The sequence below is a fragment of the Malus sylvestris genome, chromosome 14, assembly GCF_916048215.2.
Source record: "Malus sylvestris chromosome 14, drMalSylv7.2, whole genome shotgun sequence".
Classification (NCBI taxonomy): Eukaryota; Viridiplantae; Streptophyta; class Magnoliopsida; order Rosales; family Rosaceae; genus Malus; species Malus sylvestris.
The window spans coordinates 13624728-13696816 of record NC_062273.1 but is presented as its reverse complement, the minus strand read 5'-3'; the positions used below and the strand labels follow the sequence as shown (position 1 = coordinate 13696816).

The window sequence follows — 72089 nt, the reverse complement described above, 5'->3', positions numbered from 1 at the left end:
CCACATATTTGGTTCACAAAATTTGATTTAGAAATTGGTCTCAAACAAGTTGAGCTCCACCAATATTTTAGTGAAAAAAGTGTTGCATACTCCCCCCCTCATACCTTAAACTTTATAACTATAAAAATGAGCAAAGTAAAATTGAGGATATTGTTATTGGCATTCTGTAAAGAAGATAGAGTTAGAAAGAATGTCTAATAAATTTTTTGAAGTGTCAATAAGAATATCTCTAAACAAATACTACAATAATTAAAGTTAATTGCCTTATCTTTTAGAGAGATAATAAATATTTAAAATCATACATATAAATTATCACATCAGCCATCAAAGTACAAATTTTCCTTTAGATGCTAGCAGCCTCCTTAAACTAATCCGATCCCTAGCTTTTGTATATAATTTTAAATTTGATCCATCAATCATGAAATTATAAAGTTTTTTTTTTTTTGAACTTTTGAACTCAAGTGGTGCGGCCTAAGCACTACAAATGAAAGCAACTTACAGACGGAGAAAAAAAAAAGAATCTAAGATATATATAGATTATTACTAATACAGATGACAATTTGAAAACGAGTCTTTGGAGAGATTTTTCAGTTCTTTGGAATACAAGGTAGTACATTACATGTTATTATACAAGTGGTAAATACTTATGTTAAAAAAATTAACAAAAATTTAAATAATAAACCTAACTTTTCTTTATTTATATAGTAACACGTGATGTACCACTCGTGTTCAAAAATTAACAAAAATTTAAATAATAAACCTAACTTATCTTTATTTATATAGTAACACGTGATGTACCACTCGTGTTCAAGACACAATGAATGATTTCTCCTCTTTAGTAGTCTTTCGGTTGGGCATCTAGTGAGCTTTTGAGCTTCATCTCTCCGCAGAATATGCATCAATTTCACATCATTGTCCATGCCTTGCTAGCTTCCTTTTTCCTATCGCCTTTCTTCTTTCACGGGCAAAAATAAAGGCTTTTTCATGAAGGTTAAAAGGCTTTGTCTATCTTTGATAGAAGTTTCATATTGTTTTACATGAAATAGTACGTTTCTTAAGAGCTAAGAAGTTAATAAAAAGACAAAAGGACGTTATCTAATTGATGATCATATATCCATGATATTCTGTACTTACTCGTGTAATTCTCACAAGAGGGAACTCAAAAATTGACGAGATTTATATCTCGTGTCTTTCTCAAATTATACTCGTGTAGAGATGATTCTTTCTACCATACAACAATTTATACACATTACATATTACACATTTAGTTGTGATTTATCATTTTTATAGTTCATACAGAACAACAAACACACTATTAAATTGTAAACAAAACAAAAAGTTACAATATAAGTAGATTTGTAGAAAGTTGCACAAAAAATTATTAATTCTATATCACGAGAGATAATAAGCAATTGATTTCCATATTGTAAGATCTTCATCTAAGGTGATCAATTTCAAAATCATGAAAGTGGTATGAAATTATTGATAATTTGACAACTATTGAATTAATAGTTTTTATAAATCTTAGGACCAAATGAGTGGCTTAACTACTCATGTCTTAAGTACCACAAAGTTATTTTTAATCGCATAATTATTTCCCAGCACTTTTAAATAAAGGTTTAAATATTATGTTCGGTAGCTAATTATATTTGATATCACAGAGAATTTGTCAAAGAAAATGATAAGATGAAGTTTAATATATGTACGATCATAAATGTCTACTCCGATAACGTTAAAAGCTAATGAGAGCTAATGAAGAATTACAAATATCATCTCTACTTCTCTCATCGTGAAAGGCTAATGACATTTCCAGAATCAAACCTCTTGAGAATGTTAACCAAGTAGAGCCATCAATATATTGTCGAAATACACTGCCGAGATTATTTAACTAAACAAAATCAAACTTCAAGAGACTCGTAGTTTAAGCTCTTTAACAAGATATATATATATATATACACACACACACACACATATATATATATATGTATGTATGTACGTACATATGTACTGGTATATCAGGTCCTTTATCCAAATGAATTCCATTTTTGGGTAAAAATGGGGACTAGTTTTAGACTTGTAGAGCACACTCCACGTCGAATTCAAACAATCCGAAAGATTCAATTTAATCCGAAGCAATTTGACTATTTAATTATTACGTTGAAATTTCATTGTTTCTTAGATAACAAAATGTTCGTCAATTTCATTGAACTCAATTAGATATCTCAAATATTTCCAATTTGGCTAGTATTTTGCAAGAATGATCTATGAGGTGACACTTAAAAAATAAACGGTTCGGATCGTTAAAATTCGATATAGTGTGGGTCCAACAATTAATTCTCATTTTTATTAAAAAATGGGCATCCCTTCTTTAAGGGCTCTCTCTCTCTCTCTCTCTCTCTCTCTCTCTCTCTCTATATATATATATATATATATATATATGCATGTATATGTATACGTATATATGTTAGTTGTTCTGCGCCTAACACTTTGGAAATTAAATTTGTAGGACTTACTACATGTAGTAGTGTCTGCCATTGATACATCACTACACGCCTGGTGATGCAAGTACTAATCAAGACGTTACATCTTAACAATCTAATAATGTGTTTGATCACTAACTAGGATAGAAATTCAAAAAGGGTGTCTTTATTGGCAACCAATTTTAAGTTAAGTTCACCTATATTTTAATTAAACTTAAATTTTTCATTTTAGCCTTAAACAAAAGGACAAAAAAAAAAGAAGCATTAATAGAAAGCTATATGTTGGATTAATCGCATTTGCACGCCACCGTGAGTGACAAGGATGCACAAATTCATTAACTTGTAAAAGAACACAACCGTGAGTAAGTCTAGGATTTTTGGGGGAGGGGGGGGGGGGGTTTGTGTGTGTGTTGGTCAAAGGCTTCTCGATGGTCAAGTTAGTAAGAAATATTAAGATTCAAGCAGTGGGCAAGAGAATAAGTAGGCAGAGATTTATTTACCAAAGATGAACCTTAGAATGATGCATTTATACCAGTCGAGGAGATGACCTTTTAGGATAGTAGAATTTGTATTAAACTAGAACAATCCATGAGGATATCTAGAAACTAGATATTGCATCCTCTTTTGAAGGTGATTACGTACGATGCACACCAATCCTTAGAATGTAAGGACCCCAAGATTATAGGAAACCTGTTGATTCTTTGCTGGATCAGTTTCCTGAATCTTTTGAAACAAGAATGGTCTATCTCAGCAAAGTTGACGAACTTCACCCACTTATTATGGAACATGATGATGGTGGCATTACTGATCTATTTAGTTAGCTCTACAAAGGAGGCTGTTTAGTCCATAACTGAACTTCTGAGGTAGGTCTACTTCGATTCGTCTTACTCCGGCCCTAGAACACCATGGTCCCACAATTGCTCCTAATTAGGCATCAAAAATGACTTGTTCCCCTTGAGGATGGGTAGTTACCCAAAGACCATGCCTTTTAGAGTAAGTACGTACCATTTTCTTCCTTTCAAATGCGTGGCATCTTAACTTTTTCAATAGGCTGGATACTTGAAGGAATATTTAAAAATGTTGAGACCAATTTAAAATAACATTAAAATTAGAGGATTTTAGTTACGTAATCTTTGAAATCAAGTATTATGTTATCTTCGAATTTGTTTTGATAAACAAGATTATCTCAGATTATTCTTATTCCCACTCAACTTCTCTTTCCGTATACTCTTGGGGAAAAGAAGAAAAACACAAGCAAATAGTCGCCCCAAAATACTATTCAAGTGATCACTTTTCTTATTTTTTATAATCTTCTCAAGATGGGTGGAAAGAAACCCATGCAATTGGTATTGTACTAATTGGTGTTGTCCCTATGAGCTTGATAGGTTTTAACTTGCTGTTACAATTAATTCAAACGTTTGGTGCTCATCCACTGAACGAATACAGAAATATTCATCGATGAATGCGAGTGAATGAATCGGTTGAATGAATTGGGTTAACTCATAGCATTTTAAAAGTTTTCAATAGACAATTACTAATGTTTTCAATAAGTGTGTATTTGTGGACTGAATTGGGTTAACTTGTACAATTTTACAAGTTTCTAACAATGATTAGGTGAACTTGTTACCATCGGTAAGTTAAGTGGTCAACTATCACAATAGTAGAGAAGAGTATTGTCTTTGTATCATGGTGTGGGTTCAAACCACGTCGGCTCTCTAACATAATATCTAATATAACAAATTTATCGTTTGACAAAAAAAAAAAAAAAAAAAATTATTACCACCGTGAATTTAACTTAGTAAAGTCACCCATTCAAAAATCCTCTATTTGCCACTTAGTATTTCGGTCTAGTGGTATTCCTCTTCGCTTGTAAGTGAAAGGTTTTAGATTTGATTCTTGCAAAAGGAAAATTTGAACTGTATTATTGCTGACTCATTGTAAGACTTAGCTCATCCCACACCTTAGTGTAGATAATATCGTTTGTTTGAAAAAAAAAAATCCTCTCTTATTTTAAAAACAAAAAAAAGGGAATTAGAAAGCCTTTCCTACCGACCATCTTATTATCTTTTCAAGTGCTGGAATCCATACGAATAATGCCGGCTTTATAATCGTACATATTTTATAATTCATTGTATATTTTGAAAAATAAAATATATAAACAAGGCTTGAAATAACTCATTCTTGGTGTAATCAACGTATTATAAAAAATTCCTTTCGACATGACATGCTGCCTGAAAGGAAAATGGTAAGAAGATTTTTTTTTTTTTTTTGAGAGTTTCAACGAAAAACTTGTGATATTGTTCACATTAACAAAAAATTACATTTTTATACTAAAAAATCAAACCTGGTACTATTCATTTTACTCTTTATTTTGTTCTTATCTTTAAAACTCAAAATTTTCAAGCTATTTTCAATAGTTTTTTTTTTTTTTTTTAGATCATATTTGAAAATCATATATGATGTAGTGGTTGATGGTCTAAAAAAATTCTTTCTCTAGTGTCATCCTGCCTAAAATTATGCATTTAAAGAGCCTTCCATGACCAACCAAAACGTAAGCAGTGTAATCTTGTTTATTATTGGATTATAAAAAAATAATGAAAAGAGCTTGAAACTTTGAGTTTTAACGATAAGGACAAAATAAAAGGTAAAGTGAATAGTACCAGGATTGACTTTTTAGTGTAAAAATATGGTTTTTCGTTAAAGTGAATAATACCGAAATTTTTTCATTAAAGTTCCCTAAAAAATAATGTAATCTTGTTTATTAAATAGTCAACAAGCCATGGCTATATTTACTTGGCAACGCCCATGCAATTTCCTAATATGGCTTGGTTTATCTTAATATGATAGTCTAGTTCCACCGATGCATTTTCCTTCTGAGATAAATCAACATAACATGTTCCAAAATATCATATATTTTTGGAGAGTTGTGTTCCTTAGTAACCTGGACGACACATGTAAGTAAACCCAGGACCTTCCATTTTTTTTTCTCTAGGGAGCTGCTATTCATATTTTTTTACTGGGTCACTTGTCATGGTTATCAAAACCATATTTGGAAAGCATAAACTTAATAACATCCAGTGCATCCTGCTTAAATATTGCCTAAAGAAATTGATAACTGAACAACATAAACTATCTTTTGAAGTATAATAAGGGATGAGGGAGTCGTTAAGCCTCATAATAGGTTAACCATAATAATTTGGTTTAATTTCGGTTTTGGTGAGAATCGAAATTAAGGCCTCTTATTTACAAGTGAAAAGAAATATTGTTAAACCATAATATTAAGTGTCAAATACAAATATTTTGGAAGTGAGAAATTTATGTTGCACTATCTTGAAAACAAATTCATAATGTTATAAAACCATCATTTTCTTCACTATTTACCCTCTTAAGCTTCATCAATTAATTGATGATTCCTATAATCATTGGACCGACCATGTTGAGCCACGTGGAGTGAAAAAAGGGCCGGATCACACTTGATGGATTGTAAATTTTTAGTTGTGACGGGAACACAAGTAGTACACTATCTGTTTTAATAGGAATGGTGAGAAATTTTATTTTTTAAGATATTAACTTTTCAACACACATATCACACAATTTATTTAATAACACGTGATGTACCATACCGTTTACTGATCACACTGACTAACTAATTCGCCTATGCGTAGCCAAGTGGGCGACCTCGAGCCTTAAGTAGAGACGCAAAGAAGATCCAAATTAGCGTAAGAGCCAAACCTACCCATCTATCTCAAATCCATCCGACGGCAGCCCCCTTGCTTCAGCCACCACGCCCAATCCTCAGCCGTCCAATCCTTAAGCGCTCTCCACATTAGTTTATCAGCCTTGTCCCCCAGTCTAGGCGTTGTTTTGTTGAAGTCTAAGTTGCAGGTCGTTTAGGCTTTTCCTCTCTCTCCTTCTCTCTCTCTCTCTCTCTCTCTCTGTGCATTTTCCTCTGCAAGTACTCTGAGCCTGCAAATTTCACCGTTTCGGCCATTGGGTTCACAAAAAGTTCCAATCCAAGCAAAAGCATCACATTTTTCTAGATACCGATTTGCTCGCAATGGTAAAGTTCTTGTCTTTCTCTCGGAAAAAGGCACCCCATTTGGTCCTTTTTTCTAATTTCCCCCATTTCAATCTGCATTTTGACTTTTTGGGTTTCATAAATCTTACAGGACAGGACAATGCTGGTGCCGCCATGGCTGGAGCAGTTGCTCACCACATCATTCTTCACAGTCTGCCGTACACATGGAGACGCCGCCAGAAGTGAGTGCAACATGTTCTGCTTAGATTGCAGTGGAGACGCTTTCTGCTTTTATTGCAGGTCCTCCGGACACAAAGATCACCAAGTCATTCAGGTTAAATCCCGATTAATTTTTCCACCAACCCTCTTCCTCCATCTCAACAATTTTTTTTTTTTTTTTTAGAAAGCGGGTTAGGCCAGTTTGTCAGGGCAATGTCTCTGCCGCCTTCCACCAAGTTCAAATCCCCGTTTTCGGTTAGAGTGGTTTAGGGTATCACATTGTTCGAAACAAAAAACCAAAATTTCCCCATATTTTTGTTGGCATTGTGATATTCAAATTTCATAATTTTTTTGCAGATAAGGAGATCTTCATACCATGATGTGGTGAGGGTTTCAGAGGTGCAGAAGGTATTAGACATAAACGGAGTTCAGACATACGTGATAAACAGCGCCAGAGTTATGTTTCTGAATGAGAGGCCTCAGCCGAAGGCTGGGAGTAAGGGATCTCCCCACATTTGTGAAATCTGTGGCAGAAGCCTCTTGGATCCTGTTCGTTTCTGCTCACTCGGCTGTAAGGTTAGCATTTCATTAATTTTATTTTATGTATATTTCCAAAAATCAAATTAAAAAACAACCCTCTTTTTCTTGCCTGCTTTGCTTCACATTGTGCTCATAAATTTATTCCCACATTTATCTAATTTCCATCACTATCACCATCATTTACCCACCACTGACAATGATCATTCTCATGAGCCATCACATTCATTAAATTGGAATTTTTTTTACGAGAAGTGATTTTTGCACTATGTTCTCTCTGGTTTTTCTTTTTTCTAGCCATTAGATTGAATAAATTCAAAAAAAAAAAAAAAAAACAAGGGATAGAAACACAAAACGGAAATGTGAAAATCACGACCCTTTTAGATTGGTTGATGGGGTGTAATTTTGTAAATAAAAGTTACCATCTTTCTTAAATTTTTGATTTTTTGGTTGGCAATGGTGAAGCTTGCGGGAATAAATAGAAATGGGGATGCAAACTTTACCTTAGAGGCAAAGGATGAGGAGGCAATGGGGAGGAGAGAAGAGTTGCGTGAAGGCTCACAACAAGACATATGCCCGCCCACTCCGCCTCCACCTCCTTCCGCAGCAAGAAGAAGAAAAGGCATTCCTCATAGGGCACCCTTTGGCTCCTAATTTGCTCAAATGCCCTCCAACTTGAAACAAATTATTTTCCACCCAGCATGGCAGTCTTTTTGTTCAACAAAGTGAAGGGTGCAAACTACAAAGCCTTTGGAATTTGGGGGAGGTGGAGGTGGAAGTGGGTGTCAAAAGAAAAGAAATGGGGGTATATTGGTATTGGGGTATGGAATAGGATCCTATTCAGATTTTTTTTTTGTGAGGGTCCTAGAAATGAGTTCATCTTATTCGTTCATGCTTGCGGTAAAAAATTATTTTAAATATTTTATTTAGAATAGAACACAAATAGTACCTAACGAAAGCTGACCGCATAATGTACGATTAAATGATAAAATGAATTTATTCTTAGAATACTTTAAAAAAAAAATCCGAAAAGAATCTTTATCCAACAATATTGGGGTACAGGAAGAAGATAAAAATATATTCCTTTTGGGTTTTGGGTGGCAAAAAATAAAAACTTAGAAATTATCTCAATTGTGATCAAAGATGCAATAATGCATAATCGTTATTGATAGTTGCAAGGTGTACATGTCAATTAAGAAATTAAAAGCAAGTCTTTGTGGAATCCGATTTTTAGTTTTCGTGGGCCCACCCACCACATGGGCGCCGATTACATAAAGAAACATCATCTTTTTGTTGTTTAATTCAATGGTAATGGGGCTAATCAACTTTATGCGATCGTTTGCCTAAGTTTGGGGTAAATCCACATTGTATTTGTGTTCCTATCCATTTCTGCCGATGTGACCAAAGAACCTGCAAAAACCATTGCTTATTAGTAAGAACATGAGTATGTAACGAGCTGGAAATTTGATAGTTAATTGACAACTAGCATAATTTCTTTTCAGTTTAGCGTAAACAAAGTCGAGTTAAATTTCGATCAACTCATCGAAACATGATTTAAAATGTGAATGTACACGAGTCAACCCACCGACTAATGACGGAACCAGGGTGACAGAGTAACTTGGCGTGGAAACTTGAGTCAGGCTGTTGGGATGATAATTTAGTCTAATTTGAGGCTAAAGTAGGTAAATTCAAGTAGAAGTAGTGTCTATAGAGTGCCATTTTTGCTCACCACCCTCAAGTGGTGGGAATGCTCACCAACCTATTTATCACTGTTAGATGAGTTTGAATTTTGAGATTTGTGCCTATCTACTACACAAATCTCGAAATTCAAACTCATCTAACTGTGATAAATAAGGTGGTGAGCATAAACCATAGTTTACGGTGGTGAGCAAAAATGTTCCTGATGCCTATATATCTAACCTTCCACGTTGTTTCAAAATAACAAGCTCAACTCTTAGGCCTAGCATTTGTGTTGTATTTCTTGTGTGCGTATCGTTTTTGTGTCGTATCCGATATCTTAACGGATCGTGTTGTGTAACACCTGTTAAAATGAACGAGTAATATGACATGACCCGAACTCGACACGTTAATGTTAATGGATAATATGACCTAACTCGTTACCCATTAAATAAAATATATTTAAACAAATAAATAATCAAATGAAAAACTTAATACTATATTGGTATATACATACCACATCGTCACTTACATATCCCAAAATAAGAGCCTAATGAAAAAGCCTTAGTATTTGCACTTATAAATTAGTTATTATAATTTTTTTAATGTGTTTGGTATTTTTAAATTAATTTAGTATTTTTATTTTTAATGTTTTTATAATGCTTTAATCTCACTTTTAAGGGGGTTTAATATTTATGAGTATGATTGTATGAGAAAGAGCAAAAAAAACTTTGTTAGGTCATTTATAATATTAGTTTTGACAAAAAATATACAATACTAGTTTATTTGAATTTTGGACAACAAGTCAAGTAAAATTTATCTTAGTAATGATAATAAGAAACTCTTATGATAAAAATAAATAAATAAAAATTAATTTTTTAAAAACTTATATAGAATAATAATAATAATAATAATAATATAATAATAATACGATAATACATATTTAATATACAATATATACACTATGACTATATGACTATTGTATTTATAGTAAGTTTTTTTAGTAGTTTAACTTTAAAATCATCAAAATATTTTTTTTCATAATGGGTTGAAATGGGTTACTTGCGTGTAAACCCGTTAAGGACTTGTTATTAACAAGTTCTTTACGGGTGACCAGATAACGACCCGATTAGCTATCGTGTTGACTCGAAATCCTTTATTTTATGTTATTTTTGTATCTTATTAACGGGTCATATAAAAAATTATCAAGTGCATCAACTCTCATAATAAAGGATCATGTAAACCCTTTTACATGTGTCATAGAGTTTACCTTAAACTTAAAGTATTGTACCAAAGTGACAAGAGAACTTTTTGCAATGGCAAAGAGAGCGACCAATGTTGGTTGTGGCACCGTCTAAATTTTGTAAAGAAGGGGAGCGCAACATGTAGGTGGGGTGGATGGGGATTGATAGGTACTAAGGGATCACATGGTGCCTCTTCAACTATTTAACTAAGAAGTTAGGTGTGGTATTAACATTTATGATATAATTAGTGTGATCATTGACCTTTTTCTATACATCACGATTGAAGTTGTATCAACCTTCCAATGTTTTTTCTATTTTGTTAGCAAATTGCAATGTACAATATATTGTTATTTGGGTTAAGACCAAAAACATTTTATGACTGAGCTGTTTTTTTTTTAAAATGGGATCAATTTGTGGCTTTGATACGGCAGTCCACCCTTTTGAGGGCCAAGAAGACTCACAGAGATATTTTAGTCTGTCATTGGCTACCATCGAGTGATTCATCAGCACCAGAAATCGAACTTAGAACATGCCGTGTAGAATATGAGCTTGAAATTCATCCACAACTACTAAACCAACCAGCGGTGGTTTTTTTCACATACTGTGCTGGATTGTGGTAAAATCCATCACATGCCGCATGAATTTTTAGAACCAGAAGTGGTAGAAGATTTAATTTATGGGAATTTTAATGAAAAGCTTCCAGTACTGTTCACTTTAACGAAAAATCACATTTTAACACTATAAAGTCAATCTGATACTATTCACTTTACCCTTTATTTTGTCATTTTCGTTAAAACTCACAGTTTTCAAACCTTTTTCATTAGTTTTTCTTTAATTTATCCCGAACCAAAACATTTAGGTACTGTTATTGGCTTAAAATGTCTATGCAGAATGTTAGAGTCTGGCAATGTAGTACAACTACCGATTGGTTCAAAAAGTCAATTTGTTCAGTGAATCTTGCTAATAACTACTTTCTCTCTTTTTGCTTCCCTTCTTCTGTTGCAGACATCAATTGCACCTCTTTGCATAGGACAAGGATTGTCTGCCCTCCTTGTTCTTGTGCCCTCTCATGCCCTCCTGTTTGTGTGGTCACGGTTAAGCCACGTCAATATTTTATATTACTATTCATTTTTGTCTTATTATCTCTATAAAAAAAACAATATAAAATGTTGACGTGGCTTAACTGTGACCACACAAAACAAGAGGGCACGAGAACAAGAAGGGCAAACAATCCTTGTCCCTTTGCATAATGAAGTAAGGAACTTGTGTCAACGCTGCCAAAATATTAAGATGTTACGCTTATTCAACTTACTCACTGTTGTTGATAATTGCAAGTGTACAATATCGTTCAAGTATTATAGTGATAAGTAAAGTGTCGTTCAAATAAGGATTAGATTAACCTAAATTTACTATTGAGATTGACTTCAAACTATACTTAACTAAAAGAAGGATTACATTGACAAATTCAAATATGCAAAGAAACGAAACGAAAGTAAAAATAACAATTGATCGAACACGAAGTAAAACTGAATGAATTATAAAAGATTAATATATGGAAGCACTAGGACATCAGGCTCCTCATTCTCAATCCCATCTAATACCGTTATTCATATTAACATCAAATTATTCCCATGTTGCTAGCAATTATCCCTTGAATCGTCAATATTTCCTGTCAGAATATACTAACCGTGTTTCTAACTATCTACCAATGCTATGTCTAGCCACATATATAGATAATCGAAACCCTTTACGCTAAATGAAAAATTACAGGATACTACACAAATCATAACCAGTATGTCTACTCAATTATGTAATTCACGGTAATTGTTATGAGATGCAATCTACTAAACTCAACCTGTCAGTCACAATTTAGTTCTTCACACTGATAGGAGCATATTTATGCGACTTAGTTAGCTTGTTTTCTTGCACTTTTATAGTCAGTTTGTGGTTATTATAGTGTTTTAAGCTATTTTCATGTGTTTATAGGTCCAAATGACAAAGTTGGCAAGAAAGTGCAATTGGGGCCTTTTGGAGCAGTTTTGAGCATAAAATGGATATCACATGCTTGGAGCCAAATGGATGGATGAAATTGAAGATCAAAGGAGGCAAGAAATGAAGAAATGAACATGAAGAACAAAGAGTTCATAATTGGAAGCCAAAGTTTCTAAAGTTGGAGGTTTCCATTCTTGAAAGTTTCTATTCTTGGATTGGAAGTTTCCTAATCCTTTTTCACCTTGGTTCCAACCCTTGCTGCACCTCTCAAGCCTCTTCCCTCTTGGATTCTGATTTGTTAGGCCATTTTCCTTGTGGATTTGGGTTCTACAAATCCTTTTCAAAAACTAAGTGGGCCAAAACCCTTTTCTTTGTTGATTTAAACCCTAAACCGAATCTTTAGGCCCTAAGCCTTAAAATCTGCTAAGTTTAAACCCTAATTTATCTCCCCCAGGGTTGTGCCGCACCTAACACTTCTAGAAGCCTAAAAAGCTGCACAAACCCTAGTTTTTTTCTCCTTTAGATGGGCCAAGCCTTTTATCTCCAAAACCCTAACCTCTTCCCATCAGATTTTGTGAAAACCCTAGCTTTGCCGTGCCTCTATATATGTGTTTTTAAAGCCTAAATTCGGAACCACCTTCATACCACTCAAAAACACCCTTGCCGCAACCCTAACCACCATTCTACATCACAAAACACCATCTTACATCCATATACATCTCTGCCGCACCTTTTGGAGAAGAAGGAGAGCCTTGTCGTGCATTCCATTGATGAATGAGGGCCTTGTGCGCAAACCATCTGCATCCTTGGGAGTTTTAAGAGTTCTTTCTTCCCTCGTTTCAGTTTCGATGTTTATTTTAATTTGCTTTTCAATTGCTATGAACATGTGGAACTAAACTCTTATTAGTTAGTGGTGAATTTGAAGCCATGGACATATGTCAATATGAATTGATTCCTTTCAGTTATTGTTTCGTAAAACACGAATGCGATTTACTTATCTATTTGATTGATAACTTATTCTTGTGTGTTGATTAAGGAGGCCTACTTAGTTTGCATGCTTGAATCTAATGCTAAATTATAAGGGACTTTCACCTAATCGTTAGAAACTTAGAATTACAAGTAGTGGAGATTGTTAGTCACAATCGTGTTAAGTAGATTCTTGGCAAAAGTATCATGCAGTTCATAGTTATAATTGCCTTGCCAATGCTTATGATTTCCATGGAATTTAATGATCTTTAAATGTATCTCTATCATGCTGTTCATATAGGGAACTTGAGAAGAATAATTTGGGTTGTTACATGCATTCATCCAATTCAATGAATTTAGGGAAATCTGAGAGTTAATTTGTGCATTCACGATTAATTTGGGGCATTGTCGTTCATGGTTTAAAGAAACAATACTGGAAATCGATTTATGTTGCATATGTTCATGAGTGGAGAAGGATCCTCTAACTAGCTTTTCACCCTTGAATTCATCTTAATTTCGTTTTAGTTTACTTTGATTTGCAATTTGTTTAGTTTTAATTCAATTTCGTCAGAAATCAAACCCCCTTTTCTGTTTTATGTTATTAGGTCAGAACTTGTCCTAATTAGGTTCTTTAGAGTATTTTGAGTCAATATAAGTTAGAATTAGTCCATAAACATTGTTTGAGTCTTAATTTAGTCTTAAATTCGTCCAATTTCATCCCTAGAATCTGTTTTGAGTCTTTTAAGTACATTCTGAGTTAGTTAAGGTACAACCTGTTTTCTTTTAATCTTTTGAGTCAAAGTAAGTGTTAATTTCATTCAAAGTACTTGTTAGGTCTAGAATTGAGTCAATTTCATTTAGTTTGGCAAATTTAAATGTTTTAGGTCAATTTAGAGTCTAGAGAGTCTATTCTTGTGTTTTTAAGTCTAGTTTAGTGTTTTAGAGTTTGATTTGAGTAGATTAGCAGCCCTAGTTAATCCCCGGTTTAGAACGATCCCTACTTACATCTTTGCTACAATTGTCGACAATAGGGTTTAATTTGTGTGTCAAGTAATTTTCACATCAAATTTTGGCGCCATTACCGGGGATTAGCAAACTTGCTAATCCCTTGTTTGTGTCGTGTCTTTTGTATTTTCTTTTATGTTTATTCGTGAGTTTGTGTGTGTGTTTTTTGTGTTTCTGTCGTGCCTTAATACTTGGTTGCAGATTGTGTTTGTTTCCTTGTTTTAGGTATTAGTTTATGATTCGTAGTTCTCAACACATTGGTGCAAACATCTTGGAGTTCGACGATGATTTTGAAAGAACTTTGAGACGAAAGAGGAAGCAACCAGAACCTAATCCACCTAGTTCAAGTTCAGAGGTTGAATCTGAATTTGAAGAAGAAGAAGAAGTCATGGCAGCGGACAATCGTACAATAAAAGAACTCTCAGCCTCGGGGTTGGCTAATGCCGCACCCCTTTGCATTCAATACCCCTTGGCTGCTCAAGGCAAGACCAACGAGTTCGAATTGAAGTCAAGCTTGTTACATCACATTCCCAAATACCATAGGTTGTCCATGGAAGATCCAAACAAGCATTTCAAGGAGTTCGAAGTCGTTTGTTCGAGCATGACACCCATTAATGTTGATGGGAACATTTTGATGATGAAGGCTTTTCCATTCTCTCTTGTGGAAAAGGCTAAAGATTGACTTTATGAATTAGCACCCGGGATGGTCACTTCTTGGGAAAGCATGAAGAGGGCATTTTTAGAGAAGTTCTTCCCCACTTCGAGAGTCATTCTCTTGAGGAAGAAGATTAGTGGCATTCAACAAAGCCAAGGAAAGTCCTTTCCAGCATACTATGAGCGTTTTAAGGCTCTTGTCGCCTCATGTCCTCAGCACCAAATGAAAGAAGAACTTCTACTTCAATACTTTTATGAAGGACTTCTTCCAATTGAGCGACAAATGCTAGATGCTTCAGTGGGAGGTGCATTGGTTGACAAAACACCAATGGCGCAAAAATCTTAATTGCCAACCGGGCGCTAAATGCATAACAATACGAAGGGCTTGGACAAAAAGACCCCCCACGGCAGCAAGTTAATGAGGTAAGTTCTATGTCCGACATTCAATCATAATTAACTAACCTCACTTCTATTATATCTCAGATGGCCGAAGGGATGAAGATACAAGGACCAAGTGTTTGTGGCATGTGTTCTATGCAAGGACATCTTAATGACCAATGCCCTCAATTGATTGAGAATGGAGGGTGGGAATCTGCCAATGTCGTGGGTTTTGGGAGCCAAAATCAGCCACGAAACGATCCATACTCCAACACTTACAATCCGAGGTGGAGAGATCATCCAAATTTCAAGTGGAGAGAGCCACAACAACCTGCCCAACAAGGGGGATTTCGGCAAACACCACCTGGGGTGTTTCAAAGGCCATATGTACCACCACAAGTCCCACCACAATCTGCCCAAATTAACTTAGGTTCGTCACTAGATAATGATACACTTCTTCGATTACTAAATTCATTAATGCAGGGCCAACAAAATCAAGCCAAGGAGATAAGTGAAGTAAAGAGGCAAATAGGGCAGATTTCAGAGTTCATGGGGCAGTTTCGAGAAGAAGGAAAACTCCCTAGTTTAACCATTGTGAATCCGAAGGGAAGGTTTGAAACTGCTAAAGCCATCACGTTGAGAAGTGGAAAAGAAGTTGGAACGGACTCCCAACTATCCAAACCTGCCCAAACAGAGGACGAAAAGCTACAACAAGAGGAGGATGTCCAAAACACACCCACGGCAAGGAAGGAAACAACTTTGCCGTGCACTCCTACACTTCCCAAACCATCCAATTCGACCAAGGTACGTCCTAATTCAAATTTTTCAAATTCTATTCCACTGAATGCTCCTTTTCCTAGCAGATTCATGCAATCTAAGAATGAAGAGGATGAAAAAGACATTCTGGAGACGTTTAGGAAGGTGCACGTCAATATTCCGCTCCTTGATGCCATAAAACAAATCTCGAAGTACTCTAAGTTCTTGAAGAAGCTTTGTACAACAAGGAAACGGATTAGGGAGAAAGAGGTGGTACATGTAAGTGAGAATGTATCTACATTGTTGCAAAGAAAACTACCACCTAAATGCAAAGATCCAGGTAGTTTCACTATCTTTTGTGTTATTGGCAATACAAGGTTTGATCATGCTATGCTAGATTTAGGTGCATCAATTAATGTCATGCCATATTCTGTTTATGCATCTATGAATCTCAGAGAGCTTAAAAATGATGGTGTTATTATTCAATTATCCGATCGATCTAATGCATATCCGAAAGGAGTGTTAGAAGATGTTTTGGTGCAGGTAGACCATTTGATTTTTCCTGCAGATTTTTATGTGCTTGACATGGAAGACTCGGCACACTCTCCATCATCACCACTCTTACTTGGACGTCCTTTCATGAAAACAGCTCAAACCAAGATTGATGTGGCTAAATGAGCAGTAACTATGGCGTTTGGAAGTGATATGATTAATTTTAATGTTTCTGACTATGTGGAGAAGCCTAATCATGTTCGTTCTTGTTTTGCCGTTGATGTAGTTAAAAATATAGGGCAAGAACCTTCAACACCTATCAAGAAGGATGCATTTCAAACCACCAACGAAGAGGGAATTGGAGTGGATGACAAGGAGTTTACGGCCACAATCCTTAAAACCCTAAATCTGCCCGAGAACACCCCACATGCATTTGTGGATTGTGCTGCCATTTCCTTGCAGCCCATTGGTAAGCTACCTATTCCAATTTCGATTCCCATTCAACTAATAGGTTGTTACCTTGTATGGTGCAGCTCCCCAATCGAATCTAAGCTGATGGGAATGATTACATTGACTTTAGGATGCTCAACACCCCAATCAGGAAGGATTACTATCCCCTTCCATTCAGAGAGCCAATGTATGAGTATTTGAGGAGCATGCCGTGGAAAACATATCCCTCCATGCCATGGGCCCTATTCAAACTTAAACAGAGGTATCGTCCGGCTGGAAGATGTTAAAGCAAGCGCTTCTTGGGAGGCAACCCACGTGTTCAAACGAGGGATTGAAGGAATTCGAGCTCCATAACCAGATTTGTGTTCTTTCTTGTTTTTACTTTGCCATGTTTGTTGTGTTTGTTAGTTGTGTTGTTTGCTTGCATATGTGTGAGTCTATGTTTGAAACATTGAGGACAATGTTTGGTTTAAGTGTGTGGGGGGGGGGGTAAACAAGTGTTTTTATTGCAAATTCGTGGGATTTTATCACCCATAACTTCCAAAGTTGTTCCTTGCTGTTTTTAAGTGTTTTTAAGCTGTTTTGGTGCATTTTAGTGTGTTTTGACATAAAAATCCGAAAATCTCATAAAAATTTGAAAAATTGTTTTGAAAAACCCAAAAAGAGTTGTTTTTGTGTGTTTGTTTGTGTCTTAGGGTACCTTCCAACACAATGATGAGGATTTGGTTTTTAATTGCATGACTGTGAAAGAAAGTTACAAACATGGATGGAAGTTTGATATACTCTTTGGTTTATGCTTGGTTGTAGTTAACGTTTACGAATTCACATGTAATCACAAAGGAAAAAATAAGTTTTTGGTAACATGCTTGAAGGAAGGAACTCAAACTAACGCTACAACCCTGAGAGACTTAAGCCTAAACTTTATTTGGAGAGTTAGTAATCTGTGATTTGTTGTTTTCTAAAGTCATTGCATGATCTCATTATTCTTTGCTTGGTTGCTACTTAGAATGCGTTTTATCACTTTAGTTCCAAATACTAGAACTCATACCCGTTTCATTCAAAACTTAAAATTGAATGCATAACATATAGCAAGATGAAGTTGTTAGTAGTTACCACCAGAGCCAAAAAGCCTTCATTCCATGCATTTGGTTTTGTAGGTTTAACCCCTTTGAGCCTTAATTAGCCTATTTTCTTTGTTAGCCACATTATCCTCACCTAGCCTAGAATAGGACTATCCACACCCTTGTTCTTAAAGTATAGTGGATAAAAACTTAGAGGGAATTCCTTTTGATCAACATTGTTCTAGAAAACAAGTGTGGGGGAAGAAATGAGGCACGGGTGGAAAAGAAAAAGAAAAGAAAAAATTCGTGGAAAATAGAAAAAAAAAAAAGAAAGAAAGAAAGAAAGAAAAGTTGTGAAAAGAATAAAGAAGAGCTCTAAAGTGTTGGTTGTTGAAGAAAGGGTCCAAAAAGTTGAATTTGGCCCTAAGTGTGTAGGAATCTTCCCTTGTGTTTAAAAGTTGATTTTTGCATTCAAAAGTGAATTCTAAGTGTCAATTTCATTACCTTGCTTACTATTGCTTTAAGAACGTTTGTTTTCCTTACCTTTCTTTGTTAGCCAATACCCTTAGCCCTATTACAACCCTTAGACTTTGATCTTGGTTGTTGTGTATTTCAATATGTGGAGTTTGGGATTGGTATGAGCATATGGTATCCCTGGTTCTCGTGTCTAAGTAGTAGCATTCCGTTCGTGAGATCATATATATATACATGCATTAATAATTCCAGAAAATGCTTTCTTCGCTTATAACTTATGTGAGTGTTAGTTTACATATTTACATCAATCTTCTCACATATACCTAGTATGGGGAGTGTAGTCAGAAATTCTGTGTGAAAATAGAGTGTATATCCGGTGAGGAATTGAGGGAATTCTCTAAGGCATGTTACTACATTCAAAATGTTGTTTTATGTGATTAAATGCGAACTAGTAAGTGGTGACTGTGATTAAGTATGCGCTTGAGGGTAGGGATAACTAAAATCTATGTGAGTAGTGATTTTTAATGTGTCATGTTTCATTGGAAATCCCTGAGGGAAATGTTGGAAGGTTTAGGTTATGTTTTGTTTGTTTTGTTTCCTTTGTTTTGCTCGAGGACTAGCAAAAGCTAAGTGTGGGGGAATTTGATAGGAGCATATTTATGCGACTTAGTTAGCTTGTTTTCTTGCACTTTTATAGTTAGTTTGTGGTTATTATAGTGTTTTAAGCTATTTTCATGTGTTTATAGGTCCAAATGACAAAGTTGGCAAGAAAGTGCAATTGGGGCCTTTTGGAGCAATTTTGAGCATAAAATGGATATCACATGCTTGGTGCCAAATGGATGGATGAAATTGAAGATCAAAGGAGGCAAGAAATGAAGAAATGAACATGAAGAACAAAGAGTTCATAATTGGAAGCCAAAGTTTATAAAGTTGGAGGTTTCCATTCTTGAAAGTTTCTATTCTTGGATTGGAAGTTTCCTAATCCTTTTTCACCTTGGTTCCAACCCTTGCCGCACCTCTCAAGCCTCTTCCCTTTTGGATTCTGATTTGTTAGGCCCTTTTCCTTGTGGATTTGGGTTCTACAAATCCTTTTCAGAAACTAAGTGGGCCAAAACCCTTTTCTTTGTTGATTTAAACCCTAAACCGAATCTTTAGGCCCTAAGCCTTAAAATCTACTAAGTTTAAACCCTAATCTATCTCCCCTAGGGTTGTGCCGCACCTAACACTTCTAGAAGCCTAAAAAGCTGCACAAACCCTAGTTCTTTTCTCCTTTGGATGGGCCAAGCCTTTTATCTCCAAAACCCTAACCTCTTCCCATCAGATTTTGTGAAAACCCTAGCTTTGCCGTGCCTCTATATATGTGTTTTTAAAGCCTAAATTCGGAACCACCTTCATACCACTCAAAAACACCCTTGCCGCAACCCTAACCACCATTCTACATCACAAAACACCATCCTACATCCATATACATCTCTGCCGCACCTTTTGGAGAAGAAGGAGAGCCTTGTCGTGCATTCCATTGATGAAGGAGGGCCTTGTGCGCAAGCCATTTGCATCCTTGGGAGTTTTAAGAGTTATTTCTTCCCTTGTTTCAGTCTCGATGTTTATTTTAATTTGCTTTTCAATTGCTATGAACATGTGGAACTAAACTCTTATTAGTTAGTGGTGAATTTGAAGCCATGGACATATGTTAATATGAATTGATTCCTTTTAGTTATTGTGTCGTAAAACATGAATGCGATTTACTTATCTATTTGATTGATAACTTATTCTTGTGTGTTGATAAAGGAGGCCTACTTAGTTTGCATGCTTGAATCTGATGCTAAATTATAAGGGACTTTCACCTAATCGTTAGAAACTTATTATTACAAGTAGTGGAGATTGTTAGTCACAATCGTGTTAAGTAGATTCTTGGCAAAAGTATCATGCAGTTCATAGTTATAATTGCCTTGTCAATGCTTATGATTTACATGGAATTTAATGATCTTTGAATGTATCTCTATCATGCTGTTCATATAGGGAACTTGAGAAGAATAATTTGGGTTGTTACATGCATTCATCCAATTCAATGAATTTAGGGAAATCTGAGAGTTAATTTGTGCATTCACGATTAATTTGGGGCATTGTCGTTCATGATTTAAAGAAACAATACTGGAAATCGATTTATGTTTTATATGTTCATGTGTGGAGAAGGATCCTCTAACTAGCTTTTCACCCTTGAATTCACCTTAATTTCGTTTTAATTTACTTTGATTTGCAATTTGTTTAGTTTTAATTCAATTTCGTCAGAAATCAAACCCCATTTTCTGTTTTATGTTATTAGGTCAGAACCTGTCCTAATTAGGTTCTTTAGAGTGTTTTGAGTCAATATAGGTTAGAATTAGTCCATAAACATTGTTTGAGTCTTAATTTAGTCTTAAATTTGTCCAATTTCATCCCTAGAATCTGTTTTGATTCTTTTAAGTACATTCTGAGTTAGTTAAGGTACAACCTGTTTTCTTTTAATCTTTTAAGTCAAAGTAAGTGTTAATTTCGTCCAAAGTACTTGTTAGGTCTAGAATTGAGTCAATTTCATTTAGTTTGGCAGATTTGAATGTTTTAGGTCAGTTTAGAGTCTAGAGAGTCTATTCTTGTGTTTTTAAGTCTAGTTTAGTGTTTTAGAGTTTGATTTGAGTAGATTAGCAGGCCTAGTTAATCCCCGGTTTAGAACGATCCCTACTTACATCTTTGCTACAATTGTCAACAATAGGGTTTAATTTGTGTGTCAAGTAATTTTCACATCACACACAAATAATGGCCAGTTATTTGATAACGATAAAGAACAATAACAATTACTCAACATGGAAAATAATTGAGATTAATATATTAAAACGAGAATTATATGTTCATGATAATACACCCTAGGCCTAGCAAAAGGACTTAGTTCATGATTGAATAAAAATACACCCCGCTAGAATTCGAAAACAAAGAAGGAAACAACCAAAATTCCATTCTCCACTCCACAACAAAGCTAGAATTCTCCAATTGCTTCTTCTTTCTCTCCGCTTATGTATGAGTTTACGTTGTGTTCTTTCTATTCCTTTATTTTTGCCGCAGCCTCCTTGGACTATCTTTCATAAGTCCATTCCATTGGGCCAACTATTTGAAGCTTTGACCAGTCCAACTTCATAATTTGTCTCTTATTTCTCCAACCCAAAATAATACCATGGTCTAACTTGGCAATCAACGGGTTTTCTTGTATTTAGGCGTTTAATCCCATCTTTTGTTCTCAAAACCGTAGTTCCTACAATACATACGCAAAGTGCATTAAACTCAACAATTAAATACATGATTATGACTACATAATAGACAAAAAAGGTACAAAATATGTGAAAATTATCATCCTAACACTCACAAAAAGAACGGTCATGTAGCTTCAATGATTGAGAGTGTGCGTTCTTGTACTCAAGTTTAATTCTTCCTCTTCTCATATCATTTGTATAGGAAAGGGATTCTCTCCGGATCTCTTCCACTAAATCCACCAAATCAAGGGATCCGGGCCTTTAAAATTTGATCTAACAGCTACAAACAGGAGACCCCTTTAAAGTTATAATAACTTTAGCCGTTGGATCAAATTTCAAGGACCCGAATCCCTTGATTTGGTGGATTTGGTGGAAGGGATCCAGAGAGGATCCCTTTCCATTTGTATAAAACTAAAAAATTCCGTTGACAAAAAAATTGTCCATTAAATTGGAAGCTGAATCAGATAAATGCTCCCCGTAGTCATAAGTTATTTAGAAGATAAATCTTTGTGGTAATAAAATTCAGAATTAAACCTTTGCGTTGAAGTCATGTGTATGCCATTAACAGAGAACAATGACTGTTTCAATTCTCAGCATGAATCCTAACAAACTTCACCCAAAGGTTTACTTTTGAATTTTTCTTACTACATCGGTTGTCTTTAGAAAACCTTATGATCATGAGAACCATTTATCAATTTTGGCTTCAATTGAGAGGTCCACGATAAACAGAGATGCAAGCAAGCAAGGCTTGGGCCATTTATCACATTTTTCTTTGTTATCTATGGTACACATTTTCTAAGGTGTAGACCACACTTTGGGGACCTTAGGTGCGGACCAAATGTGATCCGTTAGATCAAACCTGAGCAACTAACAACCAATCCATGAAAATGAGCTTACGGTGAAATTGGGTCATAAATGACCCATCACTAAATGAACAATTTAAATTTTTTTGGATCTAAACTCTTTCCCTCCTCGACAACAACAATAACCTTTTTACATTTGTGCTTTCCTCCCAAACTCTTCATCTCCCGTGACCACTCGAACTTCCTTCCAGTTTAAAAACTTGCTTCGTATTCCAAACTCAGTGGTAGTTGTGTTGTGGTTGCCTTCTCCTGCCTCACTGCAATTCCAGACAACAGTTAAGTAAATTAGGGGAGTTTGGTTCAAAGGTGTCCATTTGGTTCCACTTTTTTTGGCTTCATTCGAGTTGGGTTCAGAGTCCTTGTATAACAGCCGAAGTCATATTTGATTCCCCAACGTCAATTTTAAATTTGGTGAGTTTTGAAAATGGAACCCTAGAATTTATTTTTGTTATTTTTGTTAATTATGATTAATTAAGTTAATTTTAAGGTTAATTATGCATGTTCGTTGATGTAATTGGTTGAAGTTGGTGAATATATGTGAATTTTTTAGGAATTTTGGGTGCGTTGTGAAGTTATCAAGCGTTGTTGACAGGTTGTGTAGAGGCTAGGCCGTTAATTGTTGTTTTGGTAAAGTTGTAGTTTTGGGTTGGAATTGATTTTTGTTGATGAAATATTGTTAATCTTATGATTTGTTTTGATATTGCTTAAGTAGTGTTGGTTTATTCATAGTAGATATGAAACTTTCTTAACAAGTTGTTGGAAGGGTATATCTTGGTGAATGCTTGTATTGTTATGCGTACAAGATAGCAACCGATGATATTTCACTAGCAACCAAATAAGAAGATTCATATAGGGAAAACGTTAACAATCTATCCCAAGCCCCTTTTGTGCTAGGATTGATAAGGGATAAGTTTAATGAGGCATAACTTGGTGCCTTTAAGGCATCATGCTATAGCCACATTGAGCGTGTGGATGAATTGGCCTTCAATGGCCAATTGGTCCATGAGTTATCGCTTCGTAGAGTGGCAAATCAAGGGGTTAAAGACATAGAGGACTGACTCATTTCATAGGTTGTGAATTGGCCTGATTCACAAAGAAGAACTTCTGCCTCATTACTGGCCTACGATAGTGGACCTCATGACATAGAGGTTGAACCATAAAAGATTAGGTTGCTGAGGGAGTATTTTCTTGAAAAAAATTAGGGTTGGTAGGTGAAAGTAGCAAGGGGAAGAAAGAAAATGGTACACATAAAGCCAAGGCCACCCTTAAGAAAGTCACACAAAAATATCTGTGACTTGTAGGAAGCTTGAAAAAGCCTTTAAGGAGTGCAAGAATGAGGAGGATACCTTCAAGTTAAGTCTAGTAAACTTTGTCAAGGCAGTGTTGGTTAGGGCAAAGACTAGTGTCACTGTAAATCTAGACTACTTCCACCTCCTGGAATATATGAATAGGTTCAATAGTTTTTCATAGAGTTCCATCTCCTTTGAACAACTTTAAGTCTGTTGATGCACAAAACCGGAGGTCTTGGAACAACGTAAATTCGGCTATGAATCTGCATGAAATGTAAATAACACAAGATGTATTGTGGTTCACCCCAAGGTTTGGGCTACGTCCACACTAATTATGTATTTATTTGAGGGAATAGAGATGGAAAGGGTGAGAGCTTCTGAGAGCTTCTAAGGGTGAGAGAGGGGATCTCAGGCCTAGGAATTGGCCTTTTTCTAATTGTAAGGGTGAAGGGTCCTTTTATAGAATAAGAACTCCTCACTTATTACATATTTGCCCCTTTTTATCACATAATTACATTTAAGTCCCCCAAGTATTTGTACGAGATCTAAATACGAGGCCATAAATATGGTATAAACAGTAGTCCCCCAAGTCTTCAGTCAAAAGAGTCTTTTGGCTGGAGACTTGAAGTTCAGTCCATATGTGGGCCAAAGTAACTAGATGATGTCTTGACCTGATGCTCGATATGAGGCAATGCTCAATCTGAAATGACGCTTAACTAGAAGTAGCACACGCTGCGAGGCTGCTCGGCTCGTGGCTTATGTTGCCTTGGTTGGCTCAACTTGCGGCGTTTGAAGGTGAGGGAGTCCCTTTTATAGAATAAGGGCTCGCTCCTCAATACATGAATGATGGGGCTAGAGTTGATGCTCACGGCTAAGCGGTTGCTCAGTAGGCGGCGATGCTCTCTAATGGTGGTGAGGGAGTCCCTTTTATAGAATAAGGGTTCGTTCTTCAATACATAAGTGATGGGTTAGGAGTGATGCTCGCGGCGAGGTGGTTGCTCGACTGGCGGTGTTGCTCTCTAATGATGGTGAAAGAGTCCCTTTTATAAGATAAGGGATCGCTCCTCAGTACATGAACAATGGGTGATCTCTAATGAAAGTGAGGGAGTCCCTTTTATAGAATAAGGGCTCACTCCTCAATACATAAGTAATGGGTTAAGTCCCCCAAGTATTTTTCATGAGGCCCAGTTGAGGCCCAATATATGGTACATAATGTAGTCCCCCAAGTCTTCGGTCAATAGAGTCTGTTGGCTGGAGACTTCAAATTGAATCCATGTATGGGCCGAAGTGACGGTTGTTCGGAAGCGGTATTTGTATACCCTGTACTGAAGCTTTATAGGTGAAGCTTTGCAAGTAAAGCTTTGAAGTTAGAGCTCTGTAAATGAAGCTTTCGAAGCTGGAGCTTTTGTAAATGAAGCTTTTGAAGCTAGAGCTCTATAAATGAAGCTTTTGAAGCTAGAGCTCTATAAATGAAGCTTTTGAAGCTGTTTGACATGAGTGATGCTCATGAATGTTTATGTTGATTGACATGAGTGATGCTCATAGATGTTGTCATGAGTGATGCTCATGAAAGTTAACATGAGTGATGGTCATGAATGTTGACATGAATGATGGTCATGAATGTTTATGTATGATTGTCATGAGTGATGCTCATGAATATTTATGTATGAATGACATGAGTAATGCTCATGTATAATTTGGAGTACTGGGCGTACTTTTGATCACCGGGTTGGTGGTAATAGCAGCAGGTTGCCGAATAATTTGTGGAGTACTGGGCGTACTTTTGGTCACCTGGTTAGTGATAATAAAGGGTCTTGCTCTTTTGGGCATATGGGCCTTCGCCCTCCACATAACATTGCAACCCATTATTTTGGGTTTTTTTTTTATTTTTTATTTTTATTTTTTACCCTCTGATGGGGTTTATACATATTACCCTCTGATGGGGTTTATACAGATGTCTCCGAAAGATAAAATAAATTACATCATTCAGAAATAAGAAAAGTAAATCACATCATTCTGGTGGGATGTTTATTCCTTACTTTTGCAATGTCCCCATATGCCTCTCTTTTTCTTTCTCTTTATTTTTCTTTCTTTTGGCAGATGACAGACAAGGAAATAATGCCATTTTCCTTTTCTCAGCTTTCTGCATGTGCTCCTGTAAAATGTAATAGCTGCCTGGACAACCTTGACACCACCCACTTGCTTTTCTTGCTTTTCTTTCTGTCTCTCTGCTCATTTCTTTTGCTTTCTATATTCCGCTTTGGATATGTCGCTTGACGACATGATTAAGGGCAATATTCTTTCTCTAAAGTGACAGTTGTTTGGACATTGATGTTTCCGTGGTAATAATTGTAGCCGATTTCCATGTGTGTCGTTGTTTTAAGCTTCTCCAGTTCCGGCAGAATGCTTCCGGTGATCAAATTCCCGTCACTATCTTTGTTTCTGCATAACTCTGCAGTGAGTCTTTCAGATCTTCCATAAGCATTGAATCAAGGCCATTGATGAGCAGATCAACGATATCTTTCTTCAGAAACTTCTGCGTCGCGTTCCTCTTCCTCCGTACCACAACAATCTGAGTTATCGTCAATTTAATCTGTTCCCACACTTTTTGCTCTGCTTGAAACCCGCAGAGACAGACGTAGCACTATGTTTTTCCCCTGTTCCCTCAGGCGAGTCCACCATCTCTGTCAAACCTCCTCCACCACGGAATGGTAGCACCAAGCTCAGACCTTTAAAGATATTTGAAGCTTTAAACCCAAATGAAATCTTAAACTTTGGAATCCTGAAATCACCCACTACAATTTTTTGCTTGGGAAGATGGCGATCCAAAAACCCAGACTCAGAACCAAGTTTTTCAACTAAAGCTGGCAGCCCATCTTTCCCCTCTCGAAGAAAGATGTGCATGGAGAAACCATTGAAGGATCTTACATACTGTTTCTTCCTGCTGGTCATGAAGGGCACCTTAACTATGCTCCCATCGAGAAGGTGGAAGTCATGCTCTTTCGTTTGTGATGCATTAAACTTTTCAGTCCAAGCTCTTTTGAAATATAACGCGTTTGCAAAGATGAGTGTGGTTGAGCAGTCAATTGATCTGGGCGGAAATACCTCCTTGATAAGGCTTTTCGTCTCGTTTTAAGCCCATGAATTCACTCCCGAGGCCACTTAAGCAGCATTGGTCTGAAAATCAACTTGGGCGAGAGCGGCCATGTAAGAAGTTTCCACCACCTGCTTGAAATATGGCTTCAGATGGAGACACCTGTCCACCCAACCACCACTCACAAACGACAGCTGGGGGCCCCCGCTAGGGGACCTATCGGAGAAGATCACAGAGACGAGCTCGGCGGCAAAGGAGTTGAGGTGGTTGGTGGAGTTTGACTTAAGAAAAGACTGCAGCTGGTTCTGAGTTGGACCCTTTGACCCAGTTGCGATCAGGCTCAACAACACGTGGATAGACAGCGGCGAGTACACGACGTTCGATTGCTTGCATTCGGTCTGAAGCAGCTGCTTCGTCAACCCTAGAGTGAAGTCGTTTTGGTTGATGATGTTTTCTCTCAGATCCATTCCTGCTGTGCTTAACTTTTCTCCGGTCGGATGATACTTTGGTTGCTCCGGATGTGCCACGTGGTGACCTGCTTTCTCTCCATTTTACAAGTATGTCCCTCACCTAAAACTCTGCAGAATATGTAGAAAGATGAGAGATTTAGTTTGTGGGTTTTGTAGGGAAAAGTGAGAGAGTGAGAAGAAAGACGGGAGCTTTTGCGAAAGCAACTTCTGGGTTTGATTTTTGTCGGTGTGTTTAGTGAGGATGGAGTGGTGATGGTTTAGAGAGAAGGTTGGACATAGCCATCTCTTCGGAGGAAATGAAAGGAAAAGTTTTCTGAAAAAGCCCAAAGAGGGAGGTTTTGGGTTCTTGGGTTATGCAGATTCACGGCGGAGGTGAAAAATTGAGAAAGAACCGACATAGTTTTTTGTGCCGATTCCCACAGACGGCGCCAAATGTTGATGCACAAAACCAGAGGTCTTGGAACAACGTAAATCCAACCATGAATTTGCATGAAATGTAAATAACACAAGATGTATCGTGGTTCACCCCAAGGTTTGGGCTACGTCAACACTTATTATGTATTTATTTGAGGGAATAGAAAGGGAGAGGGTGAGAGCTTCTGAGAGCTTCTGAGGGTGAGAATGGGGATCTCAGGCCTAGGAATTGGCCTTTTTCTAATTGTGAGGGTGAGGGGTCTTTTATAGAATAAGGACTCCTCACTTATTACATATTTTCCCCTTCCTTTGTCACATAATTACATTTAAGTCCCCCAAGTATTTGTATGAGATCTAAATACGAGGCCCTAAATATGGTATAAACAAAGTCAATATTTCTTTTGCTACTTTTAGGAGAGGTAGAAATAAAGTTGAGGGTGATGGTAAAGGATTTGAGGAGGAAGAAGAAGAAGAAAAAGAAGAAGAAGTTTGGGGAACCAAAAGAGGGCAGCAATCCGAATGAGGTTGCAAAGAATTTTTAGACACTATTCATATATTATGTGTTGCTTTCGTTGGTTATATTGGCTTTATTACTGTGATTGACTAACAATTAATTGAGTAATACGTGAAGGTGTGGACATACGAAAAATTCCCCAACTTGAGAAGTGTAAGATCCAACATCGACCAACGGAGAGGGGGTGATATGCCTTATATGTACATGCTCCCCTCCCTATAGCACGAGGCCTTTTGGGAACTCACTGGCTTCAGATTCTATCGGAACTCTGAAGTTAAGCGAGTTTGGGTGAGAGCAATCCCAGGATGGGTGACCCACTGGGAAGTTGCTCGTGAGTTCCTAATGCAGACAATATCATGCTATGACGGAGCCGGTCTGGGATGTGACAAGAAGTCCTTAAGTTACTGTAAGATAATGGATCTGACAATTACACCGAGAATTTCGTAGTGGAAGACAACAAAGAAGCAGTCGATCCACGAACAACTAAATTTGTATATAACCGAGAGTCGAGAGGTGCCATTGTATTTCAAAATTTTTAAAATCTATGAATGAAAGTGAAGAGGAACAAATTCGAAAGATTGTCCTGACTGAAGTAGAGAGAAACAAAGCGTACTGGACGTGGGTCGATGATGCTGACACTGTGATGCCTGACAACCTCAACCCGATACCAATGATGTCAGTGAGTTGAAATTGCAAATCAAGGAGTTGAAAATAAGGGTGATGAAATAAATGGTTTGGAAGAAGGGGAGGAAAAACCAGTGGGTAAGGATGGGAATTAAAATAAGGAACTAAGGGATGAAGGAAAAATAGGGGAGGGCGAGGGATCGAGAGGGAATAAGGTTATGAGAGCTAAGAAGGAAGAGGTTTGAATGAGGTTCTAGGGACTGTTGTTTGGGGCAGTCCCCTGGATGTATGCAAGATAGTTGGATTGCTTGAAGAACGTGTTTTAGACCAGTATGAAGTAGTCAGAAGTTCTGATGATTATGATGAGGTGTTATATACACACATGAGGGCAAACATGTGGGAACCAGGACAAAAGTCTAGTCCACAAGGGCAACATCAAAGTCTTTGGAAACCAAAAGGGGGCAGAAGAAGAAGATGAAAATGGTTTTTCATACGACATTGATCTTTGATGCCACAAAGTGCCAAAAACTCCATGCTAGTGAGACCAAAGAGGATGTTGTGCAAAGAGAAGCAGTAATTAGAGGACATAAATTGTGTGGTTAAGGCAATGGAATATTTCTATCACTTCATTAAGCTGAAGGAGAATAAGATGAAGAAAGTTACTCAGTAACATTTGGATTTTATGTATGCATGAAAATATTGATTAAATGAATACAATGATAAGCCTTACTATTTTTTTGTTACACTGTTAATCTGGTTGCCAAGTTAGAGATTATGACGGTTGGAAACACCGATTTCTAGAGGTAGCTGCTTAACCAGGAAGGGTGGTTATCAACTGATGTAAGTGACTAACCCAATTTGTTATGGAGTGATATATATGCGTTGGGAATGCGTTGATGTGAATGTTTAATTAAAATTTGTATCAAGTTGGAAAGACAACTACAGGAGAAGAGTGAGGAGCTGAAGAGGTTTTTCCCCAAAGAGTGAGAAACGTAGCACTTTTGGGACGTTGAGTTGAACAATCTGGTCGAGCAACTGCGTCGTGTGGAGAAAAAGGCAGCAACAAAGACAACTAAACTTAAGGCAAAAACTATGCTGGCACTCGAGGCTAAAGACGATGTAGGGCCGACACTAGCGGTAAAACAGAGCATATAAGGTGCTGATCGAGCCATACTTTAACCAGAACTGGATAGAGTCCAGCAAGAAGCAGACTCGATGGATAGATCTCATATTGAAGCTTTTTAACAAGCTATAGATGACAACAAAGCGGAGTTAGCCAAGAACCGCACAATGTTTGAGGCTGCGTCGACACTAAAGTATTCTAAATGCCATGATCAGGGCTACATCGTGGGCTACGACGGGCAATATCATATAGACAGATGAGATACCCGTCATAAATTTGGTAGAAAGAAAGAAGGAAAATTTTCCTGTCCCTTCTTAATTGGCAGATGAGGTTGCGAAGCTGAAGACATCTGGGGAAGTTGAGTCGGGTTCTAACTTTGAAGAGATACTAGAAGAGACAACTTCTGTCAATTATGGGGCTTCCCATGAAGATCCGTCTGTTACAGATGAGGGTAAGGTTATTGATGTCATAACTGCTTTCGAGATATAATTGTAGGTTTTTATTCTAAGACGATCTATTTAGCTAGAAATGGGGCTTATCCCTCTTATAATTCGTACAATTTGCCCCAATCGTGGGACTCAGGTTTTTGCACTTATTCCTTTGAAATGAATTAAACTTTTTGCATGTTGATTGTGCTTTCAATGCATTGATCGGACTAAGAATGAGAAATTGTCGAATCATACCTAGAATATTCTCCAGATTTCCTAAGTCCTTTGTCAAATTTATTTGATCATGACCTTATGTCCGTTTATTTGTTCATCTCGCTCTATTCTGATTCTTAAGACTTTAGAGATTGCAACATGCTACTGAGAAGGGGCAGCTTCTTTCCTAGTTCGAATTGCATGTCCATCCCTAGTGAATCTTAGACGAAAATTCATTAGGGACTTGGTTGCTTGCATATAGGTCAGAAACACTTTTCGAATCTTTTTGCCAGACCCTTTACGTTGGACCTTGCATTTCTTATTGGACTGCACTTAGCTTATTTAACTAAGGCATTTCAATGTATTGGAGCTCATTTGGATTAAAATTCCTCTGGTGGATTTCCTAGTCTAAATGCCTCCCTTAGACCTGCTTAGACCCATGGTGTCGCCAAACATACTTGACTTAGTATACTGGTTCGAGATGGAAGTAATCGTACTCAAACTCGAAGTTAAGAGCCACACCTCGGATGATTTTCGGATCGCACTATTGACTATTCCCTCGAATGGCATAGAGCCCAGGTTTGAATGTTATAAACCACAACATTTAGGCTGCATAAATTTTCTGGAGGCCGGATGGTGTATTGGACTTCCAGGTCAATGTCCTAGTACCCATAGCTCACCTATCATAACTGCACTTACATCTCAAGCCTCCCAAACTAGTAATGAATACTACTGATAGGCTAAAGGAGTTTCATACTTGCATTTATGGGAATTTTCAAAGCCGTGTGTTTTTTGGGATTTTAGGGCATCCCCAATATCACTAAAAGAAAAGAACGAACAAGCAAGGTGAAAGTAGTGACATAATCGAATGTTAAAATTCTTATTCATAAGAGAATGGTGAATTGATAAAGAGGCATGATTGAAACCGGATAGGATTGCCTACACATCTATCAGAAGGAAAATCAAATCACTGGTGTAGTTTTAGAATCAAATCATTATTTTTCGTATAACATCGTGGCATTCTAGTAATGCATAATGTGATAGTTTGGGGGTGCCGACTCAATGGTTGATGAAAACAAGCTTTTGGTTTTGCCAACAATTGCTAGAGATACGAGGTTGAATTTCCCTCGAGGAACCGCTAGCTCTATCACGGTTCAAGGGTTGGCGCTGTTTCTGCTCCTCCAAGGATTACTGGTCATTCAAGTTCAAATGACGAGGTTACATTTGAGACACTCATGAAGTGTCTAAGGGACCAACATCATTTTGGATATGTATCATTCTTCCAAAAGCGTTGTTCACAACCTGTCTATTATGTGGGATGCTTATGCCTAGATTAACAATTTCTATTAAGGTTAAGGTAGAAGTCGGCACGATGGGCTGACTTTCTGAAGTTTGAAGTTATGGTGCTTATGTTTTCATAGTTGAGGACATGAATCTGGGTCTGTGGAGTGGTCCGACTAGGGTTTTCCAAAGCTTTCATCCATTTCTCAGCGTCCACAAAATTTGTATGATTCTCAGCTCGATAAGCTATATAACTATCTGCAATTTTTCAGTAAAGGTGTTAATCTTCAGCAAAGTCTCCTAGATTTTTCTAGAGTGGGGTAAGATCCAACTATTGGAGCCTCATTGTTCCCTCATATGGTTGGAGCATGAGAGGTTTGGTTGCTTGCCCCTGGAATGGTGAAAGAGTTAGGTAGAGTAATTTGGTAATGCAGAAGATGAGTTCACTCAAAATGATAGCACCAATTATTGGACTCAAATTTGTGCACCACCGTGAAGGGTGGAGATGCACAAATCAATTTGCATGCAAAATAGTAAACAATCGTAAGTAGCTGAGTACCAAGGGGTGTGCCGGTCAAAAGATCTCTGACAATCAATTAAGTACTGTTATGAGATTAAAGTAGTATTTATTAAGTAATGTTACGAGATTAAAGTAGTAGGTAAAAGAATAAGTGTGTGATAATTACGTTACCAGAGATGAACCCTAGAATGATGTATTTATACCAGTCGAGGTAGAGACCTTTAAGGATAGAGAATCCGTATTAAACCGGAAAAATCCTAAAGGATATCTAGGAAGTAGTTATTGCATCATCCCAGGAGTGTGATTACATGTAGAGCACACCAATCCTTAGATTATGAGGACTCCAAGATTATAGGAAACCTGTTGATTCCTTGCTAGGTTAGGTTTCTGTATCTTGGGGAACAATCATGATCAATCTCAGCTAAGTCTTTGAACTTCGACCACTGCTTCATAACAGAATGATGGTGGCATCACTACTCCGTTTATTCAACTTCGCTGGGAAGGTGTTGAATCCATGACTGGACTTTTACAATATTTGTATTTCGATCCGCCTTGTTTCATCAGTGGAAAATCATGGTCTCGCAAAACAGAAACCAAGATTGACAAGGTATAAAAGAATAAATCACTACCCCACACTTGTTTTTCTATAAACTGTACATGAAAGGAATTCTTAATAAGTAATGCTCCACTATTCTTTAAGAAAAGGGTATGGGTATTCCTATGCTAGGTTCATCATTCTAAAAATCCCTGCCTAGCGTCGCCTAAGCACTAGGTGGTTGGCCACCGCCTCGATTAGTCCCTAGGTATTTGAAAATTAAGAAAGTGCATCTAGACCTGCTTAGGTGCTTGCATTGTCCACCTAGGTGCTCGCCTAGCTCACCTAAACCCGCCTTGGCACCCGCCTAGATCTCGACTCTCGCTTAGACAGAAAATCAATAACTTTTATTTTACATTTTATTTTTTCAATAAAATGTAAGAGATTTATAAAATATGTGGGTGAACGCTCATTATATACTTATTCTCCATGTTTTCAATATGTTCTAATACTTTATAACATGTATGTCACTTTATTTTTCAATTTGTGAATACAATTATGTGTTTTTCTTTAAGAATAAATAGGCACTTATTTATACAAATATATAATAAATTTACTAAAATCTGCCTAGGCCTAGTTTAGCCGCCTAGGCGCTAGGCCCCAACCTGCCTTCCAACTTGCGCCTAGCGTATTTTAGAACCTTGACTAGGCTAGGTAGGGATTATACGGGTTAACAAAGAAAAATAGGATTAATAAGGCTCAAAGGGTTAATCCTACAATGTATATGCAAGGGATAAGCCTATTTGGTTATGGTGGTAACTAGAAACCTTCATCTTGTTATGTTTGTTATGTAATCAATTCAATACTTTGAACGAAATGGGCATGAGTTCTAATATTTGGAACTAAAACATGAATATATATTCTAAGTAGCAACCAAGCAAAGAAGTAAAGAGGTCATGCAACGACTTTTGAAAACAAGAATATTCACATATTAAAAACTCTACAAGCAAAGCATAGACTCAAGTCTTATAGGGTTGTAATGTTACTTTGAGTGTCTTCCTTCAAGCATGTTATGAAAACTAATTATATTTTCTTTGTAATTAAATGTGAATTCGCAAATGACAACCTACAACTAAGTATGAACCAAATAGCATATCAAACCTTCACCCATGCTTGTAATTTTCTTTAACAGTCATGCAATTAAAAACCAAATCCTCATCATTGTGTTGGAAGGTACCCTAAGTCACAAACAAACAAACAAAAACTAACCAATTGACAATTTGGTTTTTCAAATTTTTTTTAGCAAACACAAATTAAAACAGTGAAAAATAATGATGGTGAAATTGAAGAAAAATCATGCAAAACAATTTGTTTACCCCTCCCCTCAACCAACCACTACCCCACACTTAAACCAAACATTGTCCTTAATGTATCAAAAATAAAACTCAAACAAGAAAGCAATAAAAGGCATACGCAAACGAGACTTACAAAACAATACAATCATGGTCAAGAAAAAATAATAACGAGAACAGTAAACGAAAGCAAATTTGAGTGTAGAAGCCGAAAATTCAACTGTTTCCTACTTTGAACACATAGGTTGCCTCCTAAGAAGCACTTACTTTAATGTTTTCCAAGCAGACGATACCTTCATTTAATGCTCACTAAGAACTGCTGCATGGTGGGGCATGTCTTTCAAAAAATGCTCCTCATTACTTTTACACATTGGATCTTTGAACGGAATGTGATACTTTAAAATCCAATATCAGTTTAAGGTAAAGTGTGGCTACCTGAATTATTGAAGCTAACAACATATTAGTAGAAAAGAGAATTGTAAATGGGGGAGGTGCTTACTTTTGTGCTGTGGTAAGAACTCAAGGGCAGCCAAGATTTCAAAACTTGTAAAGTTGTTCTTCTCTGTTAGACTTGGTTTGAGGGCAGTGGCTTGTCTTGTGTGACCAAATCCAATTCCTTTGGCGGTGGCTGTCTCATATATATCTTTATTGATAAACTGTAAATATTCCCTTACTACTTCTTTTTCTGGAATCTTTCTTCTTATTGTACAAAGCTATTTAAAAAATTTAGCATATATAGAAACTTGCATATGGTATCAAGAAGCGGAATGTTAACTTGAACCTTTCGGTAATTTTCCAAGATGACTTTCTTATCCTTTTCATTCTTAGACTAAGTAAATTTGCAAAGGAAAGGTACATTTGGATTAATAGGGCTACAAAGAATTGAATTTGGAACAACTTCAATGGAATTGAGTGGCAAAGAAGCTTTACGGATTGAAGCACTAGGCTTCAAGATGGTTGTTGATTGCGGCAAGGATTGTTCCTTCCTTTCCATGGCTAGATCATTCATATCATTTTCAGACAGAAGCTGTTTGTCCATTGTTTGGCTATGTTTAAATGTCTTTGGTTTAGTCAAACCTCCATATCACTTCTCAAAGTGATAGCGTTAGTGGTTTCAAAACCTCCAATTGGATTAACAATAGTTGAACTAAGGAGTTTGCCTTGTTCTCGATTTTTTCTTAAGAATTCTACTATTTACTCCATTTGATTCTTCAAATATACCAATTCCTTAACTTGATTTTGGTGTCCCTAAATCACAGAAGCATTAGAAGCAATTAATGTTTGAAGAATTTTAACATGCTCCACGAATAAACTAAATTTGGTTGGAATTGTTGTGGGGGACTTTGTGATGGCACCATAGACATTGGATAAAAGTTGTTAAGGACCCCTCCACATAAAATTCAGATTGTCTCTCCAGCCCAGATTGTAAGTGTTGAAGGACGAGTGATTCCTTAGTTGATTGTGGCCTTGATAACCCACAACAGTGACACTTTCTTAACCTCTATTCTCAATTAATTGACGACATTGATTAGTTTGATAACCTTGCATAGAGAGCACACCAAATGCACGTGTCCACCACACTTTGCATCTTAGATTGTTCAAGAATCTGTGACATAATAAAAGTAATTAAGATTAGCCATTTGAGCTTTAAGTTTTAATAGATTGGCAATTGCCATGTCTTGCTTCTCTAGTACCTTGAATCAAAGAAATTAAAATGAAATAAAAGAACAAAAGAAAGACAAACAAAAAACACATAAGGATTAGTAATTTCACTCATCCCTAACAACGACACCAAAATTTGATGTGGTAGAAACTTACACTCAAATTAAAACCCTGCAAACAATATGATCATAGTACAAGTAAAGACCCGCAAACACTCAAATGAAAAGCTAGTTAAATGATACTTCTCCATACATAAAACATATGCACATAAATCGATTTCTAGTTATTCTTCTTATAAACCATGAATGATAGTGCTCCAAGTTAACAATTGCACACTCATTTCCCTCAAATTTTCCTAAGTTATTGAAAAGGAAGACACTTTGCTCATAATTATTCTTATCAAGACATCTAACACACATGACAGATATTCACATCAAAGATTATTTTCTGCAAAAATCAAAAGTATTGACAAAATGTTTGTTACTATGACACATGATACTCTTGCAAAGGATTTAACTTATCTTAATCAACGTCCATTGATTTTAACTACTTATGGATACAAGTTCATAATGATTACGTGAATGTCTTGTATATTCTAGCTCTAAATTTCTGCATGCAAACTTGATGTGAAAATTAACTTGACACACAAATTAAACCCTATTAAACATGTAATTGTAGTATTAAGCAAGTAGGGATCGTTCTAGACCGGGGATTAACTAGGGCCACTAATCAACACAAATAAAACTCAAAAATACTAAACTAGACTCTATAAACTCAAAACTGACTCAAAACACTCAAAACAGCAAAACTAAGTTAAAAAGACTCAAAACAGACTCTAGGGAGCTATTTGGAAGAATTTAAGACTAGTAAGACTCAAAACAATAAATTGGACAGATTTAGACACTTTTCTAACTAATCTAAGACACTTAATTAAAAGGGGGATTGATTTGGACGAAATTTAACTAAACTAAACAGATTGCAAAACAAAGTAAATTGGGTGATTTGAATGGTGAAAACTTAGCTAGAGGATCCTTATCCACACATGACATATGCATATAAACCAGTTTCCAGTATTGTTCCTTTAGACTATGAATGACAACACCCCAAGTTAACCGTGATAGCACAAATTAACCATCAGATTTTCCTTAACTCATTGAATTGGACGGGATACACATCACAACTAAATTATCCTTCTCAAGTTCCCTAACTATGAAAAGCATGATAGAAAAACATATCAAAGGTCATTAAATTCTTTGAAAACCATAAGCATTGACGAGGCATTCGTAACTATGAAAAACATGATACTCCTGCTAATGATTTACTTAACACAATCATGACTAGTGACTTCCACTACTTGTGAATATAAGTTCATAACGATTAGGTGAAACTTCCTTATACTCTAGCATCAAGTTTATGCATGAAATTTAAGTATGCATCCTCAATCAACATACATAAACAAGTTTTAATAACTCAGATGAGCAAATCACATTCAAGACTCAAGAAACAATAATTGGATGTAATCAATTCATATCAAGCATATAATCATGGCCTCGAATTCACCTCTAACTAAAAAGAAATTAGTTCCACATGTCTTTAGAAACTGAAATAAACATTAAAACCAACATTGAAACAAATTTAAAGATAGAAAGAACCAGGAACGTCCCAACAACTCCAATGGCAAATTCGAACCCTCTTTGGATTGCAAGCCACGGCACCAAGCTCCTTCTTCCTTCCTTGCTACGTTACTTGATGAATCTTTGAGAAATTGACGTGAATTGTGGTTTAGAATGAATATGGGGGTGGTGGTCTGATTTGTGCAACATAATGATGTATTTATAGTCTATAACTCACGGCACAAAGGTAGCATAGGAGAAGGATTTTAGCACTTCAAGTCCATAAAGAAAAAGGTTAGGGTTTGGCGGAAACCAAGGGCAAAAAGGATTACACATCAAAAACCATCAAGAATAAGGATATAGGGTGCAACACCAAAATAGGAAAAGGCATTCTAGAAAGGCTAAGGTGCGGCAAGGTCTTCTAGAAAGGAATGAGGCGCCACCTTTGTAGGATAGGGACAAGACTTCTAGAAATCAGGTATTTAGATCCCCTTGCAGCTGGAATTAAGGTATGATAAGATTAAGATAGGATAAGATAAGATAATGTTAGTTTGGATAAGATAAGGTTGGATAAGGTTTTGGATAATGTTTCCTTCTTTTGAGCTGATTCCTTATCTTCTTTGCCTAGAATTTATTTTCTTCATCTTTTTAGCACATTCCTAGCCTCTTGAACTTCAAAAACGTCCATCCACCTTGCTCCATGCATGTGTTATCCATTTTTAGCCCAAAACTGCTCTAAAATGCTCCAAAATGCATTTTCTTGCCAACTTTGTCATTGGGATCTACAAACACACAAAAATAGCTTAAAACACTATAATAAGTAGAAACTATATATGAAAATGCAAGAAAACAAGCTAACTAAGTCGTATAAATATGCTCCTATCAAAACTAAGTTTGGCCATTCTAATAAACATACAATATTAAGTTTTCTATAAGCCAGATAAGTAAATCACGTTCACATTTTATGAACGCAATAATTGGATCTAATCAATTCATATGAAATAGATGTTCATGGCTTCGAATTCAACTCTAGCTAAAAGAACTTAGTTACATATGTTCATCATAATTGAAAAGCAAGTTATAATAAACATTGAAACTAAATAACAAAGATAAAAAGAAAGAAACTAAGAACTCCTATGTCTTCAATGGATGAACTATCGAATGAATTATGTGAGAGGCTGTAGAGAATTATGGTAGAGGGGTCTGAAAGAGAGGAGAAGTTGGTGTTACTGAAGGAATTCTCTCCTTAAGGTCTTGATATAAGTATATATATGTGTATAAGAGAGTTTGGATTATAGTAGGACTCTAGGGAATCAGCTAGAGAGTGTTTCAAGTTGATTGGGACTCTTTCATTCAATTGGAAATACGATAGGATAATGTGTACAATAGATGCCTATCCTTTTTATAATGTTTCACTCCAACTATGACTCCTCTTCATTTTGCAATTCCTTGTCTTCAAAACCTCATCTTCAAATCCTCCAGATTTTGCACATGTTTGAACCAATTTAAACGCAAAAAACATTCATCCAAATGCAATGCAAAACCAAGTCCTATTCAACTCCTTTTTGCTCTATTTAACCTCCAATTGTCACTTTGCCAAACTGGACCTACAATAAACGAAAATAATATAAAGCACTATAACAAATGGAAATAACTAAGTAAATGTAAAGTAACAAGATAACAATTTCGCATAAATATGCTCTTATGAAATAGTGGATGGAAACAAAGAAAGCCTTTGAATGCTAGTTGTAAAAAATCCTTCTCGGAAATCCTGATTCTCATCTTCAATGCGTTGTATCATGTCCAACATGGATTGAAAGAACCAGCAATTTCATTAATAAAAAGTAGATCAATTCAACAAAAATAATATGTAAATCATAATAAGAATGATTAAAATGTAATACTCCCCTAAATTGAAGATGATCAAACTCTCTTTAGTGCAGCGTCAAAACCATGCTGATAACATGTTGTAGTATGAATTTAATGAGGGAAATTGGCCAGAGAGAAGAGAATTGAGATAAGGGTTTAAGGAATTCTGTGTGCCATATTACTCATGCCCTGCACCTTTATTTATACTAATAAGGGAGAGAGAGTCCTTCCTCTCCAAGTAATACAACTACAGCTAGGCGGCTGCCACCATCCCATTTAATTCCTAGGCGTTTGAAAATTAAGAAAGGGCAACTAGACTTGCTTAGGCTTCTGCCTAGCTTGCCATGTAGGTGCCCATTTAGACCCGCCTAGGCACCCACCTAGGTCGCGACTCTCACTTAGATAGGATATAGATAACTTTCATTTTGTATTTTATTTTTTTAAATAAATTGTACGAGACTTGTTGAATACTTGGATGAAACACTCAGTATATTCTGATTCCCCATGTTTTTAATATGTTCTAATACTTTCTAATCTATATGTTATTCTATTTTTCAATTTATGTATCCCAACACAATTATATACTTTTTAAGTATAAACTGACACTTATTTATATATATAATAAGTTTACTTAAATCCACCTATTTGCTTAAGCCTACGCCTAGGCACCACCTAGCCGCTTAGGCACTCGTCGTTCGTCTAGCGCCTAGTGTCTTTTAAAACCTTGATCACACTCTTAATGTAATTAGGATTACACAACAACAATATTGTCACTAAAAAAATCCTAAGATGAAACCCTTGCTCCCACAGAGGGAGTTTATACCGCTAACATTTGGACCCTCGCCTTAAATGAAAAAAAATAAAACAAATAGAAATAATTCTAACAAGGAAGATTTCCATGGCCATTGTCCGTGCTGAAACTCTGGCTCTTCCGCAGTTGAGAAATAGAGTTTACGAAAACTGAAGACATTCGATCAAGCTGCCTCATCGACCGCACCTTCAACGATCCACAATTAGTAAGAACTGGCTTCGAAGAAGCACAATCAGAAGAAGAAGAAGAAGAAGAAGAAGAAGAAGAAGATGATGATGATGATGATGATGATGATGAAGATGGCTTGTCATCACTATCTGTGTATATATTGATAAGAACGTGGGAATGATCCAAAGACAAAGACCTCTCCAACCCCTTTAACAAAATTTGTTGCTTACTACTATCCTTCATAGGCAATACCACCAGTGACACGCAATGCCTAAGCAAACCATTTGGTTTTGATAATTGAGTTGTAGTAGTGGTAGCAGTGCTAATTGGTAAACCCTCCTCTGGATCGTGAGGGTGCGATGAGCAACTAACCGGGCCTGCTTCTTCGAGTTCTTGGTCTCTAACTTGATCATCATGATCATGATCATATTCCACAGGCAACGTTGATGAAACAGGCACAATAGGCACATCTATAGCTGACCTACAAACCGGACAATTAGAATGCCCCATAAACCACGTCTCTATGCATGGATTGTGAAACACATGCTTGCAACTCGGCATCAAACGCACCAAATCCCCGTCTTCTAGGTCTCCCAAGCAAATCACACACTCGCTCTGATCCATGCGAAAAATTTCACCATCTTCCATTGAATACGTGAGAATCGGAATCGTATTCAAGACTTTCTCATCAACCCCAATGGATTGGCTGGTGGCTGGTTGTTGCGCGAGGCTGGCTTGAAATTGCAGTTGCATCTGCCGTTGCCTCCTCCGCAGGAAATACTTGACGACTAGGAAATGGTACGCAACTATTGCTAGGGTTGTGAAGACAATGCCGGCCATGGAAATCAAAAGGGGTGTGAAGAAAGAACCCGAACCTGAAGCTCCTACCACTTGAGTCCCAACATTCTCCATCTCTCAATTCAATCTAGTTTTTGGGCTTTTTGGTGTTTTAGGGAAAAAGAGTGAGAGAGAAAGGTTTACAAATAAAGAAAGTGTAGGAATGTAACACTTGGTTGTGAGTGAATATATAGAAGGCCAGAGTGTAGAGAGAGCAACCCTTGGATATCGAATTTCTTTGCAATAAATTTGGGATATGATCATTTGATCGTTGAGTGTTTCAAATGGTTTACACGTATATCCGTTATGGTGTGGACCACTGTGCAGGAAACGGTTTTGTGGTATGTCTTTTGCCAAGTGTAAGAATTTGATAGAGAATTTTATGTATTTTAATGTTTTGAGTATTTTATTTCTTAATATCGTGTAGACACTAAATATTGGTTTTAATACCTTTTGTATCCCTTAGTTTGGATTTATATCTGGTTTCGTGTTGTAGGTTGGTTACAGTGCTTACATTTTACTCAGTGTATGAGTTTTATGTAAGATATAACTATTAATAAAATTATAAGATTCTAATATGCAAGATTTAAATTGTTGATTTATGGATCATCCAGTGATCCATACTATAAAAAAAAAATTGTTGTTTGGAATCAGAAAAACTTGTGTAGAGACACTTAAGCCTCGTTTAGCAGCTCGGACTGTATTGATTATTTCAATTGGATAAGATAAATAGTTTTCGGATAGTACTGACTAAATTAATTGGGCGTTTGGTGTAATACCAGTTTAATGACAGTATTATTTATACTATACCAAATATGAATTAAATGTAATTATCTAAAAACCCAAATACTTTTCAAATCCTAATCTTCAAAATAAAAAGCAAATTAAAAAGCCCCAAATTGAAGCAAAATCTAATTTAAAAAATAAATAAAAAATTGTCCATATGAAATTTTTCCTAATTTCCAAGTCGATCATCATTCTCAGCCAAGATTCCAAAATAAACCCAAATCAGATCAGAAGGAGCAGCAAAAATTATCCAATTTGATTCGATGGGGAGAACCCAATTCAAATCGCATAGAAATTTAGGAACTATAGTCCTAGGTGAACTGGAGAAACCCAAAATGACACAAGTTAGGGGTGGGCAAACGGATATAAAAACTACGGGTAAGGGCGGGTCCAAAATTTCTAAACACAAAACGGTTGGGGCGGTTCGGGTATACAAAATTAACGGGGCAGGGTGGTTAGCATGGAATATAATTGAATTTTTTTCCCCATCCTAGTCTTCTCGATCTCTCATCCCGATTCCTCTCCTTTTACTCAGAGTCTCAGACCTCGATCTCTCCTCCTAACTCGCTCCCACCGTCCCAGCTCCGTACGCCGCCACCATTATCATCAGACCTCGATCTCTCTTCCTAATTCGCTCCTGTCTATTTCGCCTCTGGTATTTTGGGTGCTTTTCTGTTTTTTATCTTGTGCATGTTTGGGTGCTTTTCTGTTTTTGATCCTGTGCATGTTTGTTGGATTCAAAAAGCAGAGATTTGAGTGCCCTGTTTCTCAAAAGCTCTAAATTTGAAAGTAGAGGTAGGAAGCTTAAGCCTCCTAGTATGGCTTACTCCATTTTTACCGATGTCAACAAAGAGACTCTGGTAGGTCTTCTGATCTTGTGTGTGTAACTATTGTTCTTGTTTTCGAAACCGAAATCTTGGGATTTTGATGATTTGGGATTTTTTTTTTTAGTAATCACTTTTGGCGTTTGTGCTTTTGATTTCAAACGTTTCAGGCACCACTGTTTGAGACTCCCAAGGCTGACCCAAAAAATGTGGCTTCTATAATTTTGAGTGGAGGTGTTGGAACTCGCCTCTAACCCTGGACAATTTCTAGATCTTCTCAACATAATTTGGAAAGCTCCGGCGATGTCAAAGATGTGGAGGATGAGCGACAGAGTGAGTCCGGGAGGCAATGTCTAGAACTGTGGACCTGTCTCGAATCTGCCCATTTGAAACGGATCGGTTAGGTCCGGTTCCAATGATCAGATTTGTCATATCCAGCCCGGCCTAGCCCATTTCCTTTTTAAGTGGGTCCGGTCCAGTCCCTCCAAATTTGGGCCCAGCCAGGTCTGTGCCCACCCCTAACACAGGTGTCATAGAATTACTTAGTTTAGATACCATATGATTAGGTACCATTCTCAAGATTCCAAAATAAACCTAGACCAGATCAGAAAAACCCAATTCAAATTCGACTGTTGTGAATGAGAATGAAACTCTCTTTTGTATGGTGCTTGGCGCAATGAGGAGAGAGCAACGACGAGAGAAGGTGACGAGGAGAATGGTGATGGTGAGAGAAGGCGATAAGGAGACTGACGTCGACGAGAAGAGACGACGGGGAGAACGATGACGGCTATAGGAGACGACGAGGAGAATGACAACGACGAGAGGGATGACAGCGAGAACAACGACGGTGAGAGGGACGATGGCGAGAAGAGGTGTCGTGGAGAATGAAGTGTAAGAGAGAGGAAAGGGAACTAGACTAATAATCCACTCCTTTTGGAAGGGTTTATTAAGAAGGTGTATACCCTACTAAATAAGCAAACTAATTAAATTAATCCGGCAACTATTAAACGAGGGGACACCAAACAATCGGGTCCGTATTATTAGTCATATCCAATCTCTTATACAACCTACCAAACAAGGCCTTAAGGACTTCAAATTTTGTTTATGTCTTATATAATAAATTTTGTTAAAATTACAAAAAAGCGGCTAGAAACCTAGGCGCTAGATCCCTATCCACCACTCGATTAGTGTCCAACATTTTTTAGAACCTTGAATGGAACTAAAACAAAAATTTGAGCGAATTGCAAGGACTAGGATCATATTTAAGCTAGTAATAATTAATATATGATACTACCTATTTAATAGTATTCATCTTTATTTGTAAATTAGAGATTGTAGATTCTAATCTTGTAGATGACTAGTTTGATACTAAACTAATTTTCTACTCTTTAGTATAAATATATCTTGTATCAAAGAAGAAGTATCATGTGTGTGTGTGTGTGTGTGTGTGTATATAATGATGGAGACAAAGAAAGATTTGATCGTTTGGAGTAGGCTCAGCAGGCACCAACAGAAATTTAATTTTGTAATGTGACATTGGACAGTTGGATTGTTTAAGGGGATGACAGGTGACAGCTTTGTAGTTGTAGATGATAATTAGTAAGGTATGATATAGAAATTTTCAAAAGAAGCAATAATAAGTTAACAATAACAAGAATTTGACTTGGTGCCATGGAGCCTCAGTCATCTGCGGCTTTTTGTGGAAGCCGTGTATTGGATTATGGTGGATGCTGACCACAAAGGACCACATTGAGAAGGTTTTTGTTGTGTTGTTGTGTTGTTGTGTTGTTGTGTTTACACTTTGGTTTCTGTCACATTTCAGGTTCTGTTGTAGCTGCTTCATGTTTTTTTTTTTTTGTCAAACGATAGATTTGTTAGATTAGGTATTAGATAAGGAAGTCGACACGATTCAAACCTGTGTTGTAGTGTAATAGCAACACTTCTATTCATCATTGTAATAAAGAGCCAATTGCGTAGCTGTTCCATGTTTAATGACACTAGAATATGTTTTGGCTCTGGTACTAGTGTATTCGTACACTTGAATTATTTACCAAGGACCTTTTTACAAATTTCAAGTATCATCTCGTAATGCAAAATTGTCGTACAAATTTCTAATGTCATATCAACTCTAGGTCTGGTTGCAACTTGTCGTCCGATTATAAATTGAAGCAATGTGTTACCTTAAACTTATAACATGTTACACTGTGAAACCTACTACAAAGTCCGTTGAAAATTATGTTAAAAATAAGGGTAAATTACATAAAACTACCTCAACTATTGGGTCATTAACGGTTTCATACCTCGTCTTTAAAAAAATTCAATATCGTACCTTATCTTTGAATTTGTTGCAATGTCATACTTTCCGTCAATTGTCTGTCAATTTCTTTGTTAAATGCTGATGTGGCTTGAGACGAGACCCACTTTTTATTAAAAAATTAATTAAATATTATTAAACACTAAAAAAATCATTTAATATTTTTTAAATATTAAAATAATAATTAATTAAAGAAAAGTTATAAAAAAAAAAATTTTAAAAACCCAGTTCATCTTCCCCACCCCCTTCTCTCCCCACCCGAGCCCACTCCCTCTCTCTCTAATCCCGTTTACAAACCCCTCCCCTCACCTTCTTCCCCAGCATACCCGTCCCCCCACCTCCCTCCTTCACCACCAAAACGACGGCGTCAACCCGAACCCAGACTAGGAACCGGACTTCATTCCTCAAATGGGTGTGTGTAGGTTGTTCAAGCTGCTGTTCATGTTGGGATGGAAATGGTGATGTCAGTCAGCAAAGAAAAAATGGGGAATGGTGATGTTGTTGCAGAAATCGCCCCAGATTTGGGGATCGCCATTTTCCAAATCCCTAATTTCTTACCTACTTGGGCGAAGTGGGTGCTTTTTGTGGTTGTTTGGGTCGATTCAGGGAGGAATTTTTGAAAATGGAGCTTGAATCGAAGATGGAGGATGAGAGGATGGCGGTGGGTAAGTGGTTCTGGTTTTGGTGGTGAAGGAGAGAGGTAGGGGGACGAGTAGGCTGGGGAAGAAGGTGAGGGAAGGGGTTTGTAAGTGGGATTAGAAAGAGAAGGAGTGGGCTTGCGTGGGGGGAGAAGGGGGTGGGGAAGACGAACTGGGATTTTTTTTTTTAACTTTTCTTTAATTAATTATTATTTTAATATTTAAAAAATATTAAATGATTTTTTTAGTCTGTAATAATATTTAATTAAATTTTCTATAAAAAGTGGGTCCCGCCTCAAGCCACATCAGCATTTAACAGAGGAATTGACAGATAACTGACAGAAGGTATGACATTGCAACAAATTCGAAGATAAGGTATGACATTGAAACTTTTTAAAGACGAGGTATGAAATTGTTAATGATCCAATAATTAAGGTAGTTTTATGTAATTTACCCTAAAACTAATCATGATCATAGGTGTTTCAATCATTCACCAATGCAAAACCATTCAACCAAAAATGGGCTTTATATCACAAGATTTTCACGACAAAAGGGCCCTATAAGAGCAAGTCCACCCATGGTGGTTGCTCGGGGGACAAGCTCCAGGAAAGGGCCCGAGGGCCGGGGGGGTGGGCAATCGACAGGCCTGTGGCCCAAGGCCCATGACGTCAGGCCTGGGTCCGGCCTTTTTTTTTTTTTTTTTTTGTTAGGCGCGTGCCCCTTACTCGCGAGTGGGGGCGCATCGCCCAACCGGATTTCAAGGCACGGGCCCGCGCGAGGCAGAAAACCCAATGACCATTGGGAAGCCACGTGGCTTCCCACGGTCCGTTCGATCCCAACGGCTCTTTAATACGAGCTGTCCGATTTGCAACGGTAATAAAAAAAAGCTGATTTTATATCAACCGTTCGATCTATGATCAACAGTTGATATTAATCTACTTTATAAATTAAAAAAAAAAGAAAAAATAGTTTTAAAATTAAGAAAAGTTACCATTGTGACACGTGGCACAATCTGGAGTGTTGGAATTCAAATTTTTTAAAATCCAACGACAGAGATTAATTATTTGAATAAAAAATTTTAAAAAAAATTGTAAAAAACCTGAAAAAATTGTAAAAAATCTGAAAAAAATGTGTAAAAAATTGTTTTTATTTTTCTATAAATACCGCTTCTTCTCCATCTACCTTACACCACAATTTCATATTTTCTCAACTACTTTCAATCAAATTCCTATCTTTCTCTCAAAGTTTCAATCCAATTTTTTTTTCCACAAAATGACTACTGATGCAGGTACGAATTGGTCGCTTCTTGAATATGTTGCGTTGTGCACTAGCTGGGTTGAAGTTATTCATAATTCCCTTAGGGGTAAAGAGATGCAGTTGCGAGAAATGTGGAGTTTAATTCATACCAAATTTCTTGAGCAAATAGGTGGGAAAGGAACCAAAGAATCGATGTCCAGTCGTTGGAAAATACTTTGCCATTCCTTTAGTACGTGGAGAGATGCCTTGACACAAGCTAGTAGTAATGTTCGAAGTGGGGCAAATTATGCGGATAAGGTAAGAATATATTATAATTATTTGTTTGTATTATTATTTTGTTACCTAATTTGATTATAATTATTTGTTTGTATTATTTATTTGTTACCTAATTTCATTATTATTATTTGTTTGTATTATTTATTTGTGACCTAATTTCATTATTATTATTTGTTTGTATTATTTATTTGTTACCTAATAATTTCATTAGTATTATTTGTTTGTATTATTTATTTGTGACCTAATTTCATTAGTATTATTTGTTTGTATTATTTATTTGTGACCTGATTTCATTATTATTATTTGTTTGTATTATTTATTTGTTACCTAATAATTTCATTAGTATTATTTGTTTGTATTATTTATTTGTGACCTAATTTCATTATTATTATTTGTTTGTATTATTTATTTGTTACCATGTTTGTATTATTTATTTGTTACCTAATAATTTCATTATTATTCATTTGTAGCAACTTCAAGCACAAGCATGGTATGCTGCCAAAATCAAATCAAGAAACAAATCATTGAACCGGTGGGAATGTTGGAATATTGTTAAAGATTGTCCTAAATTCAAAGTTGTGCATGTTGGTCCAAAAGTATGCATGAACATCACCCCTCTACACAACACTCATCCACACTCTACACCCAATCATGGCTCCTATGTTGATGAAGAAGAAGGAGAAGAAGTGCCTGAAACGCCCATTCCTGAACAAGCATCGGGGTTGACCCGTTATCCAATTAGGCCTCAAGGTAAGAAGGCTTCAAAGAGGAAAGGGAGTGCTTCCAAGAATGATTATGGAAAGTACATGCAAGAACTTGCTCGTCAAGGTGAATTGACATTGGCGCGGGAATTGGCGAAATATGAGGCTGAAAAGGCTAGAGATGAGGCAAAAACTGTAGCTATTCAACAAGCATTTCAAGCTGAATAGAGGGAAAGAGAGCTACTTGGGCAAGAAAGGGAGTTGCTTAGAGAAGAAAGAATTGCACAACGAGATCGTGACATTATGAACACGCATTTAGAAGAGATGTCTCCAAATTCTAAATATTTTTGGCAATCAGAGAAAGCGGATGTGGTGCAAAGGAGGCGTGCAAGAGAAGCGAGATCAAGACAAGATGGTCCTAGCACAACAAGACAAGATGATCCTAGCACCACAGATTGGTTAAGTGATGATGAATAGGGTACTTTTTGTAATCGGAGCCCATAGTTTTCCAATCACTTTGGGTTGTAATTTATTATTTATGTTGTTTTCAATTTATTGAAGTTAATACTTTATTTAAAGTAAGAGTACATTTATTTAATTTCGTAATATATTTATCCTAATAATAGAATCTTTATTCATCAAATTGTTCACATATAATGAAATTATAAAACTGTTGACCGTAAAACTACCAAACCTACGTGGCACGCAGGCCGAGTAATCTATAAGCTAACTACGTCCTTCGGTGAATGCGGGGCGTGCCAACTCGTCGGTCGAGCTCGGCCAAGGAGTAAATTTGTTGATGTTGCGTTGGGCGCGCGACTGACTTCTGCGTCTTACGATTGCAACCGAGGAAGGAACACGTCTCGGCCTCTTAAGTTCTCGAACCTGAAGACAAGGCTACTATTCTTACGAAGTTCACAAATCGCCGTCGTCGGATTCTGTCACAGTGATGTTATTCATCAGAGTAAACTCACGCCGAATCGACACCAAAGTGTAAGGGCACAAATACTCAAACCGAATATAAGTCTTGATAGTAAACGTGGTTCGACCGTCTGAATGTCGAACTCTAAATCCCACTTGAGAGTATCCAATCATAAAATCACTCGGCGTGCAATGCGCCGAGTTCAGTAAACTGTAACACCTCACTTCGTCGAGAGGGCTAATGAGATGAACTCCACCGAGCTCGGTGAACAGTTGGTATATATTTCATGCATTTGAATGGCCTCCACCGAGCTTGTCCTTTAGTTCACATGTGCTGACTTCGACCATTCCTAACAAAATCTTTGCATGCCGTGATATATCTTTTTTGCATGCCACCCTTTTTTGGTCGAGATCCCAATTTGCATGCCATGTTATATCTTTTTGCATGCTACCCCTTTTTTGGTCGAGATTTGAATTTGCATGCCATGTGGCGTGCAAGCCTACATAAAGTCCCACTGAGAAGAACCTAATTCTTAATACAATTGGTGGATGATTTGGTTAGGACGTGGTGGCCTGCATGGGACTGAGAAAGCTAGGCAGCCGAGAGAAAACTAAGCTGAGAAAAATGAAACTTGACTCTCAGTAACTCGGCCTACCATCAATCCTCGGCCATTCTTTCAGCAGCAAACGTTTACTCCAGCCATTGAATTTAATAGCTCATTTGAATAAACTCCATTGAGTGGGTCACCGAATAGATCTTATCATCAAATGCCAGTTAACCCAAATCAAATCAGTGTTGAATTAGTAACCGAGTGGCCAACTGAAAGAGAGTAACCGGAGGTGAGAGAGAGTTTTAACAGCCCATTTGTGAGACGGCAGAAAAGCTGCATTGGAGAGTAGAGAGCAGAGAGCAGAGCCAAGAGCTTGCTTGTCCCTAAGAAACAATCATATGTGGACAGCCATCGCCGATTTCAAACTGTTGATATACCACCTATTGCCCCCTTATTTTCTTATGCATCGGCCTAAAAGGCCGAATGATTAAGAAAATAATTTATTCAATTTTTTTTTATTTGATTTTTTAGCAAACGGAAATAAAAGTTGCTAAACCATAATCAGGAGGAGGCCAACGATGCTTTATTCCAAGCCGAGATCTTTTTACATCAAAATTTTCAAATTGATTTCGCTCTTGGCCGAATAAAGAATTTTCTCCAAATATTTTTAACTTGGAGAAATTTTTTCCACTTTCAGCTGCCGAATGTGTTGAACAATTAGTATGCCCCCAGGGCATAATAATTTCGCCGATTTCAGCTTTTCACTCGAACAACTTAGCCGAATGGGATTTCTCTATGTCGGTTTTATCGCCAATAATCATATCGATTTGCGTGGTTTTTCCAGCTAGGTCTATGTCTCGACCTTGTTCGTCATTGGAGCACTCCTCTGACAAATCATTTTCTGAGTCGACTTTTGGCTCAAAAACTTGAACTCTTTCTTCTGGGCCTACCACACTTTCAGTCTTAACCAAAAAAATAGGTGGCCTTTGTTCTTCGGCCAAATTAACAATTTTCTTAGGCCAAATATTGGTTGTGGTCGGAGTGGAAATTTGCCCCCCGGCCTCTTGCCTTTCAGAAATTCTTCCCAATCTCTTGAGAAGTTGTTTTTGCTTCTTTAATAAGAGATGACACTCTTCCCATGAAGCCTGATCGAGATAGATCATGTGAACTTCGTAGTTTTAGCACTGGGTCCCACTGGGCGTGCCAAAATGTTGACCCTAAAAACTACCAAACCTACGTGGCGCACTGGGTCCCACTGGGCGTGCCAAATTTGTTGATGTTGCGTTAGGCGCGCAATTGACTTCTGCGTCTTGCGATTGCGACCGAGGAAGGAACACGTCTCAGCCTCTTGAGTTCTCGAACCTAAAGACAAGGCTACTATTCTTATGAAGTTCACGAATCACCGTCGTCGGATTTTGTCACAGTGATGTTATTCGTCAGAGTAAACTCACGCCGAATCGACACCCAAGTGTAAGGGCACAAATACTCAAAGCGAATATAAGTCTTGATAGTAAACGTGGTTCGACCGTCTGAATGCCGAACTCTAAATCCCACTTGAGAGTATCCAATCATAAAATCATTTGGCGTGCAATGCGTCGAGTTCAGTAAACTGTAACACCTCACTTCGCCGAAAAGGCTAATGAGATGACCTCGGTCAATAAGGACTCGGAAATCCTTCTCGACCGAGACTTGGATAGGTAACCAACCGTTCTCGCCGTAGTGTTGTTGATGCCAACGGAAGATGCTGCGAGACCGACTGATTCTACGGCGACAGAGCTATCTATGCCGACTTAAGATGTCACCGGTTGCTTTCACAGTGCTGTTGATGCCAACGGAAGATGTGTCAGCGAAAAGAGAAAATAAAAATCTCAAAGTTGTTGAGAGAGTTTGCTCAGGGCAGTTATGTGTTGAATTGGAGGTGCTTCACCGTTGTCTGCGACTTTGTATTTATAAGTATCATCCTCATCCTGACGGCTCGCGTTGTAAAGCTGCCGCCAACCTCAAAGTCCTCCTTCATAACAATCTCATGCAAAATAAAAGATTGTTATCACTTACCAACACGAAACCACCTCGTGCTAATTAATAGCATATTAGCATATACCAATTAGTGTTGATAAGCATCTTGACTTGAAATAATGATATGCATGCATGGCTCCACCAAATCTAATCACACGTGGTTATCCATCTCCAATTTAACATCTTCATCTTCATGCAAGCATAATTCATCAGGCGCCGTCCAAAAGCATATACCATTTAGAATCCTTCACGCATTCTGGCGTGGATCAGACCCAACTGCATGCAATTACCCAACCTGATTAAAAATCCCCACCATTATCTCAATATTTTAAGCAAGTAAATCCTGATCCAAATGTTTAATGGCCTCCACGTGCTGAAACCGTGCAATCACAAAAAATATTCAACTTGATCACATCTCCCATTTATCCATGCAGTCTTATCCTTGGATTTCGATAAGTATCACTTTTCCTTGTTGATCAGGATGCGAACCAATTGTACAGTCCTTGTACAATGCAACTTCTTTTATTTATTTGACTCTTCAAGCTGCAACTATAAGATAATTACCAATTTAATAAATTCCTAACATAATAGTAATATCAAATATGGCCTCTTTGATCGAATGACTCAAAGTATACAGGCCGAGTTCGTGCAAAATTACGGCCTCTTAATATTCAGAATCATCCGACCGTCTAGAATTCTGCTCATTCAATGGTTTCTATCACTCGGACCAATGGTGTAAAATTGGGTCCAAACAAAAACACACCAAATAAAACTAAAAAAACTCACCAAATGGAATTACATAAACACACCAAATAAAATTACATAAACATAGCAAATAATAAAAAACTCACTACAAAAAACACACCAAATAAAATTACATAAACATACCAAATAATTCACACCAAATAAAATTACATAAACATAGCAAATAATAAAAAACTCACTACAAAAAACACACCAAATAAAATTAAATAAACACACCAAATACAAACAAACATACTAAATAAACTTTGTTTCAATGCCCACTGGTGCTCTATCAAGTCAATTTGCCGATCATTGTGCATAGATAACATTTGAAGTGCAGTATATCGTTGAATGACCCTTTCATTGTAACGTCCATCCCTTTCTAATGGCTCGTGTTGCACGGGTTCTTCGGTGGCATCATGCGCACAATATATCCGTGTTCTTGAATTGTTCATCATGTCTGGCTCTAGCTCATATTCATCAACCGCATCATAATCGAACTCATCTTCCACAATCATGTTGTGAAGAATGATGTACGTCATGGATCGAAGTGACTCTACATCAAACATTCTGGCAGCACCCCTCTTGACAGCTTGCAAAGTGTTTTTCCTTTACACTTCGCGGACATGGCACTATTTTGACAAATGTTTCCCACCGTGGGTAAATGTCGTCAGCTAGGTAGTATGGCCCGTCGTACCTACGTCTGTTGACGACGTACGTGACTTTTGGTGCCTTTCTTTGTAGGACGTCGTTGAACACTGGGGATTGGGCAAGGACGTTGAGATCATTTTGAGCCCCCGGAACCCCGAAAAAGGCATGTCATATCCATGTATCAAAAGATGCCATTGCCTCCAAAATGATAGATTTTGCTCATTTTCTGTCCCTATATGCGCCTTGTCATGCACTTGGATAGTTTTTCCACGTCCAGTGCATACAATCGATGCTTCCTATCATCCCAAGAAAACCTCGCATCTCGCCCTTCTTCAGAAGCCTTTGCAAGTCCATGTGAGTAGGTTTTTGGAGGTACTCTGCGGTGTACAAAAATTCAACTGCTCCGTAAAACCTCATAAGGGCCTCAAGAATGGTTGATTTCCCCATCCTCGTTATCTCATCCACTTGGTCTGCAGATGCTCCATACGCAAGCATCCGCAACGCAGCAGTGATTTTTTGCTGAGGCAAGAGACACATAACACCACAAGCATCATTCTTTTGCACAAAGTAAGAATCATGGTTGCAAACATCAGTCATGATTCTGTTGAACAAATGTCGTTTCATTCTAAAACGGCGTCTGAAGTACGTATCAGGAAATGCACTGTTATGGACAAAGTAATCGTCCAACAGCTCTTCACCCCGTCGTTGCTTGCTTCTATCAAGGTTTCTTGAACGGCTGGGCCTGCATATCTGAGCAACAGTCTGGATGACTCAACGGGAATGTGAGGCTCTGGCCATTCTTGTTTCGTCATCTCTCCTTCTATGCTCCTCATCCTCTTCCATCTCATTTTCGGTTATCTGAAGGTTGAACATTCCTTCAGATTGGTTAAACAATTCTTCCTCTTGCTGATCGATTTCCCACATCATCCTTGATGAAGAAAAAGCCATTGTAAGGATGGATGGTGAAGAAGAAGCAGAAACTATGAATAATGAGATAGAGATGTTGAGAAAATTGGTGTGAGGTTTGTGAAGATGGATGGTGGATTATATGGACGATTCAGAAAGGATTGGATTGTAGATAAGGCCACGTGGCATGCCGTCATTCGTTAAAAATCTGATCGAAATCTATCCTCAAAGATTCTGAAAAGATAATGACACGTGGCACGATCGTATTGGATAAAAATCTTATCGAAATCGATCTCCAATAATTATCTTTTCGGATAATGACACGTGACACAATTTTGAACGAGTTAAAATCTGATCGAAATCTTTAAACAAGATTCTCAAAAGATAATGACACGTGGCACGATGACATTGGATAAAAATCTTATCGAAATCCATCGCTAAATAATTGTTTTTTTTATAAAATGACACGTGGCGCAACGAGAACGATTTAAAAAATCTTATCTGAAATTACAAATAATTTTATTTTGTATTATTTAAACAAACAAAAAAAACTAATATTTTATTGCCTATTGCCAGGGGGAGGGCTCCAATGGTGGAGGTGCAAATGGCAATTACTGTTCATTAAGGGCAGTTACTGTTCATTAAAGGCAGTTATTGTTCAATAGGGTGGATTCAATAGTGGATTGCCAGGGGGGAGGGCTCCATGGGTGGAGTTGCTCTAAGGTGCATAAGTTTCCCTACAGAATCACTTAGCCAAATATCATGGCAACCATGGGTTCATTCCATACAAGCATTTCTTTGGTCAATATACATTTCAATCTTCACCAAATCAAGGTATAAAATATTGATTTTCACGCTCATATTTTCTCTCTGTACACTTCCCTTATTTTTCTATGGCGTTTCTAAGGTGCGGCCTTGCGCCTAGACTATGCATGCGGACCGAAATTCAACTGTCACGATTTGCTAAGCTCACAACAAAACCAAGTTATTGTGACCCGGTGTAGTTCAAAACTTTTAATTATTTTTATTCACTGGGTATGTTTTTGTTGAAGAGAAAATGGGAGCTAAGGGTTTATTCGCGCATTGAAGAGGGAGAGGTAGAGAAAGGGAGTTGGGGTGAGGAATCAATTTCAGGTTGATCGAAGCTCTGTTTCACTTGTGACCTGGTGATTTTATACCTTTAATTTTTTTGGCTCATTGGGTGTGTTTTAGTCGGCGAGAGGGAGAGATTAGGGTTGTCTTCGTGAGGAAAGAGAGGCAGAGAAAGGGAGCTAGTGAGGTGCCGAAGTGTTTGATTTCAGGTGAATTAAAGCTCTTGTTGGATTGGAGTTCATAAGGGTGGTTCATCCAGAACCTCTGAAGAAACCTAGAATGTGAAAGTCAGTTTTGAGCCAATAGTAAATCCATTTATGTTTCATTTTGGTTCTGAAAACCACCATCAGGTACGTGTGTACAGTACTTATAATTCTGGGATTTGAATCCATGATGTTAGGTGGTTACCACTGAACTTGGTTGAAATCGTGAATTTGAATCCTAGATATATAGGTGCAAAACTGGTGATGGGTTGTGATAAGTTTAGTTTTAATCGAGTAGATTTGTAGTAGGTAAATTGAAGTATAATTCGATGGGGATAAGATATTAATAGAAGAAATAATGGAGGAAAGAGAGGATGTAGATGTTGGAGATCAATTTGGTACATGGAGGGTTGAATTTGTGGTACCAACAGTAAAAGATGAGTTGAAACGAAATTGAAAATGGAATCACGACGTGGTTATGGCCGTTTTGGTGATGTGATTGTGTTTGACACACACCAATGTATACGAGATGTTACCTAAGAACACACAGAGGCCACACCGAGCGCTGATGCCGATGATGTTACCAAGGAAAATGAAAATGTTGACCCTGTGCCTAATTTGCAACCAACCCAAAATAGTAACACTGATGTGACCGTTGAAAATTCGGTAGTGCTAGACGCTTTTTACCAATATATGCTTAATGACCCATTAAACACGATTTGAAAAGTAATTTGTGACATATCCTTTTTTTATACAAGATGTGTTAAGTTTGCAGGGGGATGAACTATTCTTTTGTTGTGGCCATAGTTGGTTGTTTTAGAATGTATATATATGTCACAGTACTAATGGAAATTGTGATACACCAACTGTGACTTGTGATTGAATATATATATATATATATGAATATTTGTGGCACCTTATGAACATTTACGAAAATAATTCTTGAATCACTAAATGAAGCTTGAAATTATGATACACTTAAAAACATTGTGCAAAATGTACAAAATAACGAGTCGTAAATATCTAAGAAGGCAAATTTCACTCTGATGATCATTAGGTGCCTTGTGAGCCGCCTTTACGTACTCATGCTACTTATAGTCACCACCATCTCTAACGATGTCATCCACGTGTGAGGGCAATACGCATTCCCAATCATATCCCTTGTGGTTACCATAGAGATACGAACAAAATTTCTCAAACCCATCATAGAAAGCGGTGTCACACTCTTGTTGGAGCTGCTTCGTCGCCCATAATTTGATTGACCTACGACATACAACTTCCTCCTCTTTTAGAACCAACTCATCGTACTTACATTTTTGGTGATGTATTTGGTGTTTGTACTTGGCCTATTTGTACAACGCCTTGTTCAACTTTTGTTGTAACTTAACCAAGATGGACTTTTGTTCGACACACTTTTGATGCCACACAGTTACAACACGTGAGTTAGCACAAAATTTGAGCTTCGCTTCAGCAATTTGACTATCAGATCATCGGAATCAGCATCACACTCCCCGAAGGACATGACTTACTTGAGAAAGGTTGTTAAACATTCCCCTATATGATTCTTCCTCTTTTGTTACTAGTTGAACCCCCTCAGTAGCCATATCTTGTATACATAACAATACATGCATTCAACACAATCAAAATCAATAATATATACCCTGAACACAACCAAATTCAACAATGCATACCCTTAACACAACATGTCAACAAATTTTCATAACAATACATCTACAGTGAATAAAGCTTCATGACTTAAAGCAATATCAAGTTAATTCATGAATTTAACAAAGATTTCATCAACACAAATCATTGAAGAGAGCAAGGAGACGAGATTGCTCCTGAGATCAAGATGAGCAGTGGCGGATTGAAGAGAGCAGGAGGAAGACGACTCGCTTAAATTAATGGGTTTAGACTTTTAATGGCAGAAGGACTTTATGAAATTAATCTTCTTTTTTATTTTTAATTATACTTTCATATAGTATTTAACGGTGTGAATGCTCTGGTAGGTGTAAGGACACGTGTAGCAATATTAGCAACGAGACATGAAAGGAGACACCCACTTCGAGACAGCCGATCCTGGGTCGAATTTTTGAGATAGCTCGGAAAGGACGAGTTTATATCCCAAAATTTTGAAACAGTTGCAGTTACCCATTTTTTTATCAATGACGGATCATTTAGAACCCGGTTTCACTCTTCGCTCATTTTGATAGATTTGTTTTAGCCATTCAGATCAAATCCGGTCCGCACCCAAAGTCCACAAAGTGCAGTCCGCACGTAGAAAACGCTTGCCCAACGAACACATGAACACCCATAGTTTTGGGCTCCAGATAGGCCCAATTTCACTCCAAGTCATCTTCTGCGATCTTTCCCATCTTCTCACACGTCTTCGACCACTTGCACAAAGCCACGCGCGAAATACAAAATCGTCGGAGGCGTAAACCTTTGAATTTTCTCTCGAACGTAACTGGACTGTTTAAGCTTCCAAATTCCTCCTCCTCCTCGTCCATACAGTTCAATCTTTTCGTCGATTCGATTCGATTCCATTCCGTACCCACCTTGATTGATCGGAGTCGTCAAGCTCTCCCAAAGCCATGTCCATCTTCAAGTTCTGGTAATTCTTCTCTTCTCGGTGTAATTTAGGGTTTGAAATTTGAACCGTAGCTCCGTTAATCCTAGGGTTAAATTCTGATTCCGGTGATTGATTTTACGGCGTTTTCGTTAATGGGTCGGTGTCCAAATCCCCAATTTGTTCTGCGAATTGATGGGTTTTGTTACTGAAATCGGTTTGTAAAATCATTAGCGGAAATTGAAGCTTTCCGTTGGAGCTTTCGTAATCCAGTCATTTGATTGGTGATGTGTGTTGGAGAGGCTGAAGATCTAAGTTCCTAACCGTGTTTACGTCCACAGGGGATCTCAGGAGGAACCTACTCAGCCGCGTCCGGAGGTTGTTACTCCTTCACAGTCATGGTACCCTCCATCTGTAGTTAGTTCTCCGACTTCTTCTCGCCCTGGGACACCGAGTAGCACGTCGTCTAGCAGTATAAGTTACCAAAGGCCAACAGAAAGGGCACAGTCTGCGTTACATGTTTCTCCCGCCGAAGCTGCCGGTGTTATTTCCGTTCTGAAGGACAAGAGGTAAGGATAATGGTGCTGTCGGAATCTCATGATTACATGGTAATGATGATTTTTCTGTTTCGGAGCTGATCAACAATGTTCTTAGCTATAGCACACCTCATTTATCGGTTGTTACATATCAACTTGTCACTTCCTTTGTTTAAGATTGTACATTAAAATTTGGAGATGATTATGCAGTGAATTTTAACTGTACTTGGTGTTTGTCTAGGGTAGTTGGTAGTTTTGTTTGAACTCGTTCTTGTAAAAACAAAGCGCAGAACTGTTAGATGTACTGAAGAATGTTGAAAAGAAGTTGGTGACTGAATACGAGAAAAAAGAAATTTGTATTTACTTTAGGCGTAAGCCCAAGCTTAGAGATTATGTTTTACCTATCAAGATAGGATCTGTTTACTCAATCATTGTTTTAATCAACCTTTGAAAGAGCATATTTGTCAAATGAAATGTTGTTCAGTAAGTGAATTTGTTATTTCTTAATGTATATGATTGAGAGATTCATGTTCTCAAAAACATTTATAATGCTCTGTAACTTTTAGTTTTTTGGTGTTCGTCTCAGTATCTCGAGTACGGCAGATATAACTCTCCCAGATCATATGTAATTCTTATCAATTTTTTGTCAAATAACTAGTAACTAGTCATTATGTTTTCCCTATTAATGTGATCAGTGTTGAGGACCTACGGAAGCTTTTGTCTGACAAGAATGCATACCAGCAATTTTTTATTTCACTCGATCAGGTCAAAATTCAAAATAATGTAAGTTTGAACTTCACTTTTTCTGTCGTACCCTTTCTGTTTAAGGTTCAACTGCTGATGCACACCCGCACATTGATCTTAGTAGACTCAACACTTACCTTTTAATTTAGCAAGCTCTTAATGAACTGTAATTGCTGTCTTGCTTTGGGGCTACACCATATTTATACTTGAGTTTCTTTGTTTGAATACTTGAGTTTCCGGACATATCTTTATTCTGTTCTTTCTTTTTGTTTCTTCTACTGACCACATCAGCTAAGAGAGGAGCTACGGAGGGAAACTCTGCAGTTATCCAGTGAGTTCTCTGTTTCAGTGTCTGGCCTATTTTAATTATATTTGTCTCCTGCTAGTGGATTATACATGGGAAAACAAATTATAATTTTATTTTATAAAACAGGGGAAAACTTGGAAAAAGAACCGCAGATGGTGGAACTTAGAAACCAGGTAAGCTTTTGCCATTGTCTTTCTTCTCACACTAGTTGCAAAATCGTTGTTTTTGATCTTGTATCTTTTTCTCCTTTATCTTTTGTGGTCACAGTGCAGAATAATTAGAACAACAGAGTTGGCTGCTGCTCAGGAGAGGCTAAATGAACTCGAGAGAAAGAAAGAAGAAACGTTGAAGCTATGTTCCCCGTCTTCTCTTCTTCAAAGGCTTCAAGGCATGTAGTAAAGATAATATGAAACTGTACAGTAATTCAGTATTCTCGTGTGCCTTATTAGTCATCAATATCATGCATGCATGAATTGCAATCAAATTTGTTGGTAGATGAAATTTTTTTTCCGTGCGTGCAGAATCACTGAATACGACAGAGGAGGAATCTGAAGCTCTGCACCAGCAGTTCCTTGACAAGGAGGGTGATCTTGGGACTTTTGTGGAAAAGTACAAGAAGCTTCGTACCACTTACCACAAGCGAGCGCTTGTTCATCTTGCCGCCAAAACATCTTCAATAGGGTGAACATATTACCTTAGTAACTTGTATACATTTTAGTTGAAACTTCATTGAAAAGGTCGATAAAAAGTACCATGGTGATCGTTGCTTGTTCGTGTATAATTTGAGCATCTATTTTCCCTATCACATTAATATTAATTTTTTTATAGTAATTCTGTGTATAAACATTGTTGTTTTCTCATTTGGACATCCAAGGCTTATAAACTTTGTTCGAAATAGAGTGAACAGTAAACTCAATTTAAGCTTCCCAATTTAGAGTCCGTTTTTGGTACGATGTTTACTTACCTAGAATGAGTATTGAAATTATCTGGAATTAGATTCCACATTCGAATCAAAAGAAATATGTGGTCTCGAATCAAAATCCGGAGTTCAATATTTGAAAACCTAGGCACAATTTTTACTTTTACAGCACCGTCTGGTTTCCTATGCTACTAATATATCCATCAGCATGTGAACCTGATTTTCCTTTCAAACTAAGGCTGCTGAAAGCCCCTTCAGACACTTCATTATCCTCATAATGCCTAATCAACCTTTGTTCAACCCCTTGAGTGTAGCACTACCTCATTGGGATCTATTTCAGTGATTTTCTTTGTTCATCATTGATAAACTAATTAACAACTTATCTACAATCCTATTATTTGACGGTTCTTCACCATACATCTTCATTTGATTTACTAAAGCAAACAATCTAGCCAAGTAATCAGATAGAGATTCATTATTCGTCATTCTAGCATACTCAAAATCACGATGTATACCTTGTAATTTCACTCCCATGACTTGAGAATCACCTTTTCTAAAGTCTAGACTTAGTTGTTTTGGCTTTCCTTGTCAATCTTGTAATTATGTACCACACATGCTCTTTAGATCAATATTCCTTATATTAAACTTTAGGATACTTGGATCGAAAGTCTGGGTTATGGAAGATCAAAGTGCAAATAGTGTTGCCTCAACTCAAGTAAGGTTTATACATGCATATACATTTCATGTCTAAATTCTTACTAGTGAAGTTGTCCTGTCAAAATTGCTCATTCTTTTCATGCAAGCTAAGCATACAATTTAAGGTAGCCCACATGGGCTGAGTGACACCTTTTATACTGGTTAAGCTTTTTACCATTGATTTGCTCATATTACTTTTACATTTGACAAGTGTCTTTTTGTACTCTTGTCTGCAACAATCAAAAGTTTTTGTTTAACAGGGTTGGAGGATTTCATTTCCTCATTGGTGAGAAAGATTTTTTTATTATTTTTTGTTTAAAGAGTGTCTTTATTTTTTCTCTCCAACTCAGATCTCCTAGGAGCATCAAGCATTTTCTAGGTAAAGTTCTTCATTGAATATTTATAAAACGATCCATAAAAATGCTTGCTTAAATCTTCTAAGAAGCTCATTTGTTTTGGGTTAGATAAATTGCATTTTCAAGAGAGTGGCGTAAGCTCTTCGAGCCTCCAATTCTTGTTTCTGAGAAACCCTAGCTGCATACACTTTTTGATGTCTTAAATCTTGTGCTAACTCACCCACATCATCTCTAAAAAAGGATTGCATTGTCCATGATCTAGATCTTAGTTTCAAATCTTCATAAAGACCTTGGTTTGGATTCTAAGTTAGTTTCTTCCTTCAATTGTTAAACTAGAGAAACTGACTTGTGATCATTTGAATCCACATATCATGTCATTCTACATATATTGTGTTGGTCTCGGTGCTACAAGGAAATGAGCTCAAGGGATGGAGATGCTCTCTTGTGAAGGTTGAAGACTTCCCCAGCTCACGCAAAGTAAGGTTGCACATAGGTATAAAGCTATTCCTTAGAATAGATTTAGGAATTGAGCTTGTTGTGGTACTTCGTATGAGCATTATTTTCACTAGTGGATTGAACTATGTGGAGTCCCCGACTTTTTAACCCAGTTAGGGGTTTTTCCGGTCAAAACTTATTGTGTTTACTTCTTCAATACTTCCATGCATATCTAGTAAATTACTAGTGAATATCACAACTTATAATTGTTGTTTGAGAAGTGAATTGATTTATGAATATGTTCTTGCTTGTGATTTGCTCGTAAGAGATATCTGGGTAGATATTGACCAGTCAGACGTACTAGTCTATTAAGTTTAATTCTTGGAATTGTGATTCTCGTAACTGAGAAATTCATATATAGCTGACTAGTTCTCTAACAAGTCAACCTTTCAGAGTTTAATTTCTTTACGTTCTTCTTAGTTTGAACTTGCCCACATATCTAGTTTATTATCATATGTTTCACGCATTATATAATCCATTATTTGATGTGGGCTTGTGCTCAAGTTTGTACCACATTATTATGAAATAAGAACTGTATTATTGTTGACTAGGTTAACTTGTAGCAAACTAAGTTTATTCATTGGATTTGTATGTGTTTATTTAGTGAATGTATACTTAGTTGACTAGTTGGTTTGGTTAGTCAATCCAGCACACTTTACTTTATAATTGCAAGATATTTTGCCTGGAGCCAATTTCACCTTTGAACTCCTGCTTTAGTACATCCCAAGCATCCTTAGCTATCTCCTCATTTGCAATTCTAGGGGAAATTGCATCACTCATTGTACTTTGAATCAACCCCAGAGCTTTTGCATCCCTAGAAATAAAATCCTATGCAACAATCAGTTGCTTCTCATCCATTTGCTTCTCATATGAGGGAAGTTCATACTCATTTTCAACAAAACCCCACAGATTGTGGGATTTAAAGATAGTCTTCATTCTAATGGACCAAATTTCAAGGTAACACCAGTGAAGATTGGAGCTCGAAGATAAACTCTAGATCCAAACATTTTGTTCTTCGATGTACTTGAGTCCTTCGTTGAAAGCTCAAAGAACACTTCACAGATCACGCCCCTTGATTCAATTTGAACCAAGCTCTAAGGCCATGTTAGTGTTTTAAAGGTTGATTTATTGTAATTCTAGTTGGTTTCGTACTCTGGAAATCCAAGAGAATGTGATGAACACACTTCAAAGAGCAAAAGTTAAAGAAGGTAGAAGAAGCAAAGTGTGAAACGTCAAGGAGAAAATCTATGCTGGATTTCTTGATTAGGTTGTGCCAAACATGCTAGTGGTGTGAGGAAATATAGTTCTTGTTAGCTCACACCTCAGCTAATATAGGTCAAGTGAGTTGCATATGAGCAACTTAAACACTTACATCAAATTGGACAGGTGACGCATTATACACCCTCTAGATATAATCGTGACCATCCATTACAATTCACTACAAATTCAAAACTTAAGAACAAAAGCTATAAAACTATTGCATCAACTATGATCTTCAAGCTTCCATCCTTCAATTCCAATAGTAGTAAAGCTTATGCCTCAACAGGTGGTGTTGCTGCTACGGTTTGCAACCATTTTTTAAGAGGGATGATCGAGTAGTTTGCAGTAGTTCGATGTTGCATGAGGTTTTGGTATAAACACGGTCATCAACTTAATCAGTTGTTTAGGGAGTGATCTTGAAATGGAAATATGAATTTAAAATTAGTTTTGGCGGGAAGTCTATATTCTTAGTCTGTAACCTATAAGGATTAGAGTTAAGACTAGAGTAGGGTTTGTGTGGGCCCACATATGAGATAGTTGGTGTGGGTTTATCGATGTGTGCATGAGAACAAGTTACGTGAAACGGTTTCATTGCAATTATGGTGCATAAATGATTGACGCACTGTCATTTGGAAAAAAACTACATGCCAAATTGGGATGTCAAATAATGGTGAACCCATTTTATATAAGTTTTTATGCAACTTAGATGAATTGGGCACTTTGGTAGGTCAATCCAATTCTATACCATTTTTTACAATTAAGTATGGATTTTATCAAGGTTCAAACCCAATCCAACTTAAGATGAATTCGAGTCAACTAGGTTAGGCTCAATTAGTTATCTAGTTGATTAAGTGCTCGAGAAGGAAATTGATTCTTGCACTTTATTTTCTCCTTTTTATTTATTGTCCTTGGATTTAACAACTTAACAGAGAATCAAAGTGGGAAAAAAATCACGGATGTGCAGAAAGTAAAATTAATGTCCGAAATCATTTTCCACTTAAGAAACATTTGATTTCATCCAATTATAGTTGTAGAAACAAATTTAAGGGGAAAGTTACGTAAAAAACAAAACAAAAGTACTAAAGAAGCGTACTTGTTATAATAATTAGTAGTTACGTCCATTGCCACGATCATCATAACGAGTAGTGTCAGGTTTCTCGCACATAGGACTGGTGTAATAGAATGGACCGAGAGTGTACTTCACCAAATCTCTATACACCAAACTCGGCCGATTTAGCTTCACTCCCGACCGGCCTCCTCCGAAATTAGTTGGAACGTTACACGTGGCATCTGGGCAAGACACCAGCCTCAGTGAGCATCGATTGGCATTCACTTCTTTGCCGTTGGTTGTGTACTTGTTCATGATCAAGTTGAATTGGCCTTTTTCGTCTGTCAGATCGCTTGCATAGAATACAACCCTGCTTCTCTCATCCATGCATGTCATAGACACCTTCCCACCTGCAACAATACTATTACTTAAATTCGTACTCTTCATTATCCATGCCCATGAATGGTTATTACTTGTAGATTTCACAATACAAATCATAGGCTTGTAAAAATGGCATAGGGTCAGCCCAGCCTCACCCATTTAATTGCTAGGGCCTATAGTCGAGTAAGGCTTGGCCCTTGGCCTCTTAGGGTTGGTCTGGCCCAGCCCAATTTACAAGTCTATGACCCGGTATGGGCGACTATGACTAGTACAACTCATTTACAACCAAGATAAAGACAATATTCACTTCTCTAATTTTTTAGGAAAGCCCTCCTTTTCAGGAAAGAGTTCTTCCTTCCTACTAACGTGACATCATTTAACCATTCAAAGTATTCATAATCGGAACTGTTCATTCAGTAAATTGTCCCAGGTTCATTCTTTTTAGAAGAATCATCCAATTTGGAGACCGTTTAACTATCCATATATATATATATATATATATATATGTGTGTGTGTGTGTTGAACAAAATGACGATCGTGGTGACAAGTGATGAAACATCTATTTATTTTATTTAAATTGATAACTAAATGGTCTACAGATCGAATGAAGTTTTTTAAAAATAACATTTCTACATGATAATGACAAAAAGAAATGTTTCAAATATGACTTCTGTCCTTGACAGGAGCGAAGGTTTATTCAAAGAAATATATACCATTGATGGGCCTGGCGCCGTGAACCCATTCGTTCCAACCTTGGGTGCAATCTTGGCATAGTACTTTCCCACCTACATGTATGGTTTTGGTTTTGGGTTCTTCATAATTAAAAGCTTCAACTGTGTGGCTGCTGCTGCAACCCATGGCAATAAATACCACTGCAAATAACAGCACCACCATGGCTCTCATCATTCCGCTCTCTCTCTCTCTCTCTCTCGCTCTCTCTCTCTCTCTCGATTAAGGAGGAAGCAAATGTACATATATATATATATATATATCAAATGGGTCTTTTGTTTGGGAAGTAGCTGGCTAGGGTGGAAGAGCACTACTTAGGACGTGCATTCCATTTGGAAATGTAGAATGTCAAATTATGCCTATGTTCTAGTTTTTTAATGTATAAATGAATTATTAATTAATCAAGGTCAGCACCTAGCAATTTGAACTATCTTTATAATTATTCAAGACAAACCTGCTTATTATAAAATAAATTGATAAAAAATCTGAATATGATTGGTGAATAATTTACATACAGTTTTTTTATTCATACATTTTGTTCAACACAATTGGTTGGCTAATGGTAGCATTTTTGCAATTTTTTTTCACTCCAATCACACTTTGCACTGCCCTAGTTATATAATTGTCAAACATAAAGTTTAAATTTACAAATCCTTATGCTAGTGGTTTATTTATTAGTCTAACCGTTAAGTTAACTTTAGTTTTTTTGACATAGCACTTCGTGGGTGAAATCAATAGTAAATAGATTAACAGATGTAGTAAGAAAAACTAGCCCACATTACATCAACATGTACGTCCTTGAAAGATAAAGATATAGGTACAACAAATACATGGTACAAAAATAGTAGTTAACTTGATAGTTTACCTACGAAAATATCAAAAGTGTAACATTTGTAAGTTACAAAGATTTTCGTCTAAGTTTTGAAAAGAAAGGGATCAAACATATAGGGCAACTGAATCCAAATAGCAACAGGAAAAAAATTCCAACCTAAAATGGAACTTAGCATTTGAAAGTTACTTAAACTGCAAGTAACTAACGTAACCTACTCCTAATAAATTCGTAAGTTAATTATGGTAAAACCCTAATCAAATTCAGACCCCGACCCGAATCTCCATTAATTTTAGAAGATTAAGCTCTAAGAAAATTGAAAAACCACCTGAGTGGTAACAAATCATGAATTTAGAAGATGAAGCTCCAAGATTAATCTCCACTAATTTGTGAATTTTTTGAAAGTTTAAAATTAGGTGGGTTTTTGTTTGAAAAATAAGAGTTTCAAGGGCCTATCTCTAAAGAACCCTTTAGTTAATTAGTTGTTAGTTAACGATTTATATCAATCATGAAGCTTTTGAACGATAACGACGTCGTCGCGGAACGGTCAAGATCGTCCCAGAAGACCCCGACAACATCTCGATCATCTACAACCTCATCGCCCTCAGTGACATCATCACCACAACCACGACCTGAAAAAATAATCATGGATCACCTAAGAACAAGAGCTTCCAGTTAACCCCCAGAATCTCGATCATCGCCATTGATTATCAAAAAGACTCCTCTATGGTGCAGGTCCATGGCAAACGCCACCGTCAATTAGTAGATGGAGCAGAATAAGGAGCTGGAAATTGTTGAAATGTAAGCATTATTGCAGATGGAATGAAAAATTGAAGGCTGAAGAACTTTGGTGTTCTGGATTTCTTAGTTCTTGTTGTTCATGCTTTGTAATTGTTCTTAGTTGTAATAGATGACTAGGACTAAAACGTTTTTAATCGAGCAACTGATGTGTTTAAGTTGTCCATGTGCAACTCACGTGTCTAGCCTTAGCTGAGGTGTGAGCTAGCAACGACTATATTTTCTCACATATTATTCGGTTGATGTTGTAACTGAATGCAATAGAATTCAATGCATATTCAGATAAACGTTTTTTATTTTGTTTTTTTTTCCTTTCATCTCCAACCTACTCTTTGCAACTTGCAGATCAAATTCTCTTTGATTTCTAGTAGCTAACAACCACTCAAATTTGAAATATACAGACTTAAATCCACTAACATGGCCTTAAAACTTGGTTCGATTTGAATCAAGAGGTGTGGATCTAAGATTTTGGTTCTCGGGTTTTCAACAAAAAACTCAATTGAATCAAAATAAGAAATGGCTGGATCTGGAGCTAAGCTTCGAGCTCTAATCTACACTAAAGTCAACTATGACTTCTGATGCATTAGGATAAAGGCAATTTTCAAATCCCACAATTTGTGAAAATTTGTAACAGTAGTTAAGCTTAGAGAGGATATTGATGAAGAGGCCTCAGAGAACAAGAAAATCATAATCCAAGATCTCATTGCAAGAGATGCAAAGGCACTGGGATTGATTCAAGGTGATGTGTCCGATGATATTTTTTCTAGGATCGCCAATCAAGAGACAGCAAAGGAAGCATATGATGTCTTGAAGCAGGAGTACAAGGGTGACTCATAGGTTATGACTGTGAAACTTCAAGATATCCGTTGTGATTTTGAATATGCTAGAATAAGAAATGGTGAAGCATTGTCTGATTATGTAACTAGGTTGTTTAGACTGATTAATTAAATGAAAATGTATGTTGAAGATCTATCTAACAAGAGAATTGTAGAGAATCTATTGATTAGTCTTACTCCACAATATGATAACATTATGTCTGTGCTAGAAGGGACTAAGAAGGTTAGTGGAATTAATACCATTGAGGTTGTAGCCACACAGAAGGGATCTGAGCTAAGATTAATTAGGCATTCTGAAGACAGTGAGGTGAATGAGTGAGTCTTTAGTAGTCTTGATGTGCAAGGGAAGAATAGATCATAGGCTAGTGGTCATAAATGAAAGAAACCATGGAAGAATAAGGATAAAAAGGCATTTGTAGACCAAATGAGAAGACTAATGCAGTTGTGAAAGTTAATGTCTTTAAGGAGAGTTGTAGGACTTTTGGCAACTTGCATTTTGGTGAATATTGTTTTAAAAGAAAGACAAAATGTCATTGATGTGACAAATTTGGTCATAATGTTAAGGACCACAGGAGCAAAGCAATGTAAGAAGTACCTTTTGCCAAGGAAGTTGGAAGAGAAACTGCTATATTTGTTTTCTTGGAACTTTGCATCAATTGCTAAGGATGAACATGTTTGGTTCATTGATAGTGGTTGCTGTAACCATATGACCTCACATGAATCATTGCTAATAAATGTGGACAAAAATGTGACTACACAGATTAAAATGGAAAATGGACAAATTGTGCAAGCTATTGCGAAATTGCAATTGGTAATTGAGACTAAGAATGGTACTAGGCACATCAAAGAAGTGATGCTAGTTCCAAGATTCGATGAGAACTTGTTGAGTGTCGACAAATGATTCAACATGGTTTTTTTCTGGTTTTTGGAGATGACAAGGTTGCAATATCTGAAGACATTGAACTTGAGTATCATGTGACTACTGTGAAAATGACTAAAAATAGATGTTTTCCTTTCATTGTAAAGGATACGAGTCCAACGGCACTGAAGGTTACAATTGAATAGGATTTTTGGGAATGGCACAAGCTATTTGATCATTTGAATTTCCAAAGTTTTCAGATGCTAGCAGATGAGGAAATGGTGCATAGCTTAACTAAGCTAAGAAAATCAAATGTAGTTTGTGAAGGATGTGTTGCAGGAAAGCAACACAGAGAGGCATTTAGTAGAGAAGTGACAGAGATGAAGAGTACACTTTATTGGATTTCAAAACTTTTATCAGGATTTGGGACTTGAAAGACAACAATGTGGCTTATTCTCCTCAATAAAATGGTGATCCAGAGAAGAAGAATAAAACCATAGTTTAAAATGGCTAAGAATATGCAACATGACAAAATATTGCCTTGTTCTTTCTATGGTGAAGCAGTTAACACTACAATGTACATTTTCAATAAATGTCCAACAAAAGCATTAGAAAACAAAACACTATTTAAAGCATTCAATGGTAAAAAACCAAGAATCAAGCATCTCAAGGTGTTTGGATGCATTTGCTATTGTCACCTTCTAGGACTATTGAGGTAGAAGTTGGATGAAGCTTCAATCAAAAGGGGCTTATGGGAAAATTGAGAAAGGCTACATGATCTACAATTTAACTACTAAGAAGATTTTTTTTTTTGTCAGGAAATGTGGTTTTTGATGAAAATGGAATATAGCAATGGAGAAATGAAGAAAATGTCCAATTGTCATTTCATGTGAATTTAAATTTGAATGAGAAGTACAAAGTGCCCGAGTCAAAAATAGCTCAAGTGACTACTAAGGAAGATTTTTTGTTAGAAGGGAGTAATACTCAGTCACTGGAACTTGTGGATTCACAAACTAAGTTTAGAGAAACAAGTAGTTTGAACCTGAGAAGTATGAAGAAGTTGAAACAAACAGTGCTTGGAAGAAAACAATAGAGGTAGAAATTGAAATGATTGAGAAGAACAAAACTTGGGATTTGGTTGACAGACAAACAGGCAAGCCCATTATTAGTGTCAAGTGGGTTTTCAAGACCAAGTTGAACCTTAATGGGACAATATAGAAGAACAAGGCAAGGCTTATAGCCAAAGGCTACTCTCGAAAGCCTAGTATTCATTTTAATGAGACCTTTGCACCAGTTGCAAGGTTAGATACTATAAGGACCTTAATTGCTCTTGCTATACAAAGGAGTTGGAAATTGTTTCGGCTTCATGTCAAGTCAACATTTCTTAATGCAGTTCAACAAGAAGAGATTTATGTTGAAACCAAAGAGTTTTGTAATAACAGGAGATGAAGACAAGGTTTATTGTCTTAAGAAGGTTTTATATGAGTTTAAACAAGCTCCAAAAGCTTGATATGAAGAGATTAACACTCATATGCACAAGTGTGGCTTCACAAGGAGTCCAAGTGATGTTGCACATAGGTATAAAGCCGTTCCTTAGAATACATCTAGGAATTGAGCTTGTTGTGGTACTCTGTATGAACCTTATTTGCACTAGTGGATTGGACGATGTGGAGTCCCCGATTTTTTAACCCAGTTAAAGGTTTTTCTAGTCAAAACTTGTTGTGTTTACTTCTTCATAACTTGCATGCATATCTAGTAAATTAGTAGTGAATATCACAAGCTATAATTGTTGTTTGATAATTGAACTGATTTGTGAATATGTTCTTGCTTGTGATTTGCTCGTAAGAGATATCTAGGTAAATATTGACCAGTCAAACGTACTAGTCTATTAAGTTTAATTCTTGGAATTGTGTTTCTCATAACTGAGAAATTCATATATAGCTAACTAGTTCTCTAACAAGTCAACCTTTCAGAGTTTAACTTCTTTGCGTTCTTCTTAGTTTGAACTTGCCCACATATCTAGTTTATTATCATATGTTTCACACGTTATATAATCCATTATTTGATGTGGGTTTGTGCTCAAGTTTGTACCACATTATTATGAAATAAAAATTGTATTATTGTTGACTAGGTTAACTTGTAGCAAACTAAGTTTATTCATTGGATTTGTATGTGTTTAATTAACGAATCTATACTTAGTTGGCTAGTTGGTTTGGCTAGTCAATCTAGCACACTTTAATCTATAATTGCAGGATATTCTATCTAGTACCAATTTCACCTTTGAACTCCTGCTTTAGTACATCCCGAGCATCCTTAGCTATCTCCTCATTTGCAGTTATGGGGGAAATTTCATTACTCATTGTACTTTGAATCAACCCCAGAGCTTTTTCTCTGGAAATAAGATCCTATGCAACAATCAGCTACTTCTCATCTAGTTACTTTTCATCTGAGGGAAGTTCATACCCATTTTCAACAAAACCCCACAAATTGTGGGATTTAAAGATAGTTTTCATTCTAATGCACCAAACTTCAAGCTAACATAGTGAAGATTGGAGCTTGAAGATTAGCTCTAGATCCAGACATTTTGTTCTTCGATGTACCTGAGTCCTTCGTTGAAAGCTCAAAGAACACTTCACATATCATGTCCCTTGATTCAATTTGAACCAAGCTCTGAGGCCATGTTAGTGTGTTAAAGGTTGATTTACTGTAATTCTAGTTGGTTTCGAACTCCCCAGAGAATGTGATGAACACATTTCAAAGAGCAAAGTTAAAGAAGGCAAAAGAAGCAAAGTGTGAAACGTCAAGGAGAAAATCTATGTTGGATTCCTTGATTAGGTTGTGCCAAACATGCTATTGGTGTGAGCAAATATAGTTTTTGTTAGCTCACACCTCAGCTAATATGGGTCACGTGAGTTGCATATGAGCAACTTAAACACTTACATCAAATTGGACAGGTGACACATTATACACCCTCTAAATATAATCATGACCATCCATTACAATTCATTACAAATTCAAAACTTAAGAACAAAAGCTATAAAACTATTGCATTAGCTATGATCTTCAAGCTTCCATCCTTGAATTTCAACAGCAGTAAAGCTTATGCTTCAACAGGTGGCATTGCTACTGTTTGCAACCTTTTTATTTAGAGGGATGGTCTAGTAGTTTGTAGTAGTTTGATGTTGCGTGAGGTTTTGGTATAAACACGGTCATCAACTTAATCAATTGTTTAGGGAGTGATTTTGTTTTTTAACTTTAGTCATTCAAGAAGATTGAAATTTGATAAAAACCTGGTATTAGATTACATATTGATTATAGTCCCTTGATGTGTCATTAATTCAAATTAATTAATGTGTTTTTTATTCAATGTCTCCCATTAAATATTTAAATTCATTAATATACATATTTTAATTGATTAGTTTTATTTAGCATTCTTCAAACTTGAGATTCAATTAAGGTACCTAAATGTTAGTGTCGAAATGT

General features: G+C 36.9%; 4 protein-coding genes, 1 long non-coding RNA gene and 1 pseudogene across 6 annotated transcripts; 3 read left to right on the top strand and 3 right to left on the bottom strand.

Annotated features, from left to right (window-relative positions):
- The first annotated feature begins 6202 nt into the window (after positions 1–6202).
- Positions 6203–8476, top strand: LOC126600313 (protein RGF1 INDUCIBLE TRANSCRIPTION FACTOR 1-like). Its single transcript, XM_050266897.1, has 4 exons — positions 6203–6540; positions 6650–6832; positions 7075–7293; positions 7720–8476. The coding sequence occupies exons 1-4, from the start codon at positions 6538–6540 to the stop codon at positions 7906–7908; spliced, it is 594 nt and encodes a 197-aa protein (XP_050122854.1). The 5' UTR covers positions 6203–6537; the 3' UTR covers positions 7909–8476.
- Positions 8477–21683: 13207 nt separating this feature from the next.
- On the bottom strand, positions 21684–34633 carry LOC126600312 (serpin-ZX-like; annotated as a pseudogene).
- A 4232-nt stretch (positions 34634–38865) lies between these two features.
- On the bottom strand, positions 38866–41539 carry LOC126600311 (RING-H2 finger protein ATL52-like). Of its 2 annotated transcripts, XM_050266896.1 has the most exons (2): positions 40900–41539; positions 38866–39286 (listed from the first exon to the last, which is right to left on the bottom strand). In XM_050266896.1, the coding sequence occupies exons 1-2, from the start codon at positions 41437–41439 to the stop codon at positions 39254–39256; spliced, it is 573 nt and encodes a 190-aa protein (XP_050122853.1). In that variant the 5' UTR covers positions 41440–41539; the 3' UTR covers positions 38866–39253. The 2 variants fall into 2 exon arrangements, with proteins under 2 accessions (XP_050122853.1, XP_050122852.1); XM_050266895.1 differs by lacking the exon at positions 38866–39286 and having other exon boundaries at positions 40134–41539.
- Positions 41540–42041: 502 nt separating this feature from the next.
- On the top strand, positions 42042–45090 carry LOC126600315 (uncharacterized). The gene is made up of 2 exons (XR_007615418.1): positions 42042–43010; positions 43145–45090. It is a non-coding gene; the product is annotated as an uncharacterized LOC126600315 (long non-coding RNA).
- Positions 45091–57630: 12540 nt separating this feature from the next.
- Positions 57631–60295, top strand: LOC126600744 (vacuolar protein-sorting-associated protein 37 homolog 1-like). Its single transcript, XM_050267388.1, has 7 exons — positions 57631–57858; positions 58155–58382; positions 59045–59132; positions 59385–59424; positions 59527–59573; positions 59668–59788; positions 59922–60295. The coding sequence occupies exons 1-7, from the start codon at positions 57839–57841 to the stop codon at positions 60083–60085; spliced, it is 708 nt and encodes a 235-aa protein (XP_050123345.1). The 5' UTR covers positions 57631–57838; the 3' UTR covers positions 60086–60295.
- Positions 60296–64065: 3770 nt separating this feature from the next.
- On the bottom strand, positions 64066–65503 carry LOC126600358 (pistil-specific extensin-like protein). The gene is made up of 2 exons (XM_050266945.1): positions 65269–65503; positions 64066–64584 (listed from the first exon to the last, which is right to left on the bottom strand). Exons 1-2 carry the CDS (start codon positions 65459–65461, stop codon positions 64232–64234), a joined length of 546 nt encoding a protein of 181 aa, XP_050122902.1. The 5' UTR covers positions 65462–65503; the 3' UTR covers positions 64066–64231.
- Between the last annotated feature and the right edge of the window lie 6586 nt (positions 65504–72089).

What these genes read in the sequence shown, in the direction of transcription:
- LOC126600313 (XM_050266897.1), top strand. An exon ending in AAGATCACCAAGTCATTCAG is followed by an intron (nt 6,833 to 7,074) that starts GTTAAATCCCGA and finishes ATTTTTTTGCAG; the next exon opens with ATAAGGAGATCTTCATACCA. An exon ending in TCTGCTCACTCGGCTGTAAG is followed by an intron (nt 7,294 to 7,719) that starts GTTAGCATTTCA and finishes GCAATGGTGAAG; the next exon opens with CTTGCGGGAATAAATAGAAA.
- LOC126600311 (XM_050266895.1), bottom strand. Translation starts at nt 41,439, where the DNA reads ATGGAGAATGTTGGGACTCAAGTGGTAGGAGCTTCAGGTTCGGGTTCT.
- LOC126600358 (XM_050266945.1), bottom strand. Translation starts at nt 65,461, where the DNA reads ATGATGAGAGCCATGGTGGTGCTGTTATTTGCAGTGGTATTTATTGCC. An exon ending in CGGCGCCAGGCCCATCAATG is followed by an intron (nt 64,585 to 65,268) that starts GTATATATTTCT and finishes GTATTGTTGCAG; the next exon opens with GTGGGAAGGTGTCTATGACA.
- LOC126600744 (XM_050267388.1), top strand. Translation starts at nt 57,839, where the DNA reads ATGTCCATCTTCAAGTTCTG. An exon ending in TCCGTTCTGAAGGACAAGAG is followed by an intron (nt 58,383 to 59,044) that starts GTAAGGATAATG and finishes TAATGTGATCAG; the next exon opens with TGTTGAGGACCTACGGAAGC. An exon ending in AGGTCAAAATTCAAAATAAT is followed by an intron (nt 59,133 to 59,384) that starts GTAAGTTTGAAC and finishes TGACCACATCAG; the next exon opens with CTAAGAGAGGAGCTACGGAG.